Source organism: Ambystoma mexicanum, chromosome 11, assembly GCF_040938575.1.
Source record: "Ambystoma mexicanum isolate Mex_15411 chromosome 11, UKY_AmexF1_1, whole genome shotgun sequence".
Classification (NCBI taxonomy): Eukaryota; Metazoa; Chordata; class Amphibia; order Caudata; family Ambystomatidae; genus Ambystoma; species Ambystoma mexicanum.
In genome coordinates, this window is record NC_090934.1 from 1433543336 (window position 1) to 1433615424 (window position 72089).

The following is a 72089-nucleotide window of genomic DNA, read 5'->3' on the forward strand; positions in this document are numbered from 1 at the left end:
GAGAGTAGAGGCAGGTAGATTTAGAAAGAGGCTGTTACAATAGTCCAAGCTAGAGAGAACCAGAGTTTGAGATACCATGAGCTTCTGGGGGAAGGAGAGGAAAGGCAGAGTACCTCTGAGGAGGTGCAGTCAGAAATTTGACTTTTTAGAGACGTTAGAGATGTGGGCGGAGAAGGAAAGGATGGAGTCAAAGATGACCCCGAGGTTCTTAGCCTCGCAGGTGGTGGTAGGAGGAGGGCCAAGGGAGGCCGGCCAGAGAGTGAGGGGAAAGGATGGTGAAGGTGTGCCGATGGGAAGGATCTCCATCTTGCTGGCATTCAGACAAAGATCATTGGCGGCACACCAATCTTGAATGGCAGTTAGGCAATCAGAGATGAGAGAGGGAGAGGAGGTGGCAGAGGGCAGCCTGAAAATGAGTTGAGTGTTGTCAGCGTAGCACTGGAAATTTGAGCAGAAAATGGCAATGCAGTGGGCGAGAGTTGCCAGGTATTGGTTGAAAAGCCAGGGCGAGAGGTTAGACCCCTGGGGAACACCACAGGTAGAGAGGAAGATAGATGAAAGGAAGGACCCAAGTTGGACCTGGGAGGGTCGATCTGAGATGAAAGAGGTCAGCCAGGCCGGAGCCTGATCAGTGATACCCAGGTTTTCATGGAGACAGTTGAGCAGGATGGTATGGTTGACCGTGTTGAAGGCAGAAGAGAGATCGAGGAGGATGAGGACAGAGGGAATGTTAGAGTCAAGGTTGGAGAGCAGATCTTCACAGATGTTCAGGAGAGCAGTTTCGATGCTTCTGGCAGCTCTGAAGCCAGACTGGTGGTCATGGAGACAGCCAACAGAATTGGAATGAAGGTTAAGCTGAGAGATGGCCAACTTTTCCAGGAGTTTGCCAAGAAAGGGAGTAATGGAAATTGGGCGATAGTTAGCTGGACAAGAAGGATCAGCTGTGGGTTTCTTGAGAAGAGGATGTGCTTCACAGGGGAGGGGAAGGATCCAGAGTCAAAAGAGTGGTTGCAAAATCAGCAAGGGCTGGAGCGAGGGTGTCAATGTGGTCCTTGATCGTTTTAGAGGAACAGGGATGAACCTGTTTTGAAGAGGCTTTCATAGATCGGACTTGTCTAGCAACCTCGTCAGGGGTGAAAAGAGGAAAGGACGAGAAGGATGGTGGGAGGGTGGCTAAAGGAGGGTCAGCAAACACAGATGGAGAGGGAAGAGGAGGGGTGTGGGTGGAGAGGGTGGACAGGATGTCCTGAGTTTTTTTTAATGAAGTGAGAGGCAAGGGCATTGCAAAGAGCCTGGGAGGCAACAGGATGGGCAGAGAATGCAGCAGTGGAAAGCATTAGTATTTACAGAAAACAAACAACGAAAAAGGTCATTGGCTTCAGTCACATGCAAAAACCAGTAAAAAAAAACAATCAGTTTGTGATAAGAATCAATTTGTCTGTGTTAAAATAGTCTTTGCAAACAATAGTCTGTAATAGAATAGTTTGTTATAAAAATAGTAACAATAATCTGTAATAGAAATAGACTCTGTAAATAATAGTTTGTGATTAAAATAAATCACACAGGAAACCGTTCTTGGTGCAACTCCTCCATTCCGGGACTTTCGGGGTCAACATATCCACATCTATGGGGTCATTATCTTCACTCCCTTCTTCTGTCCAGGGAACTTTCCAGGAGACTCCAATCCAGTGGTATCCTTCAGGGATCCGGCGCTCCAAAGACCCAGCGCTGACAGGGAAAAAGATTGTTTTTCTATAGTAAAAAGAGAAGACAACTTAAGTATCAAACACATAAAACCTTTTACTTTCCTTTCTCACTAGAGCATCTGAAACAACATGAATCCCAACACGCTAATCCCACATGGTATTTTAGATAACAGCCTCAAACACAACACTTCTTTCCCTTATTTATCTATTTATATTTGTGTGCACTAACTTTATATATACATTTTCTTTTTACCACTTTCAACCTCTTTTTGATATCTTCACACTATTTACATCTAACCACTTGCTATGGCAATTCTACTTTTATTTTTTCCTCTCTGCTAGATTCAACTCGCTCTAGTCATTTCACTTCATGTTTCAGGTAAAATGGTTTAACTTGATTATCATGGACAAACTGTTCCAGTGTTAATTCACCCTCCTTTTTAACAATTCTGAAGATCACAGGGTGAAACCTAATCTACAATTCTATATGGCCCTTGCCATGCTGCAAGAAATGTAGAGTTTTTATGTTTCCCCTTCATGAAATTAAACTCGGAAATCTGGTCTCCTATTTCATATTTTCTCACAGATGCCTTTCTATCATAATATGTCTTTGCACCGTCACCGGCCTTTCCCAAATTTCGCTGCACAAATGCAAATGCACATTGCAAGTGCTTTCTCAATTCTTCCACATATTCATGAATTGTGGATACATTTACAAGCACCTGTTCATTTGTGCTGTAAAGTGAGTGTTGGGGCAGAACCATTTTCCTTACTTTCAATATTTCATTGGGACTGGGAATTGTTAATTTAGGTGACATCGACCTGATAGCCTTTGGTTCCAATGGAAACCGCTAATCTCAACTAGATCCCGCTTTAGCTCGACCTTTTTTCAACATATCAACTATCGATCTGTTACACCATTCTACTCCCCCTGAAGAGGAGGGCCAGTACAAAATGTGTATCTTTCTCTTCGCACCCAAGATTTGCCATATTTTTGTCATCAATGCACTATTGAAATGACTTCAATGTTCTGATTCTATTCTTTGAGGTAAACCAACTCTTGAAAAAATATGATTTACCAGTAAGGTGCACACCGTTTGCGCACTGCATTCTGGAGCTGGAATGCACTCCACCCGTTTGAATGTTAGATAAGTTACTGTCAGCATGTACCTGTTTCCCCTTGCTGATCTTATGGTCCTGACATAGGGCCTCATCACGAGTTTGGCTGTAACCCTTAAATCCGGCAGTAGCGCTGTTACCGCCGGATTTAAGGGTCCACCAAATCAGGGCTTTGATGGATTTCTCCCCAGCTCTGAGCTGGGAGGAAATCCGCCAAAAATTCACGCTCATACCGTCGGCGGGAAATCCGCCGGCGGAATGAGCGCGAAATTTCCCCATTGAGCCCAATGGGGAATGGGGCATTCCCGAATGGGCTCAATAGGGAATGGGGAATTCCGAATCCGCCAAACCCGTGATACGACGCTAATAGCGCCGGTGGGTTTGGCGGTAGGGCAGATAGCGCCAGCGCTATTAGTGCCGGTGTTACCGCCCAACTCGTGATGAGGCCCATAGTCTACTATGAGCCCGTGACACAGGTTGAAACTGCACACACTAAACAACCTCTGGCGTAGGGCTGAACATCTTGGGACATGTGTGGCCAACTGACAAAATATTTTAAAATGTCCAAGGTTTTTTTGTGAACCTCTGTGTAATGCAGTTATGGAATCGTGGGCATGATGTAACATCAATCCTCGAAATGACAAAGGCACTACCCACTGGGTTTGGCCTGTCACCGATTCTCTAATCATCAGTCCATCTTGTAATCTAATTTTCTTATGTTTTTTTAATAACACTCTCAATTTCTCTTTCCCTTTGCAATCCTCTTCAGTCAGAGGATTTTGTTCAGCGTCTAAGAAATGGTTATAAAATAGGCCTAGAATAAGGTATTTCTTTTGCGATTTGCTCAGGTCCTCATCTGGATTATCAAAACTCCACTTTGCCAAAGGCTGCTTAACTGCTTTTGGAGTCTTGGAGCGTATTATCACATCTACCTGTATTTCACCAAGCAGGAGTTCAATAGGAAATAACTGCCCATTGGAGCGTCAATTTTAGCTAACTGATCTGCCTTATCATTTCCCTCCTTATCCTCACCTGGTGTTTTCAAATGACCACGTATTTTCCTCCAACGGATTAACAGGTCATTTTTTGAAACAAGCTTGTCTATATCTTGAATCATCTTCCCACGTTTAAGTGTTTTCTTGTTATAGGTAAGCATGCCTTTCACTTTCCAGCCAGGTAAATACAATGCAAACCTATTTCACTCATAATCAAAATCAGTTACTAGAACTATTGCTTTGAGTTTATTTTCTACTGCTGTAGCTATTGCCTTATAAATAGCGGCCAATTTTGCCACATGACTACTTCTGGGACCTATCCTCATGCTTACTCTTGGAATGATGTCACATTTAAATCAGGTGTTCCTATTCCCTCTACAAGCTCTTTTTCTGTATCATTTCCTACATGGTATGCACATCCATCTACATATACAGTCGGTAAATCCTTACATGTTTCTTTGTTGAATGCAATTGTTTGGGGGATTGCTCAAATTCATTTAAACTTGTTTCTAGCTCTGTGTCATCAGGTGCATATACTGCTGCACAATCATGCAATTGTGCTAGTCCTTGAGCAACTGGGCTATTTTTATTTTGTCCATATATCACTTCTTCAGGAAATCCCTGAAGTGCTAATATCCAGGAAGTAATTCTTGACTGGGCAAAATTCCTTGATCTGATTCTCTTACTTTGGAAAAATTGCAGAGGCTGGTGATTTGTTTCAATAATCACCTGCTCCCCATGAATTATGGGGCGGAAATGTAATGCCCAGACAGTGGTCAGAAGTGCTGTTTCACGTTCACTAAATTTGGTATCTACCTATGAAAATGCTTTACTACCATATGCAATAATGCTGTCATGTTTTTGATATAACACTGCTGAAATACATTGATCTGTAAATCATGTTTCTACAAAGAAATCCTGTTTTTTTATTGAATATGACAAACATGCTGCTTTCATTAGACACTCTTTTAGCCTGGCTACTGCCTCATTTTGTTCTTTTTCCCATTTCCAGGGTCTGCCCTGCTTCAGTAATCGTGTTAATGACTGTGTAATCTCTGCATAATTCTCAATAAATGGCCTGTTGTAACTTGCCATTCCTAACAAACTTTTCAAACGTTTACAATTAGTGGGTTCTTTCAGTTTATTAATTGCCTCCAACTTTTTTCTTTTGTGGGTTTAATCAATGCTCTATCACTTCATGACCTAGGAAGTTTACCTTTTTTCTACACCACTGTGCTTTCTGTAAAGATAAGTTTGCCCCGCCTTCTGTAGCTGACTGAACACATGTCTGATCTCATTGAAGTGGCTTTTCTGATCTTCATTTTTCATTGGCACATCATCCATACTATTGTCCCTCTTTCAGTTGCATCCGGAAGGCTCTGCTCAGGAATATCCCAAACTCACTCCAACTATTGACATACCCAAATGGTGTCCAGGACCACACATATTGTGATTTGTCAAAAGAAAATACAAACACATTTTGAATATCTTCAGCTAGTGGCACATACCAGTATCCAGCTGTAAAGTCTAATGTGGTAAACATCTTTGACCCGTGAAGCTGTGCAAGACTCTGATCAATAAATGGGAGGGGCCACCTTGAAACAGGTACCCTTTTGTTTAATTCCCATAGCTCTGCACACAAGAGACATTGGCCATTATGTTTTAGCACATCTAATATAGGGGTATTTGATGTACTATGAATAGAAATAATGATTCCTCTAGATTGTACATTTTGTATTATTTCAGCTAGTGATCCAAACATGCCATTGGTAACCTATATTGTTGCACAAATACTGGCTTCCTGCTGTGTCCTTCTGGTAGTGTGGCAACATGCAAATCGGTTAACCCACAATCATAGGTATCTTTGGCAAAAATCTGGTTGAATTCCATAAATATTTTTCTCATTTGATCTTTTTCTTCTTCACTTGTGCAAGCATCTGCAGCTTCAATTTTCCCCTCTAATATTTTAGAGAACTCTGGGAAGTCCTCCAAAGAAGGAACCTCTGTACTTTCCTCTAACCGCGTGCAGTATCTCTTTGGAGAGTCGCTACACTCAAATATTTTTGAACATTGAGATCCATTTCAATATGTTGCTTTTCTCTTTTAGATTCACTTATTTCAAATAGAATACAATCTTCTTGATGACAGCACACAATTTCACTTGGCTCATACTGGTACACAGACTGAACTTTAAAGACTTCTTTAGGCTTAGAATCCAAGGATTCTGCTAACTCATCATGTGCAGTCACATAGCTTTCAGGAATGTTCCCAATTACGGGGTTACTGAAATTGGCAGTGTAATAAGACTTCTGTATTGCCTTCCTATTGCTGAGTTCTCATCCAAATTAATGTCTTAACCCCCTTTATTGTCCACCTGGATTTGAATGGGTCCATTCCCAATCTCTATTAGTGGTGTATATTTGCATTCTAACGTTTGCTGTCTCATGGATTCGGTTCGGCATACACATGCATCAAAACCTTTTATCTGTTGTGCCCATCTGCATTTGAATGCTACTGTAACTTACATTCCTTTTCACCTGTAGTTCAACTGCATGTGGTGTCATTTGGGCACAATGGTACGCTTGTCTTTTGGCTTCAAATTCAGGTGCGGCTCCACCCAACCTGGACCAAACCTTTTGCTTTACAAGGTCTAATACATACACATCCTGTGCATGATGTCATTTCCCAAATAGAATTTGTTTTGTGTCCCGCTCATGATCCATACGTTGTGATGAATACTCTTAGGACCAATTGTAACCCTTAGCATGCTTCTTCTTACAATTCTTTGCCCCGACTCAGAATCACCTAGGCCAAAAACGTGTCAATTCTTTATTCTGAACTTTGGGATCTCTTTATTATTATTTCATTATTTGCTGGAGTATCTTTTCATTAATAAAACTCCTTTCATGTTTAAGTGCTAAAGTGGCTTCAATTATTTCAGGATGCCCATTCACATTAAATGTTCTTTTATTTATTCATCTCTGGAGGGACATTTGGGTTGCATTTTTCTTGATTTAGATAAAAATGCAATGTGTTTTCATCTATTTCTGTATGCTATATTTTCTTGGGGTCCAAATAAATCTCCAAAGACTGCCTCTCTTTTTCTCCTTGCATTTTATCCTGACACATGAGAATGAAAGTGACGCTGGGCACACAGCTATTCTGAAGATATATTTCCACTGCACTTTCTGATTTATCAACGGTATGGCATTCTTTCACACTATTGCTTTGGGTCATTATTTTCTTGGATCTCAATGGCTTTTTAGCTAAGGACCACAATAATCCATTTACCCCATCAATGTGGGGAGACAGCCTCTTCAGTCAATTTGTCCCTATGAGGAAAAGGTATTTCATTAATTAATGTAATCAACACTTCCAGTCTCATCTGATGCTTACCTATCTTTATGTCAACCTCAGGGACAACTTCAATAGGTATTTCTTTCCCATTGAAGTTGTGAACAGGGACTTAATTTTGTCTCACCTTTATGTGATATTGTGGGGATCTCCCTTCATTGATACTTTTCACTAGTTCTTTTGACATTATTGTCACTTGGGCACCTCTATCAATCCTTACAAATGCATTACATTTTTCTTCATTAGTAATAGGAGTATAGTACATATCTTCAACCTCTTATAGCCACATAAAAAGTGCGTATTTTTGCTGATTTCAGGACTTACTTTCCTTAGTTTTTGTTTAGTCTTTGCAAGGCAAATAGGCATATGAAATGACATCTTTCCCACCTTTTTGCCCACTTCATTTGAAATTTCTTTGTCTATTCTCTTGGGTTCAGAACCCATTTGGAGTGTAGCCACTGACTGCCCCTTTGATGTGGGACCGCTAGTGTTCACACCCCATTTTCATATTGTATGTTCCTCATTGTCTGGGTTCCCTGTAATGCAACCTTTTGACTGGATATTTTCACAAGTGTCACATTACAGCCTATCAACTTCTGGCGCATGATACTTATATGTGTTTTGCATGGAGCCTGTCATTTCTGTCCCTTGGAATATACGTGGTTCAGAATACTCCTCAGGTGACTGACCTGCACCCTCCTTTTGAGCTACTGTCTCCTCTGTATGGGTATGAACAGTATTCTGACTATCAAACAAGGAAACTCTATCTGTTGATCCTAACGCTTCATCTTGTGTTTTATTTTCACATTGGATACTCTGTCATCTGTTTCTCTGTTCTTTGGTTTTTCTTGTTCATGTTCCCCCTTTTGTACTTCATTTCCACACGCCTCAATAGTGAACTGTTAATAAAAGGTGATTGACAGACATCTGTGTTTTCATCATTGCAGAGATTATTAACTAGTCACTTATTGTCAGAATGCAGAGGATCACTCCTATGACATTCTACACCTTCACTTGGTTGTTGCTTTTGAACTGCACTTAACTTTCCTATCTTTTCAGACAACATTTTGACTTATGTAATGGCTTGGCAGACTGATAAACGATGGTCTGGAGTGTTGCCCAGAGCTTTGCCCATGGTTATGATTTATTCAAAACCTTCCAGCCATCAACTTTTCATTTTTCTAAAGGCACCCCGAGTGGGACGGGTATGCCCAGACGTGAGTCCCGAGTCTGCCGGGCCTAGACACCCAAGCTACTCCACACTGATGACGCCCAACATGGCTGAAACATGTCTGGGGATGCCTGTGGTCTCATGCAGAAGGGATGTGACCCAGCAGTTCGGCTGGACTGTCCCTTTTGGGATAGGACCAAGCCTGATTTGCATATGGTTTTTCCTCTTCTGTAATGGCTTGGCAGACTGAAAAACGATGATCTGGAGTGTTGCCCAGAGCTTTGCCCGTGGTTATGATTTATTGAAAACCTTCCAGCCATCAACTTTTCGTTTTGCTAAAGTCACCCCGAGTGGGACGGGTATTCCCAGACGTGGGTTCCGAGTCTGCCGGGCCTAGAGACCCAAGCTACTCCACACTGATGACGCCAACATGGCTGAAACATGTCTGGGGTTGCTTGTGGTCTCATGCAGAAGGGATGTGACCCAGCAGTTCGGCTGGACTGTCCCTTTTGGGATAGGACCAAGCCTGATATGCATATGGTTTTTCCTCTTCTGTAATGGCTTGGCAGACTGAAAAACGATGATCTGGAGTGTTGCCCAGAGCTTTGCCCATGGCTATGATTTATTGAAAACCTTCCAGCCATCAACTTTTCGTTTTGCTAAAGTCACCTCGAGTGGGACGGGTATTCCCAGACGTGGGTTCCGAGTCTGCTGGGCCTAGAGACCCAAGCTACTCCTCAATGATGACGCCCAACAAGGCTGAAACATGTCTGGGGTTGCTTGTGGTCTTGTGCAGCAGGGATGTGATCTAGCAGTTCGGGCTGGACTGCCCGGATCAAGCCTGATTTGCATATGGTTTTTCCCCTTCTGTAATGGATTGGCAGACTGAAAAACGACGGTCTGGAGTGTTGCCAGAGCTTTGCCAGTGGTTATGATTTATTCCATACCTTCCAGCCATCACATTTTCGTTTTGCTAACATTTTGACTTGGGCCTCTAAGCATTGAAACCTGTCCATGTCTCTGGATTTGTGGCCTGGGCTGGTAGTGATTAAACTCACCCTGATTAGGCCTATTCTGGTACCTCTGATGAGATTGATTTCTACTTGTGTTACCTCTGAATTCATGTGACACAAGAGGTGGGGAATACGGATTGACAATCCTTTGACCATGGTCGAATGATGGTGGCGATTGGTTATATTGGTGAGTGACATAGTTCATGTTTTATCTGTCATTTGGTATGAAGTGTCCCCTATGCTGGTTTCCATATTCAATGAAGCTATCCACATACCTTGGTCTTTCTTGATGGACATACACCAGTGTATTAGGGTCAAATCTACTCTGAGCCCATAGTGTCTAATATGGGCCACTGCACATTTGATTTTGATTGCTATTTAAGCCTAACATATGGTGGCAAAATACCACTCTGGGAGAATTTACCCACATATCTAGGGCTAATGCAAGAAGCCCTATTGCTGGGATCAATGGATTGGAACATAGGAGTTTGGGGAGATGTCCTCTGTGGAGGAATGCCCCTTTGGCTAGGTGTCGTGTTGTTTCTTGCCTGAGTTTGGGCTGATTCAAGCAGAATCTTTACAGATTTTACCTCCCGAATTGCTGGTGTGGGTTCTTTAGACTTTGGTTGTGTCTTCTTATTCTTTGGTCCTACCTCACTCTGACCAAATATCACTTCATATAGTTTGGTCCACTGTTATGTTATCTACTGTAATGTTTTTTCCCCTGTCAAATACGCAAATTAACTGGGATACAGTTTCTTTTTGGAGCCCTTAAAAGTATGTAGTCTTAAATTTAAGCCTGACATATGGTGGCAAAATACCACTCTGGGAGAATTTACTCACATATCTAGGGCTAATGCAAGAAGCCCTATTGCTGGGATCAATGGATTGGAACATAGGAGTTTGGGGAGATGTCCTCTGTGGAGGAATGCCCCTTTGGCTAGGTGTCGTGTTGTTCCTTGCCTGAGTTTGGGCTGATTCAAGCAGAATCTTTACAGATTTTACCTCCCGAATGGCTGGTGTGGGTTCTTTAGACTTTGGTTGTGTCTTCTTATTCTTAGGTCCTACCTCACTCTGACCAAATATCACTTCATATAGTTTGGTCCACTGTTATGTTATCTACTGTAATGTTTTTTCCCCTGTCAAATACGCAAATTAACTGGGATACAGTTTCTTTTTGGAGCCCTTAAAAGTATGTAGTCTTAAATTTAAGCCTGACATATGGTGGCAAAATACCACTCTGGGAGAATTACCCACATATCTAGGGCTAATGCAAGAAGCCCTATTGCTGGGATCAATGGATTGGAACATAGGAGTTTGGGGAGATGTCCTCTGTGGAGGAATGCCCTTTTGCTAGGTGTCGTGTTGTTTCTTGCCTGAGTTTGGGCTGATTCAAGCAGAATCTTTACAGATTTTACCTCCCGAATTGCTGGTGTGGGTTCTTTAGACTTTGGTTTTGTCTTCTTATTCTTAGGTCCTACCTCACTCTGACCAAATATCACTTCATATAGTTTGGTCCACTGTTATGTTATCCACTGTAATGTTTTTTCCCTGTCAAATACGCAAATTAACTGGGATACAGTTTCTTTTTGGAGCCCTTAAAAGTATGTAGTCTTAGATTTTATAGAGTTAGGGTTAAAGGCCACATCAAAGTGTGAAAATGCTCTTTTCAAATTTTGAAGGTATTGGAGAGAGTGGACATATCTGCCTTTGCCGTCAAAGTATAAGCTGCTTTTTGTGCGGAGTGTGGAGGTAGAGTGTGGAGTCTGCTGGAGTCGCCACATTCCCTGTTTCTGTTTCAACAGTTTTTTGCTGTGGCGGAGCCTACGCATCTACATAATCTCCACCTGGCAGTGGAGTGTGGAGGTAAAGGTTGGAGTCTGCTCGAGTCCGTGGGAAAGGCGTGAGCCAACAGCAGATCAGAAACTAAATCGAAGAATGCATACTTATAACTTGTGCTACTGACTGACTGCTATCGAGAGCAACCAAGCGGTAAGAACTATCTTTGCCGAACAATATAAGAACTGCTCGAACCATATATATTTCATTTTAAGACCTTAGCGTCTCTGAGCGAGTGTCTGGTGTGTGGGGCCTGTAGGAATATTGCTTTTGACCCACAAGCACCTCCTCACAAGCAAATGACAGAGCTACATTCTCCCTTTCTGTGCCTCAGTGCGAGTGTTTGGCGTGTGGGGACTGCGGGAATCATTCCTTTGACCCACACGCTTCTATTCATAAAGTTTTGACAAAGCCAAATTCACCTCTCCACAAATTTTATTCAGCCCCCTGAGCGAGTATCTGGCGTGTAGGGATAGCGGGATCTGTAATCTCACTCTTATGTTCCCACAGTAAAGAACTGGTCTCCTCTTCGCCGTCCCGGAGCGAGTGCTTGGTGTATGTGGGATTGCAGGATCTATTATCTGACCCACACGACCTGACAGATAAGATCTACCCGAATTTCAAATATTCCCCACCAATATCGCATTGGCCCTCCTGAGTGAGTGTCTGGCGAGAGTGGTTTGCAGGAATCAACACGCACCTCTCCCCCGCATTGCTTTGAGCTAGTTGCTTACCTCGTTTGGTGCCTGATTTATGTTGCATCCACGCCGTGGATCGATTCTTCCTGCTCGTCCTACGATCCAGCGCCGGAAGCGGGCTGCCCGGCATCACAGTTCCTCATCGTGGAAACTCACTTCCCAGGGTCTTAAAGCCCGTTGGCTATTCTACAGTCAGAAAGCACACAAAGTAAATCACGTCAGGAAACCATGAAGAAACACTTCATAGTAAACACCTGCATACTAGATTAAGAACGTAAATAATGGGGGTGAAGCACATTCAAGTCCTTAAACCTTTGCAGCCTAGTGACATGAATGAATCCATTCCCCCAGTCCCCACAATTGACCGTCTAAACAAGAATAGAAAAATACCCTGCACTATCCAACAGGTAAAAAAAACTTAAAGATACCAGCAAGTTCATTGCTGCCATGAGCACGGCCCAGGAATGTAAAGACAGCCTACATAGATTTGAATTAAAAGACCCTAATGAAGAGACTAAAAAGATTGAAACAGCAGAAGAACAAATATTGGGGAATAACACCCATGTACTTACAGCTGGCCCGAGTGCTCAACAAGAGAAAGCTATGATTGCCAAAAGGCAATGGAAGAATCAACACAAAAGCCAAACAGGAAATGACCCTAACGCAGTGAGAACTCCGCCCCTCAATGCGAAACGCATGGAACGCTTATCTTTAGACTTGACAGAAATAGAAGCTTTGATGAAATTACAGGAGGAAACCAGGAAGAACAGACGCCTTGCATACCAAGCTGCTCATTCCATCAAATTAGAATCTAGTTTTCCAATGGATTCATAAACAACTTGCACAAAACCAATGATGAGCATAGATACAATGGAAAACATGTGGGTGTGCCCTAACGAGACCAATAGATGCACCAGCCCCCCTGACACAACTGAACATCAAGAATCCATTGCAACTACTATGGTTGATTTACAAAACATTTTGACGGCAGTAACAATCCAAGCTATGATGCCATATGTCAAGCTTCAAGAAATAAATACCGAAACTGCCAAAGAGCAGACAACACTATTAGGATCAATTTATGATAAACAAAAGAGCCTTGAAGTCCTAATTTCCGCAATATATGATTGACTGAGAATTGAAGCAGAAACCAATCTCACTTGGCAGAAACGGTTAGCTGAAGTTGCTCGACAAGATCGAACGGACAAAGCACGCCTGATCGAAGCGTTAATCTCTTTAACATCGACGTGCAAAATAAATATTCAACTCGAAATAAAGGTCCAGAGACTGCACAAACAAAGTCATAATATATGCAACCAAAATGCGGAGCACTTGAACCCCGACTTGGATACATTGCTAATTGATTTAACATCTGATATCCAACGTAGCAGAGAGAGTAAAGCTACTCCGGTAGGCATTTACAAGCAAAACCCCGATATTTCGCGACTAAAAAGAAATCAGAACAAGGGAACCTTAATTATAGTATCTTCGAACAACAACATCCAAATGTCTCACCTCACACAAAAACTAAAAACATGAAAAGCCAACCCAAAAAACAACAGAGAGGATCCAGAGCATTTCTAAGAAATGTGCTACATAGTACAAACGAAAACAAAAAAGACTCACAATCTCAACCTGCTGTAACAAGAATTGACAAGCTTAAACAAAACTCTGCAGCCAAACAAAGATCCCAAATTCAAAAAGAGCCACCTCGAATCAACGATTCAATAAACCCTGACAAATCCGAAGAAACTGATCAAGGAAATCTAGAATCACTGATGAACTTGTCAACATATTCAATATAGGACTCTGAGCCTGTTTCGAATGGAAAAACTACGAGCTCTGATCAACATGAAGATCAAATAAATACGTCATCAATGATTATAATAGACTGTTACGAAGAAACTATCACAGAATCACATACAATGATTGAATTATCATGTGAAGACATTTCTGACGAAGATCTTAGATCAATAAACCACTCACTAACTTCTACCCTACTGGAAACAACCAGTGAAGAAGAAAGGATGAAGACAATTAATCAAGCAAAACATAATCACGAAAACAGAAGCTGGAATGTACCTAATACATCATTAGTCTACCCCCACTTTGTAGACCCATTATATAAGCCTCAATGCTACATCTTGATATTAAAAAGAAGGCTGATACAGAACACCATACTGATCCTGAACAGGACAAACACACTTCGGCTATTCCAGGTAATACCAAACCTAAGGTCTCTCACCACCAAAGATCTTAAAATAATCAAATTCATTGACGAAAAGAATCTAGATAAAATCTTAATACACTACCACTGGGAAGAAACAATGAGGAAAATCGTATCGAGCAAGAATGAGATGAGACAATTAGGCTTTGAATTGACTACAGAAGAGGACCCTGACCAAACACAAGTGGATATATCACTCTTGAAGAAATCAAGAAACAACAGAATGTATTCAGACATTAGTAATTCCAATAGCTTGGGAAGTAGTGTGACCCACGACAGTTATAAAAGTGATGATAAACAAAATAAAACAACCCATGATAACTATCCTGAACAACTTCATTGGAATAGATGAGAACATCATAGAGGAGAAATGCACCCAACCCCTTTTAGGCGAGATTTTAATTTATCCCCTTATTTCAACGAACCTGATGACAAAATGCAACAATAACAATGAGCGACAGAGAATAAACAATTGGTGACACTGTGTTCATGGAACACACAGGGACACTCACATTTATTTCACAATGACCAGGGAATACTAAATGAAGCAAACATCATATGTCTACAAGAGACATGGCTCATCGAGCCACTCACTTGCGAAGGATACTTTACACACACAAACGCCGCAATTGCAAGAATGACAGGAAGGCCATCTTCTGGGTTACTTACCCTGATTAAACAGCACCTACCATATGAAATCATCGAATACACAAACTTAGAGTGTTGGGCACAATTTACAATCCTGAAAAAGCAATCGCAAATAACGCAAGGAAGGCCTGAAAAGCACATCACAGCTCCCATAACCCATCTCAGTATAACAAACCTCTATTGGAATCCGAAAAAACAAGAGGACGAGCATGTAATCGATACTGTTCTATCTATGATCGACAACATCACACAGAAATATGAATGTATCGAGCACATTATATGTGGTGACTTTAATTTCCATCTATACGATGAGGGAGGAAAGAAAATAGAAGAACACCTGCTCACATCCCGAGCACTAAAATGGTCAACAGAGCTACGAAACCGGAACTTCGATCGCCTTGATGCAGTGAATAATGACACGTCCATGAAGTCAATCATAGACTACTGTTACACAGCAAAAGGAATTTCTGAAACAACGTGAGACGTAGTAAATTTAAACAGTACCCCCAGTGACCTCTACATATTGAAGCGCACATGGGAAATAAATGGAATCTGTCCGTGAAGAATCAACATCCCTTCCTTGACGGTGAACCCGAGAATGAACCGTCTAAAGATACCACAAGTAAAACTAGCAATCCTGACGGAAACTTTCAAAAATTCCGAGTTAGAAGACACTCATAAAATCAATTATGGATGGCTACTCAATCAATTCAAATTGACGATCATCCACAAAGAACATCAAAATTCAAAGCACCAATACATCTACAATAAATCAATTGCCGAAAAAATAAAAGAAAAGAAAATGGCAGTGAAGAAAGCCCAACATGAACCACCTCTAATCAAAAAAAGAAAAATCCAATTAGCAAAACAACAACTCAAAAATTGGTTAAAAAATGCAAAAATGATACAAGAACAAGAGAATGCAGAAAGTATGATGGATGTCCTGAAAAACAATAACACCCGCCACTTGTGGGAATTGTTAAATTCTAATCTGAGTTCAAAGGACTCTTTGACAATAGATGTCCCAGAAGCTGCCTGGACTTCCTATTTTTCAGAGCTTTATAAAGAAAGAACATCAATACTCGAATGTAGACAAAAAAGACCTCCACCAAATGAAACAACCTGGAAAATAAGATACAAGATTAATGACCTGGAAAATTCGACACAGAAACTCAATCCATCAAGAGCCCCGGGTCCTGATGGGCTCTCAAACGCGATATTAAAAAAGAACCCAAAAATCTGGGCTGCTTTCTGCGGAGCAATCATCAATCTCATCAATCACACTAAAAGAATACCTGTAACCTAACAAAGCTAAATGCTTGGTCGAAGCAGACATCCCACCAGGCTGTACGTCAAAGCGGATTTGTACGAAATGTGGGCACAAGTACCAACCTGCTAATTATGAATTCATTGAAGCATGAAGCGGTCCACTCACAAACCCAAACTTATGCTGCATATGTGGACTTAAGTTTGGCATTCGACAAAATCAACAGAGATCTGCTTTGGAGGAAATTGGAGAAGTGGGGTTGTCCGATGGACATACTCGAGCCGATAAAGCTCCTTTATCCGAACACGAAGATTCAGGTGAGAATGTCGTCTGATGGCATAGTAACCAATGAAATCAACACATGGCACGGTTTAAAGCAGGGATGTCCTCTTGCTGCTGCATTATTTAATTTGTTTACATCTGACTACGAGGAAAGCATCCACACACCTACTATAAATCCGCCGAAGCTTAGTGCCAAACCGGTACCATGTTTAATCTATGCTGACGACATTATACTCCTAGGCAAAACCCCAAGAGAACTCCAAATTGCTTTAAATAACACCTTAGAGTATATGGATCACAATGAACTGTCAAACAACATAACGAGAATGAAAATCATGACACTAACCAAGAAAAATTCAAAGAAAAAGCCATATCCAGTTTTCTATCTTCAAAACCAAAAATTGGAAGAAGTTGTTTCCTATAAATACCTAGGAATCTGGATCAATCAGTCAATAAACAAACTACCGTGGACTGTACACCTGAAATCAAAGGCCAGAACTCTGGCCAGACAAGCACTAATTATCCACCGTAATTTCGGTACATTTTCGCTGAAGCCGGTTGTAGAGTTTTACAAAAGAAAAGCGACAGCGATACTATCATACGGAGCCGAAACTATGATCAACCTCGATCAAACAATATGGATACAACTAGAGAACATCTTCTGGCAGAAAACTCTCGCTCTCCCGCAATCAACACCCATGCCACGTATACGTTATGAGCTTGGTTTGCAATCCTTACATTCACTAGTCACATGGAAAACTCTAGACATCTACCGGAAAGTGTACAATGAAGACAAAAATACCAGCAATGGATATTCTAAGAACATCTGAAACGAAGTCTAACAATAAGACTCTGACAAAATGGAGAGAAGCAGTAGAGAATATATGTCTAGAAAAAGACATTCCGCTTGACATGTTGATAAAGAGACCACAACATGCAAAAAAGCTACTGGCACAAATGGACTGGATTGAAACACAAAAGATAAAAGATGTGTGCAAACTAAATTTGAAATGCGATGAGGAAGAAAGAGCACTAAACCAACTTCCCCATTACCTGAACTTATTTCCGGATCGACTGATCAGAGACACTTTCATTAGGCTCAGATTGAATATTCTTCCGACCCGTCAAATAACAGGAAAATGGAAAAAAACGAAAATAACAGTACTGACTATAGATTTTGTAATTAATTTAAGAAATACACCAAATGCATTTTAAATAAAAAATAAATAAAAATAAGATGCTTTTTGACATCCCGTTTAGACTGATAAGGTGAGAATTGATTTCTGACAACTTTCACAAATTCCACCCATGAAAGATTTTCCTGTTCATTGAGACCACGAATGACAATATAAGCTGCTGAATCTAGGGTTAGGTGAAAGTACTGTCTATATTGTTCCCTAGGTATCTGGAGGGCTTTAAATATAGTGTCAACGGTTTCTAAATGGTCTTCCATGCAACAATCAAATCTTTTTTTGAATGTTTTAATTAAAGTCTTGATAGATTTCATAATTTTGATAGGACTATATGGTGCATTCTGGTGTGTGTCATTCTGTTGATCATTTTTGTTCTCTTGGGAGCAGAAATGATTGTGAATATTTGCCGGTAATTCATACCCCACCATTGGGTTATTAGCAGGTCTGGCCGCAGTAATAGCTTCTTGGTACATTGTTTCCTTGGCCAGAGCTGTGATTAAGATCAGTTCCATTGAATTTAGTGCCTTGTTGCCATTCCCGAGACTTCAGACTAAATATTTGCTGTTCTAAGTTATTGCACTGTCCATGAAGCTGTTCTGCCTCATGACAGAGATCAGAATTCTCATCCCTGACCTTATTGATTATTGCTTGCAATTCATTGATTTGTGTCTGATACTGATTAAGCATTTTGTCCTTTTGTCATTTTTTTCCAATAATTTGAATATCTCCTGTTCCATAGCATTGAATTCTCTGTCTTTCTCCCTGTTATCTTCTCTAAGGGTTTGTATTTCCGAAATAGCAACATCTTTGTCTTGTTTTATTTCATCTAAAATTGCTTTTAAGTGGGTTAATTCTTGCTCACTCTGAATAAATTGTTTCTCTCTCTGAGCCAATTGATTAGCCAAATTGCTGCATTTAGCTTGCAATTACGTGCCTAGCTCCCTCTGTTTTAATTCTGCTTTTAATTGCTGCGCATGATCACATTAATTGTCCAAACTGCATTGTAACTTGCTAATAACTTCACTGTCATTCCCTTGTATCTTGAACCACAATTTTACGCACAATCTGATGATGCCGTTTTTTTCCTCTTTGCATACTGGAGCTTGGAATAGCTTAAGGAGGCACAACAGCACAATGCTTCCTTCATCCATTTTTTTTTCAAATGCCTCCCGTTCTACCTCTGTGGTAATTCTGTCTTTCCATATTGTCACATTTTCTGAGGACCAAACTGCATGGGCATAAAGCTTTGCCTCAAGATAGTTAGCCAATTCAGAAAACTCAGCCTGGATTTGGGACATGGTGACACTATTATGTGAATCAAATGAGCACACAGTAGTGCGCTACCTCAAAACACTAATTAAATTAATGAGTGCACAATATGGCTATGCTTTAAAATGCAAGGCCACACCCAGTAACTGTTTTAAAGTTTCCCAATGGTCAACACATTAAATATGTTGGATATATTTTGGGGTTATAGCTATTACTTTGTGATATTTTTTTTTATCATAGTGGTATTTAGTGGTATTTTATAATTCTTGTTCATATATTGTGGTAACTTGTTGTGGTATTTTTATAGTGGTGAGAATAAATCCAAAATATTGCCTAATAATTGTTTTTAGCAAGTTCACTAACAACAAGCAGAATAATGGACTTCATACACTCTGAATGAATGGCTCATGACCCCTTGTGATACTGTATGAGGGTACCAGACCTACCCCCTCAAATTGAGCACAGATGCATTATAGGCTGATCAATGGTTCCAGTATTGCAAAAATCAGAATTATAGTGCTTTTTGAAGAAAAGGGGCATGTGGGGCAATGCATATTTTTGGGGTCAGAATGACTCAGGAATTGCAAGGTGCCACGGGTATTACATGCACATCATGAATATGTAAAAATATATTCTGGATACTGGATAGAAGCTGAGATATGCTCAAAAGTAAATATTATTACCGTTTGGTAGCAAGGCTGAACAGACTGAGGTATTTTTCAAATCGATGCCAAAACACTTACAGGGTAATTCATAGAATTTCGCACAAAAGTGGCGCATGCGGCTGGCGCACAGTGTCCCCGTGCGATACACTGCGCCAGCCGCGTGCGATAAAATCCATTTCATCGCACAGCGTATTCATGGATTTTAGCCTCCAAAACCACCCATGGCGCAGAGTGGCGCAGCGACCCTGCAGCAGCACCAGTTACGCCCCCAAGAACGCCCTCGCGCAAGGAAAAGCCATACAAATCCCCAATTCATCGCAAATGTCTGCGCTAACCCTGGACCAGTTCACAGGGCTGCCAAACAGCAAACGCCAAGCGGGGAACGTGTATTTCAGGGGTGCGCGGGAAGTTTCACACGCAAATTCAGCAGGGTACGTGTATTCCTGGGGTGTGCGGGAAGTTTCACATGTGAATTCAGCAGGGTACGTGTATTTCAGGGGTGCGTGGGAAGTTTCACACGCAATTCCATCAGGGTACGTGTATTTCAGGGGTGCGCAGGAAGTTCCACATGCGATTGTCCTGGGTACATGTATTCCTGGGGTGTGCGGGAAGTTTCACACGTGAATTCAGCAGGGTACGTGTATTTCAGGGGTGCGCGGGAAGTTCCACACGCGATTGTCCTGGGTACGTGTATTCCTGGGGTGTGCGGGAAGTTTCACACACAAAGTCAGCAGGGTACCTGTATTTCAGGGGTGCACGGGAAGTTCCACACGCGATTGTCCTGGGTACGTGTATTCCTGGGGTGCGCAGGAAGTTTCACACGCGATTCCATCAGGGTACGTGTATTTCAGGGGTGCGCGGGAAGTTTCACACACGAATGTCCTGGGTACGTGTATTTCGGGGTACGCGGGAAGTCTCACACGCGAATTCAGCAGGGTACATGTATTTCAGGGGTGCGTGGGAAGTTCCACACGCGAATGTCCTGGGTACATGTATTCCTTGGGTGTGGGGAAGTTTCACAAGCGAATTCAGCAGGGTACGTGTATTTCAGGGGTGCACGGGAAGTTCCACACGCGAATGTCCTGGGTACGTGTATTCCTGGGGTGTGCGGGAAGTTTCACAAGCGAATTCAGCAGGGTACGTGCATTTCAGGGGTGCGTGGGAAGTTCCACACGCAAATGTCCTGGGTACGTGTATTTCGGGGTGCGCGGGAAGTCTCACATGCAATTTCAGCAGGGTACGTGTATTTCAGGGGTTCCGGGAAGTACTACACGTGAATTGGATGTATGGGTCCTCCCAGGTGTTCGCTCTACAACCTCCACGGCCCCTGCAGGCAGCCCACACCACGGGGGACTACCCTGCACCCCTGCTAATGTCCCGCAGGCAGCCCATCCACCATGCGCATGCCCCCAAGCCAAGCCACGTCACCTTGCACAACTGATCAACAACGGATGTCTCCCAGCACCCCCACCCCCCAGCATCCAGGGGCACCCTCCACCAGGCCCACACTCATGTCCCCCAGCACCCCCACCCCCCAGCATCCAGGGGCACCCTCCACCAGGCCCCCACTCATGTCTCCCAGCACCCCCACCCCCCACCAGTCATGGGCACCCTCCACCAAGCCCCCACACCTGTCTCCCAGCACCCCCACCCCCCAGCAGTCAGGGGCACCTGCCAGCAGGCCCCCACTCCTGTCTCCCTGCACCCCACCCCCCAGCAGTGCAGGGCACCCTCCACCAGGCCCCCACTCCTGTCTCCCAGCACCCCCACCCCCCAGCAGTGCAGGGCACCCTCCACCAGGCCCCCACACATGTCTCCCAGCACCCCCACCCCCCAGCAGTGCAGGGCACCCTCCACCAGGCCCCCACACATGTCTCCCTGCACCCCCACCAGTCAGGGGCACCCTCCACCAGGCCCCAACTCCTGTCTCCCTGCACCCCCACCCCCCAGCAGTGCAGGGCACCCTCCACCAGGCCCCCACTCATGTCCAACTCATGTCCCCCTGCACCCTCACCCCTTAGCAGTCATGGGCACCCTCCACCAGGCCCCCAAATGTCTCCCAGCACCCCCACCCCCCAGCATCCAGAGGCACCCTCCACCAGGCCAACACTCATGTCTCCCAGCACCCCCACCCACCACCAGTCAGGGGCACCCTCCACCAGGCCCCACTCATGTCCACCTCATGTCCCCCTGCACCCCCACCCCCCAGCAGTCATGGGCACCCTCCACCAGGCCCACACTCATGTCCAACTCATGTCCCCCTGAACCCCCACCCCCCAGCACTGTGGGGCACCTGCCAGCAGGCCCCCACTCACGTCCCACTCATATCCCCCAGCACCCCCACCCAGCAGCAGTGCAGGGCACCCTCCACCAGGCGCACACTCCTGTCTCCCTGCACCCCCACCCCCCAGCAGTGCAGGGCTACCTCCACCAGGCCCCCACACATGTCTCCCAGCACCCCCACCCCCACCAGTCAGGGGCACCTGCCACCAGGCCCCCACACATGTCTCCCAGCACCCCCACCCCCCAGCAGTGCAGGGCACCCTCCACCAGGCCCCCACACATGTCTCCCAGCACCCCCACCCCCCACCAGTCAGGGGCACCCTCCACCAGGCCCCCACACATTTCTCCCAGCACCCCCACCCCCCAGCAGTGCAGGGCACCCTCCACCAGGCCCCCACTCCTGTCTCCCTGCACCCCCACCCCCAGCAGTCAGGGGCACCTGCCAGCAGGCCCCTACTCCTGTCTCCCTGCACCCCCACCCCCCAGCAGTGCAGGGCACCCTCCATCAGGCCCCCACTCCTGTCTCCCAGCACCCCCACCCCCCAGCAGTGCAGGACACCCTCCACCAGGCTCCCACACATATCTCCCAGCACCCCCACCCCCAGCATAAAGGGGCACCCTCCACCAGGCCCCCACACATGTCTCCCAGCACCCCCACCCCCCAGCATCCAGGGGCACCCTCCACCAGACCCACACTCATGTCTCCCAGCACCCCCACCAGTCAGGGGCACCCTCCACCAGGCCCACACTCATGTCCAACTCATGCCCCCCTGCACCCCCACCCCCCAGCACTCTGCCTCTCAAGGCCCTGGATGTGGAGCGCTGGGGATATGCGTTCCAGGACCCTCATCTGATCGTCCGACAAGTGGCCCCGGCACCCCTTAGCATCCGCTGCCTTCAATAGGCGCCGGGCTTTGTTGAGGGTCCTGGACCTGAAGTCCTCCCAGTGCTTCTTGACATGTTGGAAGTCGCGGACTGCCACCCCCTCCGCGTTGATGGCAGTCACGATGTCCGTCCAGATCCGAGTCCGTCCTTCCTTGACGGCGCGCAAACTTCCGAAGAGGGCATCATACTGCCCCAGGACTTGCTCCACCAGGACAACAACTTCGGTGACAGTGAAGCTGGTGCCCCTCTGCCTCTCTGTCTGGGGGTTGTCAGTGGTGCCAGATGTTGCAGTGCCCGACATGACAACCCCAGAGGCAGGAGTGGGTGGGCAACTGGGTCCTGGGGCTGGGCTGTGGAGCGATGGAATCCCAGTCCGGAGTCTTCGGTTCCAGCAGGGGTGGTCAAAGCAACAGCACCCCTGGCTGATGTGCAGGCAGAAAATGGAAGGCACGTGGGTAGCAGGCAATCAGGCAGCAGCAGATGGCAGGTGGGAGCGTGCTCGGGGCTCTGGGGGGCAGTAATTCGGCCTTCTGGGCAGGAGTGTGGTCTTCCGTGTGCTTACGCGTGGCCAGCTTGATACGGAGTGATTTGGCACGTGAAAATCCAGCACATCTGCGTGTAATTTGAGGAAAGGGCCTTAGCGCGTAAGCGCGTCAGCACACGTACGCGAATTCATTGGCCCAAAGGCCAACAGTGCCTATGCGCATCTGTGACGTGCGTGCGCAGCGTTTCCCTGTACACGGGTGCATGTTACACGTCCAATGACTGCACGTCAGAGTGTCAGCGCGTGCAATTGGAGGATGGGGCCTTACCGCGTACACGCGGAAGTGACGCTGGACGTGTGGGCATGTTTAAAAGGTACGTGTAGAACGCCATTTCCTTGTACGTGCTTTTCGTGGAGAGCGAGTGGGTGAAATCTGTACTTCTTGTCGGTTCACACGCGATTTACTTCACGGCGTTCCAAGTCCGTACTCCCTGTTACCTCTGACAGCTTTTTCTCTTTTTCTCTTTTTCCTGGGCCTGTTTCCTCAAACAGCGTTCACTTCTCCTGTTGTCCTGTCTTCTCAGACAGCGTACAATTCTTCTTTTGGCGGGGGGTTGCCAACGCGCACATGCGTGAATTTTACACGCGATTTTTCCTGGCAGACGGTGAGTCGCGCACGTATTTGACATCTGTGCTTGCCCCGTGTGTTGCCTACCCCTTCAGAGGTCAGTCTAGGCTGCGTGTGACACACATACGTTCATTTTTGTGTTTCTGGATGCCACAGCATAGTGCAGGTTTTTTTTCCACGCACGTGGTCTAGGAGGGGTTGCGTGCACTTTATCTCCCTTTTTTTCGGGGTGCCTGTGCATTGCGTGACCTGTCATCTTCCCCCAGGGGTCACATACAGCCTTGCTAGAGCACTAGGGTACAAATTCCATCTAGTACTCTACCCCTTTGACCCTCAATTGCCCAGGACAATAGTTTACTGCAACTCCCATACGCACAACTACATCAGTGCCATGGTTGGGAGGCGAGCACGCGGTAAGGGTGGCAAAGGTCGGCGAGCCACAAGAGGTGGCCATGGTGGATACGGTAGGGGACATGGCCAGGACTTGCAGGGTGCCCCTAGCCCCCCATGTGTGGGTGACCAGTCAGGGACACCAATGCCCCCCCGCTGGTTGAGGGTAACGTGGCTGACACCATCCCTGCACAGCCCTTGTTGGACCAGCCCATTGTGGCACCAGACCTGGCACTGGGTGACTCCATGGCTGACTTCCAGGTCAGCAGGTCTAGGCCACGTGTGGCGGTGCACGTTGGTGTCACCAGCCCACGTGGATCAGGGGCAGCTATGTCATCTGCTGCCCCGGGTAGGCAGGGTGGGGAGGCTGCAGGGGCAGCTGCGGCTCCATCCACCCCAGCTCTGAGTGTCCCAGCCAGGACAGTGTCGGTCCTAGTCCATCCTGCTGACGTTCCCCCTGACTACATCACACTTCAGCTAATGCCTGCACCAAGTCCCATGGTGAGTGTTCATTCCCACACTTCTAGTCCACAGTCCACCGGGGCTCCTGCCCCTAGTGTCCAGAGCGGCGTAGGACACTCAGTATCACCACCACCTTCCAAGCGGAAGAGGAAGAGTGCTCGTCCAGTACAGGCTGATGCCCCAGACACGGCTACACAGTCCGGCCCACCAAGGAAGCCCAGCTTCAATCGGGTCGAACTTGATGCACTTGTGGAGTATGTGTCCGCACATGACAGCGAAATGGTGATTACTGCAGAATGCAAGACCACACCTGCACAACGTCAGGCACACTGGCAGACCATTGCGGAACTCATAAGTGCCCTTGGATTCGTGAGGCGCACAGCTAATGATTGCTACAAGCGCTGGAATGACCTTAAGCGCAGGGCAAAGAAAAAGCTGGCCTCAAGTCATGCCGCAACTCTAGTGACTGGAGGTGGGTCTCCGGCAGAGGACATAGAACTCACTCCACATGAGTATGTAGCTGGGACCTACGTCACGGAAGAACAGATCCAAGGCGTGGGAGACCTGCCGGATTACGAGGCATTGTCCGGTGAGTGCACATGCATATGTGTGTCATCCATGTGCATGGCGTGTGTGTGAGTGCTTTTCATTGAGTGCTAGGTGAGGGGGTGTGTGCCTGAGTGGTTTGGGTCACCCATGTGCTTCATCCAATACATTCTGCGCACCAGGATTTGGGTGTTGCAGTACCCCTTCTGGCAACAGTAGACATTCAGCCCAACCTCACGCCAGTTGCACTTGAATTGTCATCTTGCCACAACATAGTTGCATGTTATTCTGTGTTCATTCAGGCTGATTGCCTGCATTCCACCACTTTCACTAGGCATTTCTCAGTCCTATTGTCACATGTGTGACATGGCTAGGGTACATGCCATCTGTGTGATGGCATGTGTCATGTATGTGTATTGGACATGCCAATCACAGGCCAATGTGTGATGGCACTGCTAGGCAGCATGCAGCAAATTTGTTGGTCTTCCATCTTGGTGTCATCAATGTGTGCCATTTGCCTCCCCTTCATACGCAGTGACAGTGCATGCATGGGAGGGTTGTAGTCATGTGGTACATGTGTCAATGAAGTACTGTTTCTGTTGCTTCTCAGCCCGAATTGTGTTCCATGTTGCTAATGCCTGTTCCCATTTCTTTTCTTTCATGTCTTTGCAGGGGATGACGCACACTGCTGGGGTTGTGGAGATAGTGCAGACCCAGGAGGGGTCTCAGGCATGACCGGGCACCAGTGAGGGACGTGGTGTGGTGGTGGGTGAGAACCCACACTTGCTGCAGTTGTTATCTCAAGGGGTGTCTCTCGGTGCACCTCCCCTGGGCTGTATTCAGGTGTCGATTCGGATGATGAGACCTATGTGCCGTCGCAGGTAAGTGTTTCTGGGATGGATTCTGTACTGTCCAACCAACCTGCACCAGGGGTAGAACCCTCAATGGGGATGTCAGTGTTGGTAGGTCTGCCTTTGGTGGTTACGGATGCAGGGTCACACTCCGCTACATCTGATCCTGTTCCTGGGCCAGCAGATCAGAGGGGGAATGCAGTCCTGCAGCCTCAGGCAGTGCCGGCACAGCAAGGCGCAGTTCGCCTTGACTCAGACAGGTGTGGTGCCCGCCAACGCGGTGGCCGTACGCCACTTGGCAATACCGCATGGGAGCAATCCATATACCGTATGGCAAACCAACAGGCAGCATCAACTGAGATGATGGCTCAGGCCATGGATAGGGTGGCCACTTCCATTGTCCCCCAAGAAAGGCTAATTGAACAAGTACAGCAGGCAACAAAGTCCATTAGCCAGTCACACAGGGAGGACATGTTGGCGTCCAACAGGGACAGGCGGGCGGCACTGGAGACTCTGCGGGAAGCCATTTCCATTGAGTCCCAGGGCCACAGGGAAGCCCTGAGGGTGGAACTCCGTCAGCTCAGGGCAACTCTGGTTGAGCTTGAGGCTTCAGCTAACATTAGGACAGAACAGCAGCTGGAGCGGCTCACACGTACACTCTCAGCTGAGATGCAGGCAACTAGGGCGGAGGTCCGGGCATCCCGTGAGTTGTTGCATGGGGACCTACGCACAATTATCCTCCAGAACCAGACCTTCCACGCCCGCATGCTTGCTGCCATGGAGGACCAGACTAGGGCTTTGCGTGGGCTGCCTCCCATAGTGCCACCACCTCCTGAAGCAGCTGCAGAGGGTGAGGAGAGCGACAGCAGCGATTCTCCCACAATAGGGTAGCCGTGCAGGCCATGAGCCCATGGAGGTGTTTTTTTTCGCAAGATCCACACAGGTGGGTTTTGGTGTGCACCCTGTCCTCGGACCTCCTGGGTGGCCTCCCCCACCCCCCCACCCCTGGGCCCATTAATGGCCATTTTTGATTTTTCTTTTTTTCTTTTTTTTTTTTTTTTTCTTTTTGATTATTTGAACAGTGTGTTGCCTTGTGTGGCTCCTGTGGGCATTAGCTGTATTGTGGCTGGGCACATGCAGGCTTGTCCTGAATTTGGGTTAGATGCTTGGGTTTGTGTGACGCACACCCCTCCTGCTTCCCGTTTCCATGGGCTTGCAAAGGGTGTGCCCAAGTGACATTGACTTACACGGTGACGTTGGACTCCCATTTGATGTGTGGGCAGTCTGTAGTCAATACTGTGTATACATTCCTAGTGCATATTGTTGTTGTATTGTACACTGCATGGTGTATTGATATGTGCCTCTGCATCCTTCTCATCCTCCTAATTTGCAGGTCCATTTCTCATGTCTTCACAAGGTGGTCTACTTCGGAACTGGAGTCCATGTTGTAAGCAGTGCACCTACACTCTTGCGTGGCGCTAACACTGTATAGTTGGAAGTGTTCGAAGTGCTGGCATTATCAGGTAGTGAGGCTACCAATTTTGTAAGTCTGTACTGTCATGTTTACGGTAGGTTGGAGGTTGTGTAGGTGATTGGTATTATTGGTAAGTATTTGCTAATGTGTGTTGTTGGTCCTGCATTACTGTGGGCATTTGATGTGTGGCCAGTTTCCATTAGGGACACTGTAGTTGGTGACATGGCACTGTTCTCATGTTGTATTTTGCAAGTGGGTATTCATTTTTGCTGAATGGATGTGTGTCTTGTGATGACACTGCATTCGTGGTGTATGTGTAGGTAGGGATGCACACATTGTGACACTTCCAGGTGGACAATCTCAGGCTGCTATGGTTCTGACAGTTGACTGTCCCTTGATTCATCAGAATTGTCAGATTGAGTCATCATTGATTGTCAGATGGTATGTGCCAGGGCTGTGTGCACTCCACAGGGGTGTGCTTTCTATGTGAATTAATTAGCCACCAGCTGCGTACGGGCTGCCTCACCCCGTGCCCTTTCCCCTCCCATGCGCAGCGGGCGTGCATGTGGTTGGGGATGTGGGGGCACCACCATGTCCACAGCCAGGCCCCGGCGTGTTGCAACATTGTGCAGGACACATGCTGCCACTATGATCCTGCACACTACTGGGGGAGTGTATTACAGCTGCCCACCAGAACGGTCAAGGGAGCGAAAGCGTGACTTGAGCACTCTGAATGTGCGCTCCACTATGCCCCGTGTTGCAATATGGGCTGTGTTGTATCTTACCTCGGGAGGCGTGATGGGGTTCCGAATTGGCGTCATCATGTGTGTGCTCAGAGGGTAGGCACTGTCCCCTGGGGAGGTGGTGATGGGGATCATTAGTGGGGTATTGGCATTACTCTGTATCTGTCATGCATGCGTGTGCTGTGGCATTTCTACTCACCAAGCAGCCATGCATCGCCATGCCGCCCAGCTTCCATGTCCCGGTTTAGGGTTGACATCCTGTAAATGAAGCTGTCGTGGGTGGACCCTGGATAGTTGGCATATACTGAGGTGATGATTCCCTTGGCATCACATACTACCTGGATGTTGATGGAATGCCAGTGCTTGCGGTTTCTATAGATGTGCTCAGATGCCCTGGGGGGACATAGAGCCACAGGGGTGCAATCGATGGCACCTAGCACTTTGGGGAATTGTGCCACCCTGTAGAAATCCTGGCTGACAGCCTGCCTTTCTGCAGGTGTTCTGGGCAGGTATATGTGCCTGCGGACAGATGGCCGTGCAGTGATGATGGCCAACACCTGGTGTAGGCACCGTGACTGCGTGGCCTGTGACACCCCCCCACTATGGCACTTGTCCGCTGAAATGATCCGGTAGCCAAGAAGTGCAGTACATTGAGGACCTTCTACAGGGGTCTGAGTGCTTGGGAGCACAGGGTGGGTGATGGAAGGTCATCCTCCCACTCACTGACCAGGTCGAGTATTATGTGTGGTGGAAACCTGTACCTCCCATACACCTGGTCATCAGGCATACCAAATAGGCTGGTTCTGGGTGTGAAGATTCTGGCCCTGACTATCCTTCTCCTCCTCCTGCGGTATCCCACGGCCACTGCTGCTAGGAACGGTATATTCATCCTGGCGTCTGAGCTTGTTTGTTGTTTGCGCACTCTTTTATGATGCGCGGGACGTGCGCCTGCTTCATGCTGGCGTACGTGTTTCAGGATTGGACCATTTATTTTTTGGCGCGTTGTAGGCAACTGTGTGAATCTTACCGCCCACCCCAGGAATACACGTAACCCGCTCTCCCAGGCCCAGTCACGAGTAAATATTCCCGCCCACCCCTGTAATACACGTACCCCACTCTCACAGGCCCAGTCGCTTGTGGAACTTCACGCACACACAGAAATACACGTACCCTGCAAATTTGCGTGTGAAACTTCACGTGCACCCCGAAATACACGTACCCAGGGAAATCGTGTGTGGATCTTCCCGCGAACCCCGTAATACACGTAGCCTGCTGGTATCACGTGTGGAAGTTCACACGGACCCATAATACACATACCCTGATGGTATCGCGTGTGAGACTACCCGCGCACCCCTGGAATACACGTACCCAGGCAAATCGCACGGCTGGGGCGTGGGGTGCTGGGAGACAGGAGTGGGGGCCTGGTGGAGGGTGCCCTGCACTGCTGGGGGGTGGGGTGCAGGGGTACATGAGTTGGACATGAGTGGGGCCTGGTGGAGGGTGCCCCTGACTGCTGGGGGGTGGGGGTGCAGGGAGACAGGAGTAGGGGCCTGCTGGCAGGTGCCCCTGACTGGTGGGGGATGGGGGTGCAGGGGGACATGAGTTGGACATGAGTGGGGGCCTGGTGGAGGGTGCCCTGCACTGCTGGGGGGTGGGGGTGCTGGGAGACATGTGTGGGGGCCTGGTGGAGGGTGCCATGCACTGCTGGGGGGTGGGGTGCTGGGAGAAATGTGTGGGGGCCTGGTGGAGGGTGCCCTGCACTGCTGGGGGTTGGGGGTGCTGGGAGACATGTGTGGGGGCCTGGTGGAGGGTGCCCTGCACTGCTGGGGGGTGGGGTGCTGGGAGACATGTGTGGGGACCTGGTGGAGGGTGCCCTGCACTGCTGGGGGGTGGGGGTGCTGGGATACATGTGTGGGGGCCTGTTGGAGGGTGCCCTGCACTGCTGGGGGGTGGGGGTGCAGGGAGACATGAGTGGGACATGAGTGGGGGCCTGCTGGCAGGTGCCCCACTGTCAGAGCCTTCGGTCTTCTTCTTCTTCTGGCGCAGAGGCAGCACAAACACCTCCCTTCCCGTTAGGTCTTGGGGCCTGGAGACTACACCATCGCAGGCTTCCGCGACCCTTCGGGGAAAGAGGGTTAGGGTCCGTGGATTGGATAGGCTGAGGGTTTTAGGATCACCGGAAAGAGGTAGAGGAAGGAGTTGTGGATAGGGAAGGGGGAATTAGGGTAACATGCTCCTTGGCTCCTGCTTCCTTTCAGTGGAGCTGTGAATTGTCACTCCATGCTCTTTTACCTCATCTGGTAAACTCGGGAGCCTTTGTGCTGGAGCTCCAACCAGTTTGGCCCCCTGCTCCTGCAGAGCATGTGTGATTGCCTATGTTATTCACCAACACCTACTAAACATATCCCAGGTTACTGCATGCACAATCCCCACATTACATCATGTAGAAATAGGCGTTTCCCACATCACCTCATGTAGAAATAAGCATTCCCCACATTACTTCATGTGAGGGGCAATTCTGTGCTAAGCCCACTCCGTTATTAAAACTACAAGGAACTTAAACTTGGACTTAGCTTTGTTTCCTGATGATCTGCGGCGACTGCCGTCTTCCCTGTCTCAGCACCGTTCTGCGGAATCGTCTTTCTCTAAAAGCAAACAAGGACAGTCAGAACGGAGGTGCGCGCTTGTTCTACCCTTAAAGGGTTAATTGTTCAGAGATCGAGCGGCCCGTGTCTGTTCGTTTTCCCCTTACGGGTCTTAGTAGTCTGGACCATGCAATGCCTCCCACGGTGCATGCGGTAGTTATGCAAGCACTACCCATGCAGGGTTAATGTTTGTGCCCCAAGAGTTAGTTTCATTTTGCACGCGATTTGGTTTCGTGGTTTTCTTGTTAGTTATTTAAGAAAATCTCTTCCATGCAATTAGCCGCAGCGCGTAGAACCTTGCGCTACTTATCTTAAGTGTGACGCGGGGCCTGGGGTATGCTTTCAGGCGGGCTGGTGCCCCGCAGATGCTTGCCGACCGGAGCTCGTCGGATGCACGTCAACTCAGGTTGCCGGTCAGTATTGCGAGCAGCGCTCATGGGGCACAGCTCGCGCATGCGCCCTCGCGTGGGCGCGGTTCTCATGTGTCCTGCCGCCGGGGCCGCTGGGAAACGTAGTCTCTTGGCTGTTCTCCACCCCTGGCCACACGACCTGCTAAAGGAGTGGAGAACACCTCCTGAGAAGCCCGTTGGGCGCTGCAAAGGCCCCCTCCTCCCTCCATAACCCAACCTAGGGGCTCTTTTCCCTGCCACCACCCCAACACTTGCCAGGGTTCTGACAGTACCTCCCCTCCCTCCGGTGGGCCCAGGTTTAGAAGGATTTCTTCGATGGAATTGGCGGAGGAGCCGAGGAGCATGAATATTAGATTCTGGTTCCCAGGACCTATCCTCAGGGCCATACCCCACCCAATCCACCAGATACTGCAGTGTACCTTGCCTTACACGTGAATCCAGGATAGCCTGAACCTCGAATTCGGGGTACCCTTCGATCAGGACAGGTGGGGGTTTCTTGGGCGGAATGAAAGACAGGGCTGGCTTGAGCAGAGCAACGTGAAATACTGGGTGCACTTTCATATTTGCCGGTAGATCCAGTTTTGCTGCTGCTGGTCCAATCAGGGCGGTGATTTTAAATGGGCCAATGAATCGAGGTTTGAACTTAGGCGACCCCTGTAATCGAAGGTTCCGTGTTGACAGCCAAACCCTGTCCCCAATCTGGTATGGTGGGCTGGGACGCCTTTTCTTGTCTGCCTGTAGTTTGTATGCCTGTTTGGCGTTATCCAAGTTGTCTCGTACCTGTTGCCAGATGACCTCTAGCTGTTCCTTCTTTGTCTTTGCTGCTGGTACCTCTGGGTACTCGTATTGAGGCACTGGCTGGAAGCGAGGATGATGCCCATACATACTATAGAAGGGCGAGGTTTTCGTTGATGTATGAAATGCGTTATTATACGCCAGTTCAGCCAGCCATATCACTTTTGCCCAATTGCTCTCTAATCCTTGTGTCAAACAACGAAGGTATTGCTCTAACGACTGGTTCAAGCGTTCAGTTTGGCCGTCTGTCTCCGGGTGATAGCTGGTTGAAAGCCTTATTTCCATTCCCACTGATTTGCAAAAGGCCTGCCAGAACCTTGACGTGAACTGTGGTCCTCGATCCGAGATCACACTATAGGGTACACCATGTAGTCGAATTATGTGTTGTAAAAACAAGTCTGCCACTGTACTAGCCGAAGGGGTTCCTTGGCAGGGGATGAAGTGTGCCATTTTGGTGAGATAGTCCACTACAACCAAGATGGCATTGTAGCCTTGACTTTGTGGTAGCTCCACTATCAGATCCATAGACACGGTATGCCATGGAGTGGGTGGTGTTGGGAGCGGTTGTAAAACTCCCGCCGGTTTCTGATGTTCCGACTTATTTCTCAAGCAGGTTTCACATTTGGCGATGTGTTGTTGAACTTCCTGACTTAACCCTGGCCACCAGAAATGCCGGAGGAGTAATTCTGTAGTCTTTTTCTTCCCTGGATGTCCAACGAAAGGTGAGTCATGGCACCATCGAATGGCCTGTTGACGAAGAGGCACTGTTGGGAGATACAATGCTGATTTAAAGAAAGGTAGTCCGTCTTTCATGGTTTTGTTTTTGTCTCCGGCTGTCCAATGCACTAATTCCTGTGCCGACATGGCTTTTCTGATGTCTTCAAAGATAGTATCCACAGCTATGCTACCTATGACTCGACTTGGGTCCAAAATTGTCTGTGGCACGAGTTCTGATTGACTGGAATCCGGACTAGGTCCTGGATACCGTGACAGTATGTCAGCCTTCCGATTTTCTATACCTGGACGGTATGTCACCACAAAATCATATTCTGAAAATTGCATTGCCCACCGTAGCTGTCTTGGACTCAATGCTTTGGCTGATTTCAAAAATTGCAAGTTCCGGTGGTCTGTGTATATCGTGACAGTGTGTCGAGCTCCCATTAAGTAATGGCGCCATTCGTCAAAGGCTGTCTTGATAGCCAGTAGCTCCTTGTCTGCTATTGCATAGTTTTGTTCAGCTGGCAACAACATCCGGGAGTAAAAGGCAACTGGATGCAACTGACCATCTTCATCTCTTTGCGACAATATTGCCCCAACTGCATAACTGGAAGCGTCGGTTTCCACAATGTACGGCTTGGCTGGATCCGGATGTCGCAGAACTGGCGCCGTGGTAAATGCTGCCTTCAAAGCTTGGAAACCTTCCTCTGCCTTCTCGTTCCACTGGAACGGAACTCCTTTCCGTAGTAGTTGTGTCATCGGTTGCACCTTCTTAGCAAAACCATCGATAAAACGGCGATAGAAGTTGGCAAATCCTAAGACTGTTTGAATGTCTTTCACTGAACCAGGAGAGGGCCAATTTAGAATAGACTGCACCTTCTTTTCGTCCATAGTGACCCCTTGAGGAGACAGAATAAACCCCAAGAATTCTACTGTTGTTTGATGGAATTCACATTTTTCTAGTTTGGCGTACAGATGATGTTCCCGTAGTCTTTGTAGAACGGCCTTGACATGACTCGGGTGTTCTTTTGGGTCTCGTGAGTAGATTAGTATATCGTCGATGTACACCACTGCAAATACATCGATATAATCATGCAAAACCTCGTCTAGAAAATGTTGAAACGCTGCTGGCGCATTGCAGAGCCCGAAAGGCATTACCTGATATTCATACAGGCCAAACTTCGTGCGGAATGCTGTCTTCCACTCGTCGCCTTGTTTCACCCGTACCAGATGATATGCCCCACGGAGATCTAGCTTGGTGTAAATCGTGGATCAGCGTACCTGATCCAGTAACACTGGTATCAAAGGCAGGGGGTAACGATTTTTTATGGTTATCTTGTTAATTGCCCTGTAGTCAATGCATGTTCTTAGATCCCCTGTTTTCTTTGGCACGAAAAACAGGGGTGAGGAAACCGGAGATTTGGAATGTCTAATAAACTCATTGGCCAAGTTACTCTCGATGTATTCTTTCAGATGTTTTTCTTCTGCTTCCGTAAGCGCATATATTCGACTGCAGGGCAATACTGCTCCTTCCACTAGATCGATTCGGCAGTCAAAAGGCCGGTGTGGGGGTAGGGTCTCGGCCGCGGCTTTGCTAAAGACGTCCTGATATGCTTCATACTCCATAGGCAGGTCGGTTTCAGAACTTCCTCCAACACAATGAGTTACCTCCTCTGATGCTCCACAGTTCGCGTGACAATGAGTGGAATTAAATTCCAGTATCCCGGTACTCCAATCTATGGTTGGGTTGTGCTGCCGCAGCCAAGTCAACCCCAAAATAAACCCGAACTGGGGAGCTGCTATTACGTCAAAGCGGATTGTTTCCTGATGTGTTACTCCACAACTCAAGTGTAAAGGTAGTGTTTGTTGTGTAATTGGTCCTGAGACCAATTGCGAACCATCCACCGATTTGACTTCTTCTGGACGGGATTTATTACACAATGGAATACCCATTTTCAAGGCCAACTGGCGATCCACGAAATTCCCTGTGGCCCCTGAATCCACCATCAATGACACTGGTATCCGCCTTTTTTCCCATCGGAGGTGACCTGCTATCAAAACATGACCTGCCTGGCTATGTTGCACATTCGCTAGAATTTCGGGGGTGTCTTCAACTTTGCTCGTCCTTGCCACCCTCATGGGCGAGCGGTCTCGTTTCCCGAAGGACTTCCCTTAACAGGCTTGTTTGTACATTCCCGCACAAAGTGGCCGGCCTTGCCACAATATAGACATAGTTTCTCTCTTCGCCTCTTCTCTTTCTCCTCTTTAGACAGGGGCCCACGCACAGTTCCGATCTGCATTGGTTCGTCTGCTCCCTTTTCCGATGTCTTTGGGGTCTTTTGTTGATCGAGCCTGACTAGGGGCTTGTTCTCCCACCTGCGCCGGTCTTGTCGCCGCTCATTTTGTCTTTGGTCCAATCTAAGAGCTAGATCGATCATTGTAGAACAGGTCTCTGGTTGTGGGTCAACCTGTGCTACTAGGTCTTTTAAATCTTCCCTTAGCCCCTGATAGAACAAAGCCATCCTTTTTTCTTGTGGTCAATCGGTTTCCATAGCCAGTCGATTAAAGGCCGTGACATAAGTAACCAGTTCTCTGTTACCTTGTTTTAGTGTCAATAGTTCACGATCCTTCACTAGCGTTGCTGCCCTACGATTGAAGATTTTGCCAAATTCCTCGAGGAACAAATCCCAATCATAGAGCAATCCGTCGTCCTTTCGGACCAAAGGGGTGGCCCATGAGGCCGCATCGCCCGTAAGGTAGGAAATCACAAATGCGGTGCGCGCTTGGGCTGTCCGAAAAACCGCTGATTTGGTTAAGAAATGCAGTTGACATTGCATTATAAACTGGTTAAAGTTTTGAGGATCTCCATGGTACCTCTCTGGGGCCGCTAGCGGTATTGGCGGTTCTGTGGACACCTGCACCTGTACTGGAATTGGGGATGACACTCTAGGGGTTGGAAGTGGCGTTGCTTGGGCTTGGCTTTGAATCGTTAAAGTATGGACCTGACCCGCCAGATTCTGGTAATCCTGCCTGGTTGCGGACAATTCGGCTTTTAATTCTTGAAGGAGTGTAATCACATCCGCCATGGTTGTGCTGCCTGGGCGCCCGGTTCACACGTGGGCTCGCAATTCTGTCAGAGCCTTCGGTCTTCTTCTTCTTCTGGCGCAGAGGCAGCACAAACACCTCCCTTCCTGTTAGGTCTTGGGGCCTGGAGACTACACCATCGCAGGCTTCCGCGACCCTTCGGGGAAAGAGGGTTAGGGTCTGTGGATTGGATAGGCTGAGGGTTTTAGGATCACCGGAAAGAGGTAGAGGAAGGAGTTGTGGATAGGGAAGGGGGAATTAGGGTAACATGCTCCTTGGCTCCTGCTTCCTTTCAGTGGAGCTGTGACTTGTCACTCCATGCTCTTTTACCTCATCTGGTAAACTCGGGAGCCTTTGTGCTGGAGCTCCAACCAGTTTGGCCCCCTGCTCCTGCAGAGCCTGTGTGATTGCCTATGTTATTCACCAACACCTACTAAACATATCCCAGGTTACTGCATGCACAATCCCCACATTACATCATGTAGAAATAGGCGTTTCCCACATCACCTCATGTAGAAATAAGCATTCCCCACATTACTTCATGTGAGGGGCAATTCTGTGCTAAGCCCACTCTGTTATTAAAACTACAAGGAACTTAAACTTGGACTTAGCTTCGTTTCCTGATGATCTGCGGCGACTGCCGTCTTCCCTGTCTCAGCACCGTTCTGCGGAATCGTCTTTCTCTAAAAGCAAACAAGGACAGTCAGAACGGAGGTGCGCGCTTGTTCTACCCTTAATGGGTTAATTGTTCAGAGATCGAGCGGCCCGTGTCTGTTCGTTTTCCCCTTACGGGTCTTAGTAGTCTGGACCATGCAATGCCTCCCACGGTGCATGCGGTAGTTATGCAAGCACTACCCATGCAGGGTTAATGTTTGTGCCCCAAGAGTTAGTTTCGTTTTGCACGCGATTTGGTTTCGTGGTTTTCTTGTTAGTTATTTAAGAAAATCTCTTCCATGCAATTAGCCGCAGCGCGTAGAACCTTGCGCTACTTATCTTAAGTGTGACGCGGGGCCTGGGGTATGCTTTCAGGCGGGCTGGTGCCCCGCAGATGCTTGCCGACCGGAGCTCGTCGGATGCACGTCAACTCAGGTTGCCGGTCAGTATTGCGAGCAGCGCTCGTGGGGCACAGCTCGCGCATGCGCCCTCGCGTGGGCGCGGTTCTCATGTGTCCTGCCGCCGGGGCCGCTGGGAAACGTAGTCTCTTGGCTGTTCTCCACCCCTGGCCACACGACCTGCTAAAGGAGTGGAGAACACCTCCTGAGAAGCCCGTTGGGCGCTGCAAAGGCCCCCTCCTCCCTCCATAACCCAACCTAGGGGCTCTTTTCCCTGCCACCACCCCAACACTTGCCAGGGTTCTGACACCCACAGTGCTGGGGGGTGGGGGTGCAGGGGGACATGAGTTGGACATGAGTGGGGGCCTGGTGGAGGGTGCCCTGCACTGCTGGGGGGTGGGGGTGCAGGGAGACAGGAGTGGGGGACTGCTGGCAGGTGCCCCCGACTGGTGGGGGGTAGGGGTGCATGGGGACATGAGTTGGGGCCTGGTGGAGGGTGCCCTGCACTGCTGGGGGGGTGGGGGTGCTGGGAGACATGTGTGGGGGCCTGGTGGAGGGTGCCCTGCACTGCTGGGGTGGGGGTGCTGGGAGACATGTGTGGGGGCCTGGTGGAGGGTGCCCTGCACTGCTGGGGGGTGGGGGTGCTAGGAGACATGTGTGGGGGCCTGGTGGAGGGTGCCCTGCACTGTTGGGGGGCGGGGGTGCTGGGAGACATGTTTGGGGGCCTGGTGGAGGGTGCCCTGCACTGCTGGGGGGTGGGGGTGCTGGGGACATGTGTGGGGGCCTGGTGGAGGGTGCCCTGCACTGCTGGGGGGTGGGGGTACAGGGAGATATGAGTGGGACATGAGTGGGGGCCTGCTGGCAGGTGCCCCACAGTGTTGGGGGGTGGGGGTGCAGGGGGACATGAGTTGGACATAAGTGGGGCCTGGTGGAGGGTGCCCTGCACTGCTGGGGGGTGGGGGTGCAGGGAGACAGGAGTGGGGGACTGCTGGCAGGTGCCGCTGACTGGTGGGGGGTAGGGGTGCGTGGGGACATGAGTTGGACACGAGTGGGGGCCTGGTGGAGGGTGCCCTGCACTGCTGGGGGTGGGGGTGCTGGGAGACATGTGTGGGGGCCTGGTGGAGGGTGCCCTGCACTGCTGGGGGGTGGGGGTGCTGGGAGACATGTGTGGGGGCCTGGTGGAGGGTGTCCTGCACTGCTGGGGCGTGGGGGTGCTGGGAGACATGTGTGGGGGCCTGGTGGAGGGTGCCCTGCACTGCTGGGGGGAGGGGGTGCTGGGAGACATGTGTGGGGGCCTGGTGGAGGGTGCCCTGCACTGCTGGGGGGTGGGGGTGCAGGGAGACATGAGTGGGACATGAGTGGTGGCCTGCTGGCAGGTGCCCCAAAGTGCAGGGGGGTGGGGGTGCAGGGGGACATGAGTTGGACATGAGTGGGGGGCTGGTGGAGGGTGCCCTGCACTGCCGGGGGGTGGGGGTGCTGGGAGACATGTGTGGGGGCCTGGTGGAGGGTGCCCTGCACTGCTGGGGGGTGGGGGTGCTGGGAGACATGTGTGGGGGCCTGGTGGAGGGTGCCCTGCACTGCTGGGGGGTGGGGGTGCTGGGAGACATGTGTGGGGGCCTGGTGGAGGGTGCCCTGCACTGCTGGGGGGTGGGGGTGCAGGGAGATATGAGTGGGACATGAGTGGGGGCCTGCTGGCAGGTGCCCCACAGTGCTGGGGGGTGGGGGTGCAGGGGGACATGAGTTGGACATGAGTGGGGTCTGGTGGAGGGTGCCCTGCACTGCTGGGGGGTGGGGGTGCAGGGAGACAGGAGTGGGGGCCTGGTGGAGGGTGCACCACAGTGCTGGGGGGTGGGGGTGCAGGGAGACAGGAGTGGGGGCCTGGTGGAGGGTGCCCCTGGATGCTTGGGGGTGGGGGTGCTGGGAGACATGCGTTGGTGGGCAGTAGTGCAATACACGTACCCAGCTAATTTGCGTGGGAAACTTCACACGCACCCCGGAATACACGTGCCCAGGCCAATCGTGTGTGGAACTTCCCGCGAACCCCGTAATACACGCACACGCTATTTTTCACACAGCGGGTGTCTGTGTTTGTCGGTACCCCTTTGCACCTCATTTGTCCTAGAGGGCCACTGTATGGACCATTCATCATAGCTGTATATGGGTGCTTTTTGTTAGCGCACATTTTGGCGCACATTTATTTCAGGCGCAGGGACGCTACCGCCTGCTTTCTTGTGGCGTACTTGTTTGGCCCTGTGCGCATCTTTCACCGTGCGCTGGTTTGCCCTATTCGATTCCATGAATACGAGTTGTATGCAAGCGTGTGGGCGTTCTGCGCACTTGCCTCCTGTACGTCCCCCGTGACGCCCATATTTTCACGCGTTGTTCCCCATTCCGAGTGTTACGCCCCGTGTTCCGCCTACTTTTGTGATGTGCGCCGCGCTATGTGCGATTTCGCAGTGGCCGTGGCGCCTGCCGTTGGATGACCTGTGCGCCGGCGTGCGCCGCGCACTTTTTCAGCGCACATCCAACTTTTTTCTTGCGCACGGACTTCCATGAATCGATGTGCGCTGGTTTCCCTGCGATTTTCGCAGTTGCATTGCGAATTTCGCACTTTTACTGCGAATCGCACGTTTTGGCACCTCTGCGCCGGAATCTTCGGCGCACATTAATTCCATGAATCGGCCTGCAAATGGCATCATGAGACCAAGTGTTAGAGTCCTGCTGATATTGAACATTCTTTGGCAGTAGATTACTGTAAGATAAGCACGTCTGGGATGGTATATTTAGACATTTCGGCAGGAAAAGCTGACATGATTGATAGTAATTCAGATAAAGGCAAGAAAGTTACCAATTAGTACAGATTAGCTGTATTGGCAGCAAACAAATGAGCTCATGTGGCTTTCCATGGTATAAGCTGCCAATTAAGTTTGGCAGGAGCTCAAGAAGCAGATAAGGACTGTTTTTTGGCAGGAGTTAAAGGATGTGCAATTGTGTTCGGCTGGGTCTAAAGTAAGCTTATCAGTCTATGTGTCAGTCAGCCAGTGCTTGCCAAAAGTGACTAATGTGGACTTTGTGAGTGATAGATAAGCCAACCAATCAAAGATATCGAGTGCTTTTTTTCTGGCTAAGAGAACCAATCAGATATGTATCCTGAATTTTCATGAAAGTATTACATCTTTGAAAAGGCCTCTAAAACCAAGCTGATTGCAGGAGCTCTGTGTGACTTCCAGTGTATCTTGTGAACTTGAATTAAAGATGGCTCTGAACCTGTACCCGGGCATCCGTTCCTTTACTCCTGTCCCAGTGCCAGAGTCCAAGATACACTGGGGATTATTTTATATAGAAAGTATACCTTGTGTTGGGTATTTAGACCATCCTGTTGAAGTACTTTTACAATATCACACAAAACAGGCACAGGAATATGATCATCATTGTGATTCTTTCATTACCCAAAAGTTAATTATGTTTCATATTATAACCCTAGCCAGAAGAACACCCTCGCCCTATGAGGAGATCTTATTCTAGGTTGCGCTGGTGTAACACCTATCTAACAGGGATAGGTAAAAAACATGCTGTCCCTTACTCTACAATGAGTTATAGACTTTTATAGTGAGCTCTATCTTGGAACCCATCCGAGGAGAGCATAACAATGGGTTAGTGCGGTCGAACAGTTCACAAGGGAGTAGTTTCAATAGGTTTATTCACCCTTCGTGAAGTATGTTCCTACCACCCATAAAATATGTGCAAAAAAACTGTATGGATTACACAAGGCTAATAAAACTAATTTCCTTCATTTTTTTCTGTGTGTCTATTCCATTTTTACACAACCAGGAAGCTTATACAAAATGTTGCATAGTCTTCGGAAGAAAACCTACGACGGGTATTACATAAATCATTAGAGGCCAGTCATGTGTCATATAGACCTTTGGCATTTGCAGTTAAATTTTTGAAAAATGGCCTCTTATGTGAATTAAAGATGTCCATGAAGTCTTGGGTTGACCTGTTTCAATGATTTATTCAATTGGATCATCTTCATCAAGACCAATTTCTTTTTTAATGGCATATGTCATTCATCCGTCAAAGCTGACGGTGCTCCATATCTAACCTGAGGGTTTAAAGAGAAAAAAAAAAGCCTGTTTGAGGCCGGGTTCTTTTTTGGGGATATGATGTAACTTTAAGCATTATATGCAATTGCTAAGTATGGGATGCAGGGACACTTGTTAGCAAATTTCACCCACCCTCAGCGTACTAGGAGCACACCACAGGTTTTAATACATCAGGGATAGTTGTCAAAACCAATTTTGTGACATATAAGGAAAGTACCTCAGACGACATTCAGTACTAGTTGGGTGCACATGTTACTCTTGCCAGCAGTATATGCGATCAATGGTAGTAGTGTGACGGTGTCCCTTATCTCTGCTATTATGGTCCACAAATGTTTCACAGTGGGCTAGTTGTAGATACAGGGAAAGAAGAAAAAGGAAACATAGCCTTTCAGTATTTTGGCAGGAGCTAAATGTATTCCTTTAGGAGGAATGAGATTTCACGTATGTGCTATTGTAAAAGGTCTTATTGCATTGTAATCTTATGTTTAATTCCAAGCTAGATGGTGATGTCTGTTAGTCCAGTTCGATGGAAGACTAACGATGTTGCTAGCCATATCATGAACAAAACAATGGCTACTCTCATGCGTGCTGTTTGCAAAACTCTACTTGAGCGCTTCATCTGAAAGAGTGTCCATTAGTTGATTGGGCCATGGGAACATGCATCTTTAATGACCAGGGAAACAATTCTCGTTGCTATTCGACCGTGGGGCATAGGGCCCTGGTGAGTGCCTGACATGTAACAGTTAAGAGAGAATGATTGATAGAGGTCTCTTACCTGTTACCTTGCCTCTTACCTTACCTTCCTACTCAAGCTCTTAGCTCCTCCACCTACAACTCCCTCATGGTCAGTCGCTTCCCCAAGCAACGAGTGGGTGGCAGTTCTCTTTCTTTGCTGGGGCCTTCCTCTGGAACAGCCTCCCTGCCTCTCTGAAACTCAAGGAGAACCATCTCTGGTTCTGGAAGCACCTCAAGAACGTCCTTTTTGCTTCTGCCTTCACTCTTCCGCTCTCCTGCTGATTTCTTGTCTGATACTGCACTGCTCACCTGGCTACCATCTGATTTCGGGCCCAGGTCCCCACCCGCCCAGTTGCACACCCTTACTGCATCCCAGCAACGCTTGCACTTTGGTCTGTATCTGTAACCCTGCAGTCCCCCTAACTGCACTTGTGGAGAACAGCTGCCTGCACTTACCCTTGCACCTGCCACCTGCTGGCTGCATTTCTTGTTATTATTTTGATCCCATGTACAGCACTGCCGCCTCACCCCTGGCACTTTTCCCCTCCCCCTCCACTGCACTTGGGCGATCTCAATTTCATTTGGCCTAGTAAGATCGTTGTCTCTGTCCTCTCCCTCTGGTTCCCCTTCCTTGCCTTGTCATGCCTTGAACACTTGTGTATAGGCGTGTTATAAATGCCATATCATATCATATATCATACAACACATGCTCCTGTTCCTGGCAAAATTCAAGGTTCTGCATGGTGAGAAGGTGATATCGTTATCTCTGATAGTGATTCAGGATGCATGGGCATTGAGACATGGAGTTGCTCATAAAGTGACTAGAAGTAGTTTAGCGCTTGGCTTAGACCAAAAGGAGCGTTTGTTAAATGGGATATCATATTGTACCTCCTTTAATGTATATATTGGCCTAAGCCTTGTCTTTTGCTTTTACAACACGTTGCCCTGAGCTATCCTCGCAATATCTGTATTGGTGTAGGCTGCTGGGGCAGAACACTATCAGATCATTCCCCCTTATCAGTATTTTTACTGTTTTCGGGGGGTGGATCTAGTATAATGATGGTACGTGCAGCACTGATTTCCACAGGAGGGACTTAGAGAGGGACACTAGATACACAGATTGTCACAAGTGTCTCCCATTCTTACCTGTTTTTGTTGTTTGCTTGAGACCTTCTTTGTTGACTTCTTTCGCACGGTCCGGGATTTGTATAGACCTGTGCGCTGGTCTTCGGATTCCAGTGTGAGGATGACAATCCAACTCCAGGATACGTTCAGATGTCCAGGACGGAGACCAGGAAGGAGCAATGTCCGAGCTCGGAGACACGGAATGCGGTGACCCGAGCATGGGCAAAAATCCAGGAAGTGCGAAGGTAAGTTTTGAGGAAAGGAAGGAGGGAAGGGGAAGTCAAGGAACCGGGAAACAGGATGCAGATGAAAGCCCTGAGTGAACTCCGGTAACACACGTCCAACTACAGCAAGCGGTAGCGTTGAGATGCTCAGAGCCGCGGGGGCATGTCTGTTTAGTAGAACGCAGAACGTGGAGCACAAGGACTGGCAAACAGTGTTCCCTGTCCGGCGGCCATGTTGGAAGGATTACTGCATTCAATCCCATATGTATCAGGGACCACGAAGTCCGGAAAGGACGTAGGCAACGGTTCATGACAGTATGCCTCCTCTGAAGCCCAGGTCCTCCGGGTTTGCCTGGATGGATAAGATGGTATCTTCGAATCAGCCTGGGGGCATTCATGTTTGACACGGGTTCCCAAGTTCGCTCACTGGGAGGATAACCTTTCCACTCGACCAAATATTGTAATTGACAACGTCGGAGTCACAGATTCTGGAGACTTCATATTCGAGTTGGTCATTGACAATCACTGGGGTAGATCTTAGAGCAGTTTTAGAGGGCTGAACATATGGTTTTAACAGAGAGGTGTGGAAAATCTGAATGCATCCTTTTCCATGATTCTGGTAGTCGAAGTCGAAAGGCCACTGGGTTGACAATTTCTTTTATAGAAAAGGGCCCGTAATACCTGGGAGCCAATTTATTTGGTCGTAGGTGATGGGGAAGGAGTTTCGAGGATAACCAGACTTTATCGCCTACTGAATAGGAAGGCCCAGGTCTTCTTTTGGAGTCTGCTTAATGTTTAACGTCTCTTCGGGTCTTTTCAAGGTGTTCCTTTGCTTCTTTGTGCACCTTAATTAGTGTTTCAATCCAGGAATCAACCGCAGGTACTGGGGTAGGGTGTGGAAGAATGGACGGTAGAACTGAAGGATGAAATCCTTGACTGCAGAAGAAAGGACTGGTTTTGACAGCTGAATGATCTGAATTGTTGTATGCGAATTTGGCCACAGGTATTAAGAGTGACCAATAATCATGGGCCTTGGTGGCAAAGCAACAAAGATACTGTTCCACCGTTTGGTTTACTCGTCCAGTGACTCCATTGGTCTGTGGGTGATAACCCGAAGACAAGGCACATTGGATTCCCAGTGTACGGCATAACTGTTTCCAGAACTGGGATATGTACTGGGGTCTCCGGTCAGAAATGATCTTGGATGGTAGCCCATGAAGCCGGAAAATGTGTTCCAGGAAAATTCCAGCAAGTTCAGATGAGTATGGCAGTTTGTATAAAGGTGTAAAATGAGCCATATGAGTGAACAAATCAATGGTAACCATTATAGTTGTGTAGCCCCTGGAAGAGGGTAGTTCCATGATAAAATGCATGGCAATGATTTCCCAGGGTCTTGTTGGTATTGTTGGTTGGAGCAGGAGACCTGCTGGTTTTTTGTTATCATATTTTTTTCTGATTGCAGACTGCACATGTTTGGGTATGGATATTGATATCATCCTTCATCTTTGGCCACCAAAACTGTCTTTGTATTAGATGGAGAGTGTTGGTGATGCCACAATGTCCTGAATGAAGAGTATCGTGGCATAGGCTTGTGATCTTTTGTCACACTCCAGGAGTGGGAAAGGCCAAGCGATTGTCCTTGAACAAGTATCCGTCTTTTGTTTTGAGATTCCACCGATTGTTTCTCTTAAACTCCTTCCAAGGTTCAGAGGACTGGGTTTGAATTCGAATATCCTCCAGGAGGGTAATTACTTGGGCAACAAATATTGTGTGCTGAAACATCTTAGGAAAGGTCCAATCTTCAAGGGGTTCACAATCAGGACGCCTGGATAAGGCATCGGCTATAATGTTATGTGTTCCAGGAACATGGTGGATTTGAAATTGGTATTGGGCAAAAAAGAAGGCCCAATGGGCTTGGCGACTGTTTCTACATTCTAGGGATTGCAGGACTTGAAGATTCTGATGGTCCGTGCGGACTTGTACTGGGTGTTTGGCTCCCAAAAGAAGATGACGCCAATCAGTGAAGGCTTGACGGATGGCTAGCAATTCCTTTTCCAGGAAGGAATAATGAGTTTCACTCGGGGTCAAAGTGTGAGAAAGATAGGCGATAGGGTGTTCTAACTTGTCGCCAAGTTCCTGTTTCAGGACTGCCCCAATGGCGTAATTGGAGGCATCAGTTTTGACAAGAAAAGGTCGATCAATGTCAGGTTGAGCTAGGATGGGAGCTTGTGTGAACTCCGACTTCAACCACTGGAACGCCGAATCTTGGGCAGAGGTCCACTGAAAGGGGGTATCTTTCTTTAACAAAGTAACAATGGGATGCACAATCTCAGAAAATGCTGGTATACATTTCCGGTAGAAGTTAGCAAGCCCTAGGAAAGATTGGATTTGTTTTACAGTGGTTGGAACAGACCAGGATAGAATGGAATCAACCTTTGAAAGGGTCCATTCCAATTCCTTTTGGGCTAAGAACGAATCTGAGATAGTGAACAGTTGATACATGGAAGAGACACTTCTCGGTTTTAGCCAGGAGCTTGTGTTCACATAGACTTTGTAAGACTGTCTTTATGTGCTCTTCGTGTTTCAGGTGGTCCTTGAGTATATGAGTATTTCGTCCAGATATACAATAACAAAGAGGAACAGCATATGAGAAAACCCCTGATCCATAAAACGTTGGAAGACTGCTGGGGCATTAGCAAGTCCAAAGGGCATAACCTGGGTATTCAAAGTGGCCAAAGGGTGTTCTAAAGGCTGTCTTCCATTTGTCACCTTCCTTTATACGAATAAGATGGTAGGCACGACTGAGATCTAATTTCTTGAAGACGACTGCACCTCAGACTGCTTCCAGGATGTCCGAGATGAGAGGCAATGGGTAACTATCCTTGAGCGTACACTGGTTAAGGCCACAGTAATCTAGGCATGGTATAAGCTCCTTGGAATCCTTCTTGGGGATGAAAAAAATAGAGAAGCACCCGCCAGGGACTTGGATGGTCGCATAGTTCCAAATAAACATTCTCCCGAAAGGGATTACTGATGAAGGGTCATTATCAATGGCACAATCCTCAGGTCTGTGTGGTGGAAGAGCTTGAACAATGGCTGTCGAGAATACATCTGTGTAAGCCTGATAGGCCCTGGGAATCCGGATGATGTTAGAAACAGTGACTGGAATTTGCGGAGTTTCTTGAGAGTTTTCAGTGGTCCTTGGTAAGGTGTCTTGTGATAAGCAGTGGGACATACAATGTTCAGAACCAAGAAACAAGGAGCCTGCTGCCCAATTGATGTAGGGGTTATGCTTCTGTAACCAGGGCATGCCTAGAACCATTGGATAGTGGGCGGACCTTATGATGTCAAATTTGATCCTCTCTTGATAGTGGTTTATGGAAAGTAGGATCTCTTTAGTCTGAAGGGTTATGGGTCCCGAAGACAGGGGCCTCCCATCAATAGCTTCTACAGGTTGCATTGTCTCTCGAGTTTCATGTGGAATGTTGTGAGAAGTGACCCAATCATGATCTATGAATAGGCCCATGGCTCCGCAATCCACTAATGCCAGGATGGGGTACAATTGTTCCTTGGAAGGCGATCGGAATGCCTGTAGAATCACAAGATTATTTTGTCCAGGAGAGTTCAAGGAAGGAATTGATGTGGAGCAGACATCTCTCTCCCGAATCTGTGCCCCATCTAGGATCGGGAGCTGGCGTTACCCGAACGCCGTGGAGGAGCAATAGGGCACTCTCTCACGAGATGTTTATCGGAGATGCAATACATGCATAGACCAGTGTGAATTCTGCGCATTCTTTCTTGTGGGGTAATGGGTCCACGGAAGGCCCCCAGTTGCATGGGTTCTGGATCCGAGGTAGGAGAAGCTGTAGGCTCTGGTCTGATTGAGTGATCTGTGGCAGCCTACTGGAAGGTTGATTTGGATTTCATTTTCTCCGCCTTTCTTTCCTGGATTTGAAAGTCGATTTGCAAGGAAAGGTCCGTAAGAGCCTGGAAGGAGTTTGGGCGAGCTACCCTGGCTAACTCGTCCTTTATTTCTTCATTCAGGCCTCTTCGGAAGAGGGTGAAACTGGCTTCTTGATACCAATCAGCTTCCTTCACAAGTTGTTTAAAGCGGGTCACATAGGTAAGCATATCCTGGGATCCTTGTTGAAATTCAAGTTAGCATTCTTGAGAGCTGTAAACCTGCTCTGGGTGATCAAACATGGCTTTTAGGGCTTCCACAAACCTATTGTAATTATCTAGGAGGGCGTCACCCAAATTGACTAGGGGGGTTGCCCAGGTCAAGGCGTTACCAGTGAGGTGTGAGATCATGAACCGCACTTTTGCTCGAGGAGTGGAAAAGTAGTAGGGCTTGAAGGTGAAGTGTACCAAACATGAATCAAGGAAGGCACGGAGGGTCTTTGAAGAACCATCAAATGTGTCCACTACTCCTCCCAATAACACACTGTCCTTAGTTGCAGTGTCACGTGACAAGACTAGCTGCTTTAATGCAGCATTCTCAGCCTTAAGGTTCTGAACTTCTGTGGTTAGTTCCTGCATGCCTTGCATGAGGTCTTGAACTGCGACTTCCATCTCTGTGTCTGTATCGTTTTTTAGGTGTCTCAATCTGTCACAAGTCTCTCCCCTTCTCACCTGTTTTTGTTGTTTGCTCGAGACCTTCTTTGGTGACTTCTTTTGCACGGTCCGGGATTTGTGTAGACCTGTGCGCTGGTCTTCGGATTCCAGCGTGAGGATGACAATCCAACTCCATGATACCTTCAGATGTGCAGGACGGAGACCAGGAAGGAGCAATGTCCGAGCTCGGAGACACGGAACACCGTGACCCGAGCACGGCGAAAATCCAGGAAGTTCGAAGGTAAGTTTTGAGGAAAGGAAGGAAGGAAGGGGGATTCAAGGAACCGGGAAACAGGATGCAGATGAAAGTCCCGAACGAACTCCGGTAACACATGTCCAACTACAGCAAGCGGTAGCGTTGAGACGCGCAGAGCCGCGGGGGCGTGTCTGTTTAGTAGAACGCAGAGCGTGGAGCGCGAGGACTGGCAAATAGCGTTCCCGTGTCCGGCAGCCATGTTGGAAGGATTACTGCATTCAATCCCCTATGTGTCAGGAACCACGAAGTCCAGAAAGGACGTAGGCGACGGTTCATGACACAGATTAAGATCTAAATGTTTGGAGAGTCAGGGGTCTTGGGGTAAACACGATTACAATACGTATGTGAATAAGCTTCACGGTGAAGGCGACAAGGCAGTTAGAATTCTGGCATGGCTTATAAGGAATCAGAGGCCCAGGTCACCTATTAAGCCTCTAGGTAACAAAGTGGGCCTGGAAGTCTACTGCCAGGCAGATATTAATGCGCATTTGCAGAGATTTACAGTGTTTTTTATTTGAATGTCACTACTCAAAATGGGCTACAGATAACAAATAACCCTGGAGATAATTGATTGTCCCACTCTGATGTGGGAACAATCAGTGGAATTAGATGAACCCCTAACTTTACAGAAATAGATGGGGATAATGAAACTCTCTAATGGGAAGACCTCAGGTCCTGACAGTCTACCCGTCGAATTCTTAAGGACATACAGCGAGGAATTGGATGAAAATGTGCTCAAGGTCTTCCAACATACCCTCGAATGTGGGGTCCTACCCATATCTATGAGAAAGGCCTTACTTGTTATGATGCCTAAACTAGGCAAGGGCACTAAAGATTTGAACTTCTACTGCCCCCTGTCCTCACTAAACACAGATGTAAAAATACTCAGTGCCCTTTCAACTGCCAGGTTACAGTCAATCGTGATGGGTTTCGCACAACCAGACTAAGCAGGTTTCATACCTGGTGGGAGCATGTCACACAATCTGAGATGCCTGCACCATGTTATAGCACCAACTAAGTATACAAATAAATAATGTGCAGTGTCCTCTTTAGATGTGGAAAAAGGCAACTGATTCTGTCAAGTGGGAGTGGATATGGCCACTACTGGAAACCATTCACTTGTAACCTGTTCTGAGAAGGTGAATTAGGTTATCGTACACATCTATAACCACCAGGGGTAAGCCGGTGGGCTGATGTTGAGTAGATGGAATGTGGAAACGGGCACTAGACAAGGATGTCCCCTGTTCCCCATCCTGTTTGCTTTATCGTTGGAACCACTTGGATGCATGACATGCCGCGAAGCAGGGCTAATGTTGGCTGGAGAGACGGTGAAAGTGATGTTTCTGTTTGTGGATAATCCTGGTGTGAATGTACCAATACTGTTTGAAATTCTAGACACCTCTGGTGCCCTATCAGGAATCTGGATCAATGTAAGTGCTGTTTCTTCACTGTGGTTGGTCGGTTGTTGATACCTGCCTATGACCTACGTAGACTTTGGATAAAATGGGAAATGGAGACATTTAAATGCCTCAATATCAGAATTAGGTGAACCGCCCAGGATACACATTATGATAAAACCCTGAGGGAAATTGAGGGGAGTGAAGGTTCTGCTTGATTCTGGTCGAGTTTACCTTTGCCGATAATGGGAAGGAAAGCGTTAACGAAAATGGATGTCCTTCCTAGATTGCTATAGTTCTTTGCAATTTCACCATGTAATATAACTGTGGATGCACTAAAGGGATTGGATTCCATCATCAGGGTAATCCAATGGGTAAAGGGTCATAGATGGGTTGCACTGTCGTCACTGCAGAAATATGATATAGCTGGCTTACAGGTGCAAGATTTTTAATCGTAGTACCAGGTGGCACTTTTACAGTATGTTTCCTAGTAACCACTGATGTCATAACCCCTGAATTTAGACTCTTGGGGAACACAGTGATACCTCACAGTCTCATGGAGATACTGTGAATATGACAAGTGTAAGGTGGGATATTTTGTTAGACCAGGTAGACAAATATGGGAACACGCATACAGAAAGGCAGGTGCCATGAACCCCTATTTTCCCAATATTCCCATAAGCATGAACAATAGCTGCTTGAGCAACTCTTCCAGGAGAGTGTTGGAGGACTAGGAGGCAAAAGGACTGCTTGTATGGGGAGATGTATTTGTTGAAGGAAGCCCAATGCCTTATTCTGACCTCTGTAGTGAAATGGGACTACATAAAGTTGTGGCAGCCAAAGGTTGGAACGCCCTACCTCTAGACATCAGAGCCGACCCCTCTCACACCTCATTTCACAGAAAACTCAAGGCCTGGTTCTTCACTTCCAATATGTAGCCCTCGATGCCGCAATGCCTACAGTATATTTAATAAACAATTTGCCTATGTTAATACTTCCACTCTACTTCATCAGTACACCATTTATGTGAATAAGATTGTACATGTAAATATCACTGATTATTATACTTACAGAACCTGTGCATCTATAAATTATGCCATGTCTGTAATCATGCTACTTATGTGAATTAGGTTGCACATGTAAATATCACTGATTTTCATACTCACGGATCCTATGCATCTGTTAATTATCCTATGTCTGTAAACATACTCAATATAATATATACCAAACTTATGTTGTCTATTGTGGACTGTACCGCATTACCTGTTTTCCGGCGGCCAGATACCCACGGGTTTGGTGCACTCTATAAATGTTAAATAAATGAAAAATAAAAAATAAAGGAGAGTTTTTATTCCTCGCGAGACTAACTGGTAAGGTGCAATAATGTGGGAACAGGTCCCTGAGGAACCTGCGTGTGACCTGTTAACTGGGGTGTGTGCCCTGGGGATGGTGGGCCCTCTATTACTATGATCTACAAGATTGTACTGGAAAAGAGGAAGGAGGTTGAACGATTGGCCTTAACTTCCACTTGATGTTAGATGGGGAACAATGGCATAGGATTTGCTCCTACATGAAAGTGGTGTCCCAAAATGCTTGCCTAAATCTTTGACAATATTATTCCAGGACCTATTTAACGCCTTCCAGACTACATAAAATGAACCCCTTGAAACCCAAAGCGTGCCCCGAATGTGTAGAACCGATCTTCCTCCACATGGGTTGGCACTGCCCAAAGTTGAATCTCTTCTGGAATGCAGTAATAGCAAAGGTCCAAGATATAGACACCAGTTGGTGAACATGATCACCATCTATGTGCTTGTTGGGACCATTCCCTAGGTGCAAGTCAATGAAACATGTTAAAAGAATGATTGATTTGGCACATGGTATAGTCCTGCTTGCCCAGACGTCACCTCCTCGATGTCTGATCCATTGAAGTGGGCGAGTCCTGAACTAGTGACAATGATAAGAGTGAGATGCATGGTGATGCTACGGACTCGCCGGGCAAGACAGAATGGGCAACTCTGCTTGATTGATTGCTGTATCCCTCCAATGACAAACCCCTCAGAGACTATCTTACACATAACATAAACTGTGGGCCTCATTACACGGTAGCCGGTAAACCATGGCGCTATTAGCGCCATGGTTCATGCCGGTAATTTACTGGTACCGCCTTGGAGGAAAGGGAATTACCGCCCTATTCCAACGTTGGGAAGGCGGTAATTCCTCCTTCCTCCATTGCCCTTCCCCATTCCCATTTTTGCCCCATAGGGCATAATGGGAATGGGGAAGGCGCTAATTACGGTACCGCAAATTGCGGTACCGTAATTAGCGCCCCTGTCCCTTTGCGGGTTCGTTTTTTTAACGCCTGCTAAAAGCAGGCATTAATGTACCAACCCGCAAAGGGACCTCGTAGTAAGGCAGTAAGGGTTTACCGGTACCGTTAAAATACCGGTACCGGTAAACCCTTACCGCCTACCATGATGTAATGAGGCCCTGTATGTAATGAGATGATTGGGGCGGATCATAATGATGGGACACTAATTACATACCTGGGAAAACATGCATTAGTGCATTAGTCTGCAATTATGTCCCAAACATGTGGGGGGGGGGTTGCTATTGGGGTGCAGAGATGTTTTCTTCGGTCACCAGGATCTGTATTACATACATGGCTGTTTCTGATTGCACTGCATTGCTATTGTCAAGGAAATGGTAATACACTTATTGGAAAAAAGTATCCTGTATATCAATCCCAATAAACAATGCATATATCTCAGTGTACCTTGCATACATAGCAATATATGATATATGCGTCTCAGTGTAGAATGACTACATCTCAGTGTAAAGTATTTACATATCAATGTATAATGTATACATCTCGTTATACAATGTATGTAACAGTCTACAGTGCATATGCACACATATGTCAATATATGATATGTCCATGTCACAATACCATATACAGCTCTCAGTACACAATGAATGTATCTCAGCACTAAGTCAATCTAATGCATGTATATCAATACACAGTATATACCTCACAATATACACTAGTGGAGGAAGGATAGCTCAGGGGCAACCAGTTTGCCTTGGAAACAAGACCACGCAGCACAACCCAGGTCTGAATCCCGATCCCACACTTAGAAACCACTTATTAAGCGCGTTACAAAAGAACACGTATACAATATATCTCAGAGTGCAGTGTGTATTTTTCACTACATAATGTGTGCATCCAAATATATGATATATACATCTCGGTATATAATCTATACATTTCAGTATGCCGTAAATAAATTCATGAATCTTGAATTATATCCCAAACGGCCCCCATACAATGGGCTGTCGTATGCATGCCGGAAATTAAAATGCCAAACATACCAAGGCGGTGCCGGTGCCCTTTTCATGAGCAGCGGCACGCTTCAACAGGAACATTCCTGGGGTACAGCAGAAATGGTGAGAGGGAAGAACAAGTGGGTGAGCACGGGTGCTGTGGATGGGCCCCAGAAGAGTATGAGGAATGGGTGCTTCTGGAAGGTGAAGCCCCCTGAATCAGAAGAAACCCCCTCCTCTCCAGAAATGAAAAAAAAGCACTGGCATTCCGAGTCCATGTGATTCTGCTTGTTAGGCAGAAAGTAGAGTTGTAACTGAGATTCCACCACCACCAGCATAAAACAAGCCTTGGCAATGCCAACAGTTTTGTCTTTTGTGTAGGCATGGGAAACACATTTGCCAGCAGGCACAGCCATAGTGGTAGTTACTGCCCATTGAGGGCAGCAGCTGAAAAATGGTGCAAAGACCTAGGCATATGATAGCTGTGCCTGGCAAATGCCCAATTCTTGTATGCAAGCCAAAACTGTTGGCTTTGCCAATGCATGTTTTTAGCAGGACTTCAATGAAGAACACACACAGAGGCTAATGGCAGACCTGGTTAAGAAACATTTATTACATGAATAATGCGTTTATAGATCAAATGAAGTCATTAACTCACGGAAGACTTCTTTGAAAAGCACTGTCAGGCAGTTTGAGCACAACGTTTGATGGTAAGGTTTGAAAAAGTTAGCTTAAAGAGATCCTGGACGGATGTGTTTTGGGTCGGGAGGGGAATGAAGTTGGTGACAATAGCCATATGGATTAGCATGGCCAAGGACAGTCAGTGGGTGGGTAAATAACCGTACAACATCTCCACGTATTCTGTTCCTCCTCCTATGCCAATTCTCCCTAGCAGTACTCTAATGCAATAGTTTTGGCTTATAGGTGGCACACCTAATAGCCAAAACTAAAAATGGTCTGCATGTTTTGACCTGCAGAATCGCATAGACCTATGTACAATATGTCATCCATGCAAGCACTCGCAAACTCATTCTCTAGGTCACCCGCACACTCACCAATCTATCCACTAAATCACATATCCAACTCACCACCCACTCATTGACCGCTGTAACCACACACACACACTCATCCAACAATGAATCCAAACACTGATCCACCTACCCACCAATGCCAATCAATCCATCCATTCATGGACTTGACCGTACATTCACCCATGCATTAATTCCCCACCCAATAGCCACAAAAAGCCCCCTTTCCAACTCATCCACCCACCTGATTAATGTATTTTATTTATTTATTTTGCATTTATTTACAGCACACATAACCCGTAGGTATCTAGGCGCTAATCACACATACATACCAACTCACTCCTACTACTGTGTCATCGGTCAAATCCACTGGCGTTGTACATTCTTGCTTATTTATTGTTGTGGTTGTTGTGTCTTGCCTTTCCTGGTCTACTCTGTCCTGGTGTGTGTGATGTCACTGCTGCAATGTGGAGTCGGTGCTTCTCTCTAAATTTTCCTGGAGTGTCTGTTGGTTGAGTCTCTCTGAGAGAGAGGGTGCCGGTGGATGCGTCCCAGTGCACCTGTCCTGTGTAACCTGAATCTTTTCTTGTGACCTGCAACTGAGACTCAGTAAAGATGATTTCCTTTCCTACACTGGATAAAGTGTCATCTGTGACCTGGGTACTTCGAGTCAGCACTGATCCTGATTACAAAAATTCTAAAACACTACAAAGATAAAATTCGTCCCTTTTTATGACACTGGCAACATTGTGTTGCTTCATGCTTAGTTTGCTTATATGGTGGCCTCTGCGGTTCACTCCCTGCAGTGCTTGTTTGCATGTGCTGATTATTATCAGTGTAAATCTTCAGCATTTAGTTTGACCTATGCTGCACCTGGGTTTGATGTCAATATTGTAGCAGCCTCGTGCCTTGCCTATTCAAGTCAGAGTCATAATTTGCAGAGATGACCACTCACAGAGGCCCAGTCACTTGTAATGTAATGCAACGTAATTTGTCATTTGTATAGCGCCTTTTCTCACTGGAATGGCCTCAAAGTGCTGTGCTTCCCATTTCCGGATGGGGGTTGGGGATGCACTCAGCTGTACTGGTCCAAAAATGTTTCAAAATAACAAGGGCAGGTGCAAGCATTTGGGCTGCACAAATCCGAATGCTTCTTTGCTGCTCTTTCCTTCAAATGAGTGTCCTCCTGGCACCGCTCGGTTCGTTTTATTTATTTATGTGTGTATTGATTCGGCGTTTCGTGTATATTGGACTTTTCAGAGCAGGATACTGCTTGATTGGCGCCCTGGCAAGCTGCATGCAATTGCCCCATTGCAACGAAAGCTCCAGAGCAATTGTGCAGAGGCAGCAGTGACCAAAGCGACTATCCATAACCTTTCACAAAATACATGAACGGTATCGCAACATCGTATCGTGAGATGCGATTGCCATTAACCCTTTCTGCTGGGGCGAAAGACTTGCAGTGGCCAGTGGCATTGCACATCCAAGTTTGCCAACCAATACCAGTGCTGCTTTGCTCCTTTGGTCCATTCTACTGGGAGAATTATCAGCAGATCCAATCCTAGCTTATGTGGAATACTTGCTTCTGTCTCTGCCAAATCTATAGAAGGATAAGATTGACCATTTCCCCCCAGTTTTTTAAAGGAGTGTTGGCAATTAAGGCCAGTCTTTTTTTTTTTTTTTTACCTTTTATTAGCAGGGTACATGCCAACCACTTTAAGTATTTGGAATAAGCAATAGGCCATTTAGTCTGATGTATTGTAACGATGTCTATACCATCAGATGTTTTAAATCGTGTTTTATTGTTGTGGTTTAGTGTTTGATGTTAAGCGATTTTAGAACTGCTTGTTTTTTTTGTTTTTTTATTTTTTTGCCTTGTACATTGTTTGTGGATGTGTACAACACGGAAAAAACCCCTCAAATTACTGAAAAGATATGTGATGAAAACCGAGTTGTGACATTGTGTGAGGTTGGCCTAGTTATGGCTGGTCCCAGTGAATACACTAGCAGCATCATATCTATTTTCTCTGACATAGGCCAGCACAGGGTCAACTAAGAAGGGGTATGGTGTACCTGGCTATCCATCCATCCATCCATCCATCCATCCATCCATCCATCCATCCATCCATCCATCCATCCATCCATCCATCCATCCATCCATCCATCCATCCATCCATCCATCCATCCATCCATCCATCCATCCATCCATCCATCCATCCACCTACCTATGTAATATTTTCCCTATCCATCTGTAACACATATTGGGGTTCATTACAGCTGAGCCGGTTTGGAAATAAAGTGCCGGTAACAGCAACATTTCTGGGCGGGCTCACTTTGTGTTTGCCGGTATGAGCTGTGAACTACCAGCCGGCCTGACCTGCCGCTAGTTCAGGCCACTTCCGCCCAATAATTCACTGAAGCACCAGCACTGTTAACAACGGTGCCAGAGCTTCAGTGGTTCCCATCCCATGGAGTCCTATAGCACTCCATGGGAATGGGAATTTACCATTCTGCTGCCGCCCGTAATATCCCAGTGATACCGGGATATCGGGCAACGGAAACAGTAAGCCAAGGTTGCCGGTAGACCTCGTAATGAGGACCATTGTCTCTCTATTTTGCTTTTTCTTCCCATCTCTCTCTCCCTCCCCCTATCTCTCTCTTTCTCTCTCTTTCTCGCCCCCTCTCTCATTATCTGTCTCTATCTTGAATGTTCTTCCCCTCTCTCTCTCTCCCTCTCTCTCCCCGCCCCTCTGTGTCCCTCGCCCCCCTCTCTCTCTTTATCTGTCCCTATTTTGCTTTTTCTTCCCATCTCTCTCTCTCTCCCTCCCCCTCTCTCTCGCCCCTCTCTCTCTTTATCTATCCCTATTTTGCGTTTTCTTCCCATCTCTCCCTCTCCCTCTATCTCGTCATCTGGGTCTCATTAGCTCTCTACTTTGCTTCTCTTTCTCCTGCATATACCTACCAATTTCACTACAGGATACATGGCCCTATGCTCTGTACACAGTATGAAGAGAAATACTTTGCAAGTGGAATTCCACATGCTGCAGTAAATGCTAAAGGATGCGTTTTCATGTGTTGGGCAAAGATTTTGAGATAGAGTACATATGTAACCCCACATTCTGCAATACTAACCTACTTTGGGCTCAGTGGCAGTCATCCACATTAGCCAGCGCTTTCTGCCCATAGACCTTAGCTTGCCAGCCCAATGCCCACCTGTTTCCCTCTGGCATTATATTCGATGTGAATTTGCAAGGTCAAGAGATAAAAAGTGATTGGTTCAGTGCGGTTCCTTTAGTATTTGTTTATTGTTGTCTTGGCCTAAGCAGTCAGGCTTGAAGGATCTGAGCAATACTGCTTGAACAGAAACCCTGAAAATACCCTAGTAAAATGTGTGACAATGAGCATTGTATATATATATATATATATGTATATATATATATATATAAAAATGTAGCTGCAGAGTGATTATCTCCTGACAAAAGGCCTTCCCCTTAAGGAATATATACTATTATAATGAGAAGATTACAACTTTTTAAAGTTTTCTGAAATGTATTCTGGCTTTTTTAGTGGATTTGAGGTCTCGAGTATAGCATGGCATTTAGGCAGATGTCTGCAACAGTTGCCTGGTATCTCTGGTGTCTCCATTTACAGAAATCATATGTTTCAAAGATGGACCAACATTGTATGTCCTCTCTACCAATGACACTTGAGCAAGTGATATCACACAACCTTGATCTCCGATAATCTACTATTGAACTTCTTTTGATAACTTGAGGTTGCAGAATGTTAGTTAAGAATGGTTGATAAGAGACAAATATGAATGGCATTAGCACATGGTTATTGACCTTCTCTCAGCCAATCAGAATGTTCAGCGTACAGTCAATACCTAATGGTATTGACCAGTGGCGTAGCAAAAACTTTGGTTTGTGTTAACCCCATGCGAGCCTTGTTGAGGACCCCCCAAACTCGGCAAGAAATCATGGGTCGTGCCACACACTGGGCCACCCTAGATTATCACGCTTGCACAATACACACAAACGTGTTGCTGAAGGGATATGCCGCACAGTGCACTAGGAGAAAAATATAAATATGTGCTTAATGCATTATACAGCACACGTTCTGATAAAAATTGGCTAAAAGGTCAGAGCATTTGCAATTGTTTTGTAGGGTAACACCAATCCAAAAATCAAATGGATGCAGTCACCAACAGTGCACAGGAAAATTAATGTTTTAATTAATATACTGCTTTGCTATTAAAAATGCCATGCCACAATGAAAACATATCCAACTGGCTGCACAATTTAGACCATTCTAGACACATAATAACATATTACACTAAAGCATGCCAGGCCACATTTTTACAGACCTGGATGGTTGCACCAAAATGCCAGTCAAAGCTATAACACTTATCATGGTTATTTTATCACAGATGCCCAGAACAATATACAATGATGCAGTAAGAAACGGCTAGACTGGCAGCACCCAAATGCGTGCTGGAAAAGTGTGCTAAGTTTGTGGATAAGGCCTGGTGGCTAGAGGCCCAATCTTTTTGAGACCGTCTTAGCTCTGGGCATGAAAGTGTATTGACTTGGACGGGAATAAGCTTTTATCCGTGAACTTCGTTTTTTAAAGTAACTTCATGAATTGAGATGTGAACTATGGGATTTGAATTGTTTTTATTTTATTTATTTTTTTTGTTTTTTTAGCTTCAGTTTCTTCATTTTTCTCCTTTAGAAATGAAATGAATAAGACATTGGGTTTTATTTTCTCTTAGAATGTAATGATTTAGATTTTAGGTAGAAATGTTCTTTTTTTGTACTGTTAATATAACATTTCGTAAAAAGTCATAACTGGAATATTTACATTGACTGTAACACAATAATAAAAGAAAAATAATGTCTGAATAGAGCTCTAGAAACACCCTTACCTTATCCTTCCTCAGGAAGACTCATAGAGTCAGAACAAACAGAATATAAAGACGAAGGCCTTATATTAAAAGAATATGTCGAAGATACGGCACACTGCAAGAGCAGGGACATTTAGAGATGGGGAACCAGGCCAGGGGATCAGGAGTGACGGCTGCACCTTCACAAATAGTTGAAGAATAAAATAGAAAGGTTGCTGAGAATATATATCTATCAGGCTTCTGGCCCTGCATGATGCCGTTGGCTCACAGCACCAATCCTCAAGAGATTCGAAAGGCTGGAATTCCGAGCTGCTGTTAAGCTCTGGAAAAGGCTCTTGAGCTGCGGTTTATGTTTCAGGGTTCTACAGTGCACTGGACACCTGACGAGGCCCCACCTGTACTTGTTTCTGTGCAAAGCCATGCTGCCATGTTGCTTTTTCTGCACAGCATGGGTCAGTCTCCATTTGGAACACTCGCACAACCTACGCTAGCCAAAGATGTCTCCTCAACCCCCACACATAGCCTGGCATGGCTCAAATTACTGGGCATCCTTTGAGACTGAGTGTTCTTGTTTGGAATAACTCTGTCATTACCAATGCAATGCATGCTATGTTTTAGACTTTTGATCACCATAAACTAAGTTAGGTACAGCAATGCACTAGAGAATGGTCACTCTCCTCTACAATGTCACAGCATCAGGGGCACGTTGACACCTTGCAAATAAAGGAATACAACTTAACATATTTCAATATAGGTGATATGTTGTGTCCACTGCCCTCCTGCACTTGTGCACTTGTGGTGTGTGCAGGTAGTGGCCGGATGCAACTCTTCCCTTCCTTGTATGATAACTTGTCTGAGTGTCGGGGGGATAGCTTAGGGGCAATGCGCTCACAATGCGTTTGCCTTGGAAGCAAGACGACGTGGAGCAACACAGGTTCGATCCCGGTCCCCGCTTATAAACCTCTGGCTATTAAGGGCATCAATTGCTATAATTACCCTCTAAAATGTGAATTCACTCAAATGCATTGAAAAGGAAGTTTAATGTCGTTCGGCCCAAGTTCTGCACCCTTCATTTCCCGACAGGCTGCCTTTGCTGAAAGGCGGACTGCCACCAGTAAAATAGCACATGTGCTAAACTCACATGTTATTTATTTATTTATTGGGTACTTATAATGCACCTATACACAATGGGCTCGATTCATGGAATATTTGCTCGGTTCAAAGTGAATTTGCACTGCTCAAAAGTGACTTTGCACTCCCGACACAAACCCTGATTCTTGGAGCCGTGCAAAGGGTACTTTTCAGCAGTGCAAATTCACTTTAAACTGGGCAAATATTCCATGAATCGGGACCTATGTGTTTCAAGATTCCCAATCTCAAAAAAGCCTTCAAAGCTCAAAAGGTTTGTGTTTTTTGTTAGTTCGACTCCTCTAGGATCCCTCCTTGAGCGGAATCCAAATGAGCGAGTAGTCACCTGACCTCCGTGCAAGTCTTATTGAGACTTCTTGGGAGGTTTGACAGTCCCACGAGATTCTGATCATGGCAAGTAGCTATCCCGTCATGCATCTGCTTTCCCTCGTGCCTGCAGATATTCTTTATTTGCCTTTATAGGCCTGGCCGTCCTGCATGATATGGATCATGGCTCCTAGGAAAACTGGCTCTTATCTTTTTAACTATCAGCTTATGGTTTTGGTGCTACCAGTTTCAGGCCCAATGTGCACATATTTTTCAACTGCACGAGCTCTGGTACCCTTGTTTTTCCCCAATTGAGGCCTTACTACATTTGCCTTCTACCTCTAAGCACCACTTACAGCTAGACCTGCTGGCTTGGCCAATAGCGGATTTCCACGTGGACTTTATTGTTCCCCGCCACTTTTTAAATAGGTTCATTGCTTAGTAAATATCTGTTCCTCTTGGGCACTTATGTCTGAGTTTTACGAGTAAAAAAGAATGATAAATTGGTGTGACACAGGCTCACACAGACAGGCCCAACAAAACGATGACCTCTTCATCATTGAAGCAAGGAGGCACACACATTGATTATGATATGATATAATATTTTATTTATATCGTGACCATACAGGAGTGTTTACTTCACAAAAGGCACCAACACAACCATCCTCTTTGAACCCTCATCCTCCTTAGGGTCTTCATTTAAATATAATCTAAAAATGTGTTTATATACGCACATTTTTAAATTATTCAGCGTTGTGCCTGGGTGTCAGCATTTTGTTTTACGCAGGGCCTCCACTAGAGATAGTAATGATAGGATAGGTTATTTATAACGCGCTTAATACCCAGAGGTTTCTAAGCGCAGACCCGGGGATCTAACCTGCGTTACTCCGTATCGTCTTGCTTCCAAGGCGAGCACGTTGCCCCTGATCTATCCTCCCGAGACAATGCAAAGCATCAACCCACCCGCTCACAAGGAGAGTAGAGGAGGTCTGGGCTCATCCTTTGAAAAAGTGCCTTGAGAATATCTTACCTGAAAGCTATCTGTGCAGTTTGACATCTGGGTGTGAAGGGATTTGCTTTGAACCACCGGAAGGGATGAATCATCAGCATTAGATATGGGTAAAGATTTTAAAAATAGTTCCACTGTTATTAGTGAGTCACTAGTAGAGATTGGGTTTGACCTTTTTTGTAGCTGAATCTGACCGGGATTGGGCCACGCATCACTGGAGTGTACTTGGATTATGGTGCGAGCCTGTTAAGCAAATCAAAACAGATGGCTCTACAGGTCTCTGTATTAGAAATGGCTATGCACGGGCTGCCCATGGAGACTAAAAAATAGGGTCGCTGATTTCTCTGACAGCTGTTGAGTTAGGGTGTGTATGTCATTTCCGGGAAGGTGGGATGGGCGTTCCAAACTCTGGGATTAATCAAGAGAAAGAGTGATTTAGAGTTATGTTATGGCACAGATCTTTAGCTGAGGTGTGCCGCAGGGCCCTACAGTAGTGGTAGATGTGTAACAAAAAAGTAGTGGAGGTGTGGTCTCGGCAGGGGAGAGTGTAGGCGGAAGCATAGTGCAACTTGTAAGAAGGTGTTGCGGCCGGGGCAATGCAATAATATAAGTGACTCGTACCTAATGGTCCTAATCAAACTTTACACTTGCATAGGGACATGAATCATCGACAAATCCTTTGTATAGAAAGGTGAATATGGTCGTAAAAAGTAGAGGAATGGTAAAAATAAAAAAATATGAGTAGTGGAACACTGCTCCTGACTGTTCCCGCTCACTTCAATCTCTGCCCTAGTGACCTGGAAAGAGTTCACAAAGGCTCTTGTGGCAATTGTGTGGTTGGCTGTCCGACATCAGTTGGTCTCTTTGGCTGATATGAGCCTGTTGCAGGAAGATAAGTGCATTGTCCTAGTCTTGCTTTCATGGCTGTGATGATACCATGTGGGTGGTGCGCAACAGGAGACGTTTTTTGTTTTGTTATGTTCTCAAGATGTGGCGCGCAGGAAAAAAACTCCTCCATCGTGTTGCTGTATGGATCTGACTGAAACATTTTCTCAAGTGCAAGGTCCAGTGCTAATGTCTAGTACTGGATCAGAATAGGAAGGCTGGGTACGGAAGGAGTTGAATTTCAATACCATATTCTATACTTCTTTCACACAGGTAAGTGGGGAATACGTCTGCTTGTTCTGCAGTGACCTTTGGTATCTCCTACATACTGAGGATGCTCATGCCATGTTCCTGTTAATATGTCCTTGGAGCTCCAGAGCCTTGCCATTCACCATGTGGCCTTGGTACTAGACAGGATTTGTCCTGGTATGTATTCTATTTGCATCTGATTTTGCAGGAATAAGGTGAGCCTCGTGTGGATTTGCTCATTAATATTCATGAGGTTTTTCATGGCACTGAGAAGTTCCTTTCGGACCACTGTGTCTAAGGCTGACACGTCTAAGTAGACCAGCATGAATCATTCTGATGTGTCCTGAATGTCCACAGTCCGAGCAGCGGTGTCGGTGGTATTGGAAATGCAGACTGGTCTGAAACCTGCATGGAGTTCACTAGGCCTGATTGAACTTCCCACTAAGCGGTCTGTGAACGTTCCGCTGCCACCACCTTCACAAATGTGATGACCCTCAAATATGTTAGACACTCAGGGACAGACAAACCTTTCAGAAACTGCCTCCTGTCAGTGACCCAGTTAGACAAAAATTATATATAAGGGCACCTGGCTAAGCCCTGATAAACCCAGGTGAGCATATAGTTCAATAACCGCAAAAATTAGGGTGAGCAACTACACACACATTTCATATTGTATACCTACACAGAATTAACAAAAGTTTCTCAGGTTGCATAAAAGTCAATCAACAGATATTTTGACCTTACATGTTTAATTCACATACATTTTATCAAATGTGGAGAGAACAGAGTACCCAGAGACACTCTTAATTGGCACTTTTGTATACAATACAGATGATTTCAACCCCGTCAAATGGACTGGGTTTTGTTGAACAAACAACATGTCTTGCTTTCATTGATCAGCATATTTGGCTTTACAAATACAATGTGAACACAGAACAAAACAAATTTCAGTAAACAGAAAAAATGTGTATCAGTGTATGGAATCAACACTGAATTAGTGAAGTTGTAAACACTATTGTGTTTCGGCCCAAAGACAAGCTGTTGGATGGAGCTTATGTGTAAAGGCCTTCATCAGGACGTGTGGTAGATGGTTTATCTGAGACCTGGGTTATCTATCTACAAGTATTAATAGTAGAGGTGTAGGTTAAAAATGGTGTGAGCTGGGAAAACTAAGTACATGGTTTGTAATCTCAAAATATGCTTTGACTCCGAAAAAAAATATGTGAGAGTAACATAGCGTATGTATTACCGTAGACTATCCTGTGCAATGGTAAGTCTCAATTTCTCCACTCTTGTGTGGATAGGGAACGGTGTATGAAGGTGTAGCCGTGTAAGGAGATGACTGCCTAGAATGACAAAGAGGCACAGATAAATCCCACGAGGTTACCGGTGAGACCGGGACGGTCAGGTAGAGGTAATCAAGGAAACATATACGATAAATTTCTTACCTCTGGAACCTGTGTGCAAAATTGTCCTACGAAGAAGTTAGTTTCAAATCGGCTGGTTCAAATTTCCCACTGTTGCGGTTCAAAATCTGCAATAAAAGCAGAGAAGCCAACCATATGAATATCTATCTCAAGGTGGCACGAATGCACACAATTGTGCATGAAGGCAGAGTTTTAATATTTAAGCCTCCCATGTGCATTTCTACTGAGGGTACTTGTGAATGGTAAGTGGCAGTCTTATCTGTAAAAGCTCCCGGTTTGAATTAGCCACTTTTAAATGTATAGCGATCGAGGCCTGTGTCATCAGACTCATTTAATCGTTAAAAAGCCATAAATAATGGAAACTGGTGAAAATACTCATGCCATCAGATATTGTTGGTGTAGGAATACTAGTATTAAACTCCAACCTGTCTAAACGAAAAATGTGTTGGTGTTAGAGGCTGTGCGTAGCACTTACTTTATTAGAGAGGCTGCTGTGTCACGTCGCTGTCATCCCGCTCTGCCTTCCGCAAGCCCACTGGATGTAACAGCGGAGCCGTTGCCACAGAAATGGCTATATACTAAACAGACGTCGCCATTGCTGGGCCAGTGAGGAAACGCCCACAAGGACATGTCTGAACAAAGCAATTCAATCAATGCGTGCTGTGTGTACTGACACAGGAGGTGTGTGTACTGCGACCCGCCCACTCAGGTAGCCAAAACTGAAACTGGACGTGACCCCAAAGCCGTTGTCATGGTAATGGCTGCATAATGGAAGGGCCATGATTAGACTCATGGAGACAAGCCCACTCAGGCGAATCTCAGACAGTGCAAGCCAACCAGGGCATGCTGTGTGTGCTCCCTCAGGGGGTGTGTGTGTCCTGTGCCCTGCCCACTTGGGTGGCAGGCTGTAAGATGTATTGACCCACTCCGCTGTGTAATGCAGCATCACCCTGCTAGTTATGGTGAAAGAAACTGCAACAATGCGGCAAAACCCTGGTGCACGCCAAAAACCCATAATAAACGTGTTCTCAAGCCCACAAAAAGATGGATGCCCAACCAGCCACCCATGGTGCATGTGGGTTGGAATAGAGCAAACCCTGCAGAAAATGTGCCAGTGGGCTCCATGACCAGCAAACAGAGTGCAGAAAGAGAAGCAGCACTTTGCAAGTGAAACCCCAAAATGTGCCTACAAATGACATTTGCTTTGTTGCTAAAAACTCCAAAATGCCTTTAACACAATACTTCTCAACATTCAAAATCTTGCTTGGCGCTAAAATCATGTAATCTAAAGAAGCATTGCGAACATACAAAGTCCTAATGTGAAGAGCAAAACATTCATCAGAAAAACTGGATTGTCTGTAAACTGACAGCCCCTGTCAGAATCTGGGTGCAGTACCCTGGGCCACCTGAATGACAGCTGTCAGGTGAGTTACTGATGAAACTTTAAAGTGATCTAAACTAAACATCCGCCAGATTAGTGAACATAAAAAGGATTGTGGCTTAAAAGAATACAGATCTCAGTTGCTTTTTATCCCACAGAGTTAAAGCTAAGGAAGTAACGTATTTATGTTTGATGCAACACGTTTGGTTTTTCCTGTATCTTTAATTAAGAATAAAGTAGCTTGGTTGAGATGCAACCCTTTGGGAAGTGGACAAACAGTTTTCTCCCAGGGGGAGGGATATCCTCTCAGCTGAAACTCACAGGAAGGTTCTAATTGCGGGTTAGCCCAGACTTTTGTCTATAGAAAAAGAATGAACAATGACAGAGCTTCAGCCCAGGAAACGAAGGTGTGAAGGTGGTTGTAAACTGCTCCTGGAAGGGATTCACAAAAGAAGGGCCTGTTCCTGGACTGCAGGGAGACACAAATGGGCGTACCATTTGCTGTTACGCATGAACAAAGAACAATTTCTAAAGACTCATAACTTCTCATTCAAAGTGGTGAAAAATATGCCAAGGACAGAGTTGTGAATCTAATTTTTGGCTGCACGTTTTAAGAGGCAGCAGAACCGTGCAACATGTTCTGGACAGGAATGGCAATATATATGGTTTTATGTGAAATGAATGAATCCTAGAATTGTGAACATTTACACACACATTCCTTTGTTAAATACAAACATGTGTGGAAATATGCATAAAGTTTGGAAATTGTGTTCATAGCAAAAAGGACACACTTCTGTAGAAAGTTGAAACAAGACCCCACGGCTGCGAGATTTGGAGGAACAGATGTTACATAAAATATGGCATCTTTGCGTGTGATTTGTATAAAGGTGACCAATATAGAAATGTGTATTTAGTATAAAATCTGACTTTGAGACCAGTAGCTAAAGGGAGGTCTCTGAGAACTGTAAAGCAAACCATAAAATGTGACATCATCTGGCCTTGATCCAATCACTCAAATGTAAGGCAAAGATGAAGTTTTGATCCAATCCCAGCTCACAGGGGCAGGCTTAGTTAAGCCGGCCCATACACTCATTTTGTGATGTCATTTTAAAGCATAAGTAGAGACAGCTGACAACCAATAGGGACTCACAGATCCACTCGCTTTCCTGATTCCGGCGAAGAACTCTGATCCAGCATTCTACATCCAGCTTTAACATCCTTCCATATCCAGATGCCAAGACTCTTGCAAGCAGTAGAGAACTATTGATTTTCTGCAAGGCCTAATCCTCAAACTTATTCCCAAACCCCAAGTAAAGCACTGTGGGATGAAAAGGCCTTTTGAACTAGTATCCTGAAATTTTCTGGCTTGCTACTACAAGGCTTGCCTGAGGAACTCGCTATCCTGCTGATTGAAATACCCACAGACTAGGAGGGCAGATCCTGTGCAAATCCAGTGACCGGCCTAGCTGATCCAATCCCATGCCTCATGTGCTGTTCTTCCTAGACCAGATCCAATCAATGACCAGAACTGACGGTCCAATTAATATCTTATTCTGTGAGTATTAAAAGGAAGAAAAGTGACCCTAATATGTCTGCATTGTCTGATCCCTATCTCAAACCCATCCCTTCGTTAATGCAGAACCATAGTCTTGCTAGAACTACCTTTGCGCTGACTCTTCTCTCATATGTTTTCCTAAACCCTAACTTCCTATTGATTGATTAAGAAAAGTAATTCCCAAACCTAAAGGAAAGTAGAGTATCACACCTGAACTGTTATGATCGGGCATGAATGACCTTCCTGTGTGGCATTCTCCTTTTTGGTAGTCTTTAATAGAGCATAAGAAAACCTACCTGTCATTTCTAAACCCGAATTTCTGTTTTCCATTCTCGCGCCTATTTTACAAAAACAACCTTTACTAATACCTCTAAAACTCCCTAGGTTTTTATGATAGAAACGAAATTTCAACTCCTACTTCTACCTAACATCCGTAGCTATCCATAGCTATCCTTAGAACCTAAAACAGTGTGCTTCTTCCGTTATCGCGAATGTCGCGCAAAGAAAGGTTTGCCGTGAATTACAATTCTGAAAGGTTTTTGCACGTGTGAATTAGCTTTAAACTGCTTCCAACTTGGACTTTGAGATCTCAAATGTTTTTTTTTGACTAAATCATTATTTGTGATTGTGTGCAACTGTTCAAAGTGGCTCCAATAGGAATTTATGATAATTTAAACATTTCTGACAATATTTGGTGTTTTTGCCAGGTCAATTCTAAAGACAATTTCAAAGCCATGCTGACAGCTGAAAAGTCAATTCTGTTTTTTCTCTTGTGTTTGAAGGGGGAAGGTGGGAGTGATATTTGTTTGATTTGTGCCATTCCTGAATACCTGCTCTCTCCTCACATCCATTTAATTGCCTATTGGGGGGTTGAGGGGTGTTCCATGGGGAACCTCTAACCAAATACAAATACAAATAGTGCCATCAATACCAAACCAACTCAAAAGTATTCTTTTCTGTGCTGCATTTGTTTTTGTTTTTTTGCTCATTACTGGATGCCTAGTGCGTAAAAGATATTATTCAGTGTTCTGTCACTGCATTGGCGATTGTTGTTTACCTATTAAAATATATTGTGATTACATTTTAAATACATAAATAAATATTTACCTTTGCAAACTAGCGTGATTCCTGGTTCAGTGTGACCGGGGGGTCTCAGGAGAAGGGTGTGATATAAGTGGTATATTGTTCAGAAAATTGAACTTATGAATAAAATAAATAAGGGTTTCAGTTGTGCACTACACGCTGGGCTTGACTTGGGTGTGTGCCGGATTGAAATCACTTACAAGGCTGAACTGATAGGACACTAGATGAGATATTATGTCTCTACCATCTGTCAGCAGAGCCCACATGTATCAATGTTTTTTTCCAAATAAGTGATTCTGCACATATTACTCTAATGCCAATATGTTACGTTAACCCACACACCAAATGTGCTGTGCATATGGATACTCATAAACCGAACGTTTGGGTTCATTAACTGGGAGTACAATACAGTCCCTATTCAAATCCAGTCACTCCCTGATATTATTTACATCCGGCTGGATTTTGCTTTCCGTGGTTCTTTATTGCGGGCTTCATGGACGCCTTACTCAGTTCAGCCTGCCACCCAAGTGGGCTGGGCACAGGACACACACATCCCCCGAGGGAGCACACATGGCATGCCCTGGTTGGCTTGCACCATCTGAGATTCGCCCGAGTGGCGTGTCTCCATGAGTCTAGTCATGGCCCTTCCATTAGGCAGCCATTACCATGGCAACGGCTTTGGCATCACGTCCAGTTTCAGTTTTAGCTACCCTAGGGGTGGGACGCAGTACACACACCTCCCGTGTGAGTACACATGGCACGCATTGATTGGATTGCTTTGTTCAGACCCAACCTTGTGGGTGCTTCGTCACTGGCCCAGCAATGGCCGGGTCTGTTTAGAATATAGCCATTTCTGTGGCAACGGCCCTGCTGTTACATCCAGTGGGCTTTCGGAAGGCAGAGCGGGATGACAGCGACATGACACAGCAACCCCTCCGATAAAGTAAGTGCTACGCACAGCCTCTAACACCAAAGAATTTTTAGTTTAGACAAGTAGGAGTTTAGTACTAGCATTCCTTCACCAACAATGAATGCTGGCATGAGTATTTTCACCATTTTCCATTATTTATGGCTTTTTCCACGATTGAATGAGTCTGAGAACATAGGACTCGATCGCAATACATTTAAAAGTGGGTAATTAAACACGGGAGCTTATACAGATAAGATTTCCACTTACCTTTCCCAAGTACCCTCAATAGGAATGCACTCGGGTGGCTTAAATATTAAAACTCTGCATTCATGCACAGTCACGCGCATTCATGTGCCACCTTGAGATAGATATTTATATGGTCGGCTTCTCTGCTTTTATTACAGATTTTGAACCACAACGGTGGGGAATTTGAACCAGCCGATTTGAAACTAACATCCTAATAGGACCAATTTGCACACAGGTTCCAGAGGTAAGATCTTTATCGCATATGTTTCCTTGATTACCTCTACGTGACCGTCCCGGTCTCACCAGTAACCTCATAGGATATGTCTGTGTCTCTTTGTCGTTCTAGGCAGTCATCTCCTTTACACGGCTACCCCTTCTATTCAGTGATTCATACACTGTTCCCTATCCACACAAGAGTGGAGAAATTGAGACTTACCATAGCCCATAGCACAGCATAGTTTACAGTAAGACATACACTATGTTACTCTCACATATTGTTTTTTTTAGTCAAACTATCTTTTGAGCTTACAAACCATGTACTTAGTTTTCCGAGATCACACCACAATCTAGCCCACACCTCTCCTATTAATACTTGTAGATGGAGAACCCAAACTCGAATACACCATCTACCACACGTCCTGATGAAGGTCTTTGCATATAAGCTCCATCCAACAGCTTGTCTTTGGGCCAAAACACAATAGTGTTGACGACTTCTTCACTAATTCAGTGTTGATTCCCTACACTGATATACTTTTTTTCTGTTCACCGAAATTTGTTTTGCTCTGTGTTCACATTGTATTTGTAAAGCAAAATATGCCGATCAATGAAAGCAAAACGTGTTATTTGTCACCAAAACCCAGTCCGTTTGACAGGGTAGTACTCACTTGTATTGTATACAAAAGTGCCAATTAAGAGTGTCTCTGGGTACTCTGTTCTCTCCACATTTGATACAATGTATGTGAATTAAACATTTAAGGTCAAAACATCTGTTGATTGACTTTTATGCAACCTGAGAATCTTTGTTAATTCTGTGTAGGAATACAATATGAAATGTTTGGGTGGTTTCTCACCCTGATTTTTGCGATTATTGAAATAAGTGACCTTTTTAATCCTTGCCACTCCAAAAACAAACAGGTCTAACACCACTAGCTGGGGTCTTAGACCACTTACAGGCCATTTCCCTTGTGGTTCATGTTCCATCTGTACATTTTCAAACAAAATTAAATAATTTGATGTGGCCGGTAAAAACTGGCAACTTCGATATCACACTAACACCATGGGCAATCTATTGTATTCAGTGCCCATGTGGCTTGAATTATACAGGCAAGACATCACGTCCTGTACATACCAGGATCATTGAGCACTGAATGTGCATCAGATGCAAAACTGCAACAGCCCCCTTAGTGTGCCATTATATGGAACATGGACATTCCACAGAGGACATACTTTGGTGGGCATTGGATTCAGTTAAAAATGCTCCTAACTCCCACACTTTGCTAGCCAACAAAGAGGCTAGATGGATCTTAAAGCTTAATACAATAGAGCAAGGATTCACTGATGCGATGCTTGTGTGGTAAATAGAGGACCACGGGCTCCCTGCCCTTTTAATCCTGTCTCTTCTTGTATTTATTAACCTTACTGTATCCAGTTCTACTGGCTGGTCTTCACTTTCTTTTTATCTTTTAATTTGCATTTGCGCCCCTTCTGGGTTGACCCTGGCTCACTAGGCTGCCATTTGAGGCAGGCATAGCTTCTTCCAGTCCGTCTTGTCTATCATGGTGCTCGTTCTATGCCATGCAGTGGTTCAGCATTCTTGGTTATAGTCCTCTATCTCTGTCCTCATTTCGGATTGACAACACATCGTTATGCCCTGTGTCCTTTCCTCTAATTAATCACTTGGCCTTCTGAGTTACGTGTGCTCCTCGGTTTCCAAGCAGAACGGTAACCGGTTACAAGCAGCTGGAACGCTGAGCAGCTACATTGCCCGTGGCCTGATTTTGTCTCTCCACTCGAGATTCCCGACAGGTTAGCATGGCTTCAAACTTTCACGTGACTGCTGTTGTTGTTTACGGTACGGGCTACTCCGCTGATGGGTTCTGACAACCAGCCCCATTTCACTGCTACTACGGCTTGCTCTCCTCATTTTCTAAGTTGTTCCTTACCTGCTATGTTGCAACAGCATTTCCGTGCTGGATCCTCTGTGCTTCCTCTTCTTAGGAGCAAGCTTCGCACTGCCATGCTAGCATCCCCTCAGCCACACGTAAACCATGACTGGGAACTGGTACTCCTTTTTCACAGCTAACTGGCCCCATGTCAACATGTTCCACTTTTGGTACACTTATTTATTTTATTTTATTTATTAAGCGCTCACACAGCCCGCAGGCATCGAGTGACTGTTACAGGAATTGTTTGTTTTTTGGTTGCATATTTTTTTTGTCTTAGTTGCCTATTTATAACGCATTTAAATACCCAGATGCTTCTAAGCGCAAACCCGGGCATCGAATCTGTGTTGCTTTGTGTTGTCTTGCTTCCAAGGCGAGCCCGTTGCTGCTGAGCTATCCTCCTTGATGTTCAAACTATATTTCACAGGCACTATGCCTTATCCTTGGACTATTTCTTCCTGTGACCTCTTTCAGCAGTGCACCATCTGGCAAGATGCTGCGAACTCTCACCTGATGACGCAGCATACCGAGAGGGGAATAATTAGACATCTCCCTCTTCATTTGGCACTGCATCACGTGTCGATTAGCAGAATGCCTGTGGTTTCTGCAGCATGGTAAGATTTATATTCTCCATACTCTGAGGTACTTTGTTCACTTATATGGACTGTGGCACAAATGTCACTCCTTGTGGGGCTCTCTCCTTTGAAGACACTTTTTTTGGCTCCGGTGCCTATATAATCTTTTGACCGCACCGTGGTAGTGGCACAAATTGGTTGCATTTCATGTCAGAGTGGCATGATGTTGTGGTTTGGGGGTCTATACACTGCTGATTTTCTCCTCATCACACAGTGATTTCCTTATCCCCTTCTCTTCAGTGTGCATGATATTTCATTGGCAATATTCTGGGTAATTGGAGGTCTATTACATCTCCATATCACTAAGTGAGTGCCTTGTTATTTTCTCTAGGGTCCGGTAGTGAGATTCCGTCCTGAAGAAGGCGGTTAGCAACCGATTATTCAGCCGAAACACCATTGTTGTTGTTCACACATTGGCCAAAAAACTTGTCATTCCAGTTTACTGCACTGGCGGAAGGCGTTGACCCTAATTTTCATAATTC